The 60,485-nt window shown below is 34.3% G+C and overlaps 3 protein-coding genes across 3 annotated transcripts; all 3 read right to left on the bottom strand.

Moving 5' to 3' along the window:
- Positions 1-17,887: 17,887 nt before the first annotated feature.
- On the bottom strand, positions 17,888-18,565 carry LOC110109412 (RING-H2 finger protein ATL78-like). Its single transcript, XM_020840479.2, has one exon. It carries the CDS (start codon positions 18,563-18,565, stop codon positions 18,008-18,010), a length of 558 nt encoding a protein of 185 aa, XP_020696138.1. The 3' UTR covers positions 17,888-18,007.
- Positions 18,566-28,972: 10,407 nt separating this feature from the next.
- LOC110109411 (zinc finger MYM-type protein 1-like) lies at positions 28,973-30,520 on the bottom strand. Its single transcript, XM_020840478.1, has one exon. It carries the CDS (start codon positions 30,518-30,520, stop codon positions 28,973-28,975), a length of 1,548 nt encoding a protein of 515 aa, XP_020696137.1.
- A 19,062-nt stretch (positions 30,521-49,582) lies between these two features.
- On the bottom strand, positions 49,583-54,861 carry LOC110109422 (cyclic nucleotide-gated ion channel 18-like). The gene is made up of 6 exons (XM_020840489.2): positions 54,355-54,861; positions 52,660-52,872; positions 52,255-52,568; positions 51,043-51,154; positions 50,601-50,837; positions 49,583-50,332 (listed from the first exon to the last, which is right to left on the bottom strand). Exons 1-6 carry the CDS (start codon positions 54,859-54,861, stop codon positions 49,583-49,585), a joined length of 2,133 nt encoding a protein of 710 aa, XP_020696148.1.
- Positions 54,862-60,485: the final 5,624 nt, after the last annotated feature.

The following is a 60,485-nucleotide window of genomic DNA, read 5'->3' as shown; positions in this document are numbered from 1 at the left end:
CGCCATCAACTGTTGCCATCCAATCATCATTGACCAACTACTTAGCATCTGACCCTATCATTTGACTTATGTTGTCCAACCGTAGACACCATACATTTGTCATATTATCATTTCTCGACTAACATTATGTAATTGTCATCGCCCTTTATTATTTCTTCGATAATATTTACAACGAAAATCATATAATTATTCTTAACCGTGTCATCTCATCTTCCTCAATAGTGAGGAATAGTGACTCTTGTATCTTAAACTATATAAAGGGTTATATCAACTAGATCAAACCTCACAATTTTTTCCCTTTTTTAGACTTTCATGTAAAAATTCTCAATATCCTTATAACTTTAAATTATGTTAGCGTTGACAGTAAACATATATTCTGTATCTATCATCGCAAAGTTTCTAATACATAATATTTTGACGCCTTTAGTAGGAACCATTCCCAACATAGTACAAATACTTTTTCAATGATTGACAATCAATCTCTCAATCATGGACATTACAATCTAAGCGATGACGGCAACCTATGCTTCACTTAGGAGGATCATATAGGAAGACCGGAAGAACTTCATGCTTAAGTTATCTAACTCTTAAAGGAAGTTGGACAATAAAGAGCACCATTATCACACTATGAAATTAATTATTTCTAACTCATTATAGTACCACGTCAATATTGTCACTTCCATTGTGCAATAGAGCATTCAATTGAAAAATATGTTTAGTTGATGGAAAAGACTGAGCATCTAAGATCAAGGACAACTAAGCTATTATTTATGCATGTCAAATATTTGGAATTACAGTGAGATGTTTTTCTTGAAGGTCTCCACCCAGATTTCTACTCCTTTGTTGATGTGAGAGACAATTCGTTCTTACCCTGATCTTATCCATTAAGTAAAAATAAAAATAACTGTTGATGAGACCATCCATGTCCATTGAAAGTAATTGGAACAATCATCAAACAACAGTAAGAAGTCATAATAAGAAATTGATCTGCCTCATACTTAACAAAATATTATGTTAGTGTTAAAAAAAGGTTATGGGGCAAGTAAACAGAACACTAATAATGGAAGAGTAGTTATAAACTAACAAAAATTGTAGTAAGAATTTCTCATTGTGAATTTCAAACAAAAAATAGTAGTTATAAACTAACAATTTTTGTTAGAATTTCTAACAAAAATAGAGGTTTTGTTTGGGACACCTTGCTTTCTAAAGCAGTTTTGTAATACAAAAATTTTGAGTTCACGAAAATTTTGTACTAAAAAGCTGTTTTAAGAAGCAGTAAAAAAGTCATCCCAAACGAAACATGAGTCTTGTTTGCCAAAAATGAATAATTTTAAACTTAACTTCTTTCAATGAAAATTACAGCTGGAAAATGATCTTGTGAGAACTTACATAGACTTGAATGCTATTATTTATTATTCAAGCTTCTTGGCAATGGAAGGATTACTGAGGGAAGCAAGCATGCACTTACGTATCATTCAGCCTGATAACCCCTTTAGGAGCCGACTCTTGTAGAAGAACAGAGATCACAATAGACTAATGAGAGCATAGATGTGCCTGCCAGTATCTGTGGCTTCCGTAATCCAGCTCCAGTGACTCTATTTGACTTTGTTTTGTTTCCAATTTTATGATCCCCCGGACAGTAGAAATGCTAGCTGTGCTAAGCAGGTAAGACCATTAGGTGAATAAAATGACTAAAAAACTGCACAATTAATCCTTATCGAAGCGCATACTAAATTGAATTTGTGGATATTTTAGAGCGTATATCATATAAGGCCATTGTACTTTAAATTTTCATGCTTTTGAGAACGCATGTTTTAAATTAAGAATTTGTTCTTGTTGAGCTGTTTCCTAGCCTTTTTTTACTTCAACTGCACCAATTAGAAACAGAAGGATAACATTAAATTATGCTTTGAAGCCGTCTAGGAAGGAAGCACAATTCATATTTCCATAGCTTCAACAACTAAGCAAGCTTAAACATATGCGAACTTTACAATTTGGCATCTTCTTCAGCATTTGTTAGAAGTTACAAGTTGGTGTGCTCAAACTCTTGCCTGGGTTCCACACCCCCCCAAGTCATGAGAAATCATTCCGTGTGGAGTCCGGATGGTAAAGAACCGTTTGGATGTGAGTGTGCACTGAGTATAACTTTGTACATAATTTGATTTTTTTTATACACAGTGTACACTCTCATCCGGACGGTTCTTTATCGTCCAGACTCCACACGGGAATAATTTCTCCCAAGCCATAGGACCATAGAGCCTTGGCATCTTCTTTAGCTAGATGATGAGAGTAATTAATTGGAGATGAAACTTACAGAGCAAAACTTGCTAAGAGGTAACTCCTAATCAGACCTAATCAAACTTTTTTAATGAGAAATTTTGAAAGATAGAATAAAAATTAAATATTAAGCACTAAGTGCATAGGGAAATCAAGCCCTTCAGAATAAAAATAAATAGTTGCGCAAACTAAAATTTCACTTGCAAATAAGAAAGGATCAAGGCAGTCATGGCAGTACAGGAATGATGGCCTGAAGGATAATGCTCATGATCGATGAAGAGAAACAGGACATGGAAAGATTGTTCATGTTGACTAAAAAGGTGAAAATACCAGCTTACCCAAAGCATATTGACGAGGAAGAAAAATAATAATGGCTATTAATGCTAGAATGAAAAAAAAATATATTTCTGAAGCACTTAATCTAGTAATTCACGAATGATCACTTACTTGGAAGGTCTCTGTATCATATTTTGAAGATATCCAGCAGCCTGATAAGCTCAATGGAAAACATCTTCCATTGTATATTTTACTTTGTTAGGTTAAGCACTACCAACATTTTGGCTGTTATATGAAAACAGCAATCAAACAGCCTTATCTTATCTCCCTAGTCCATTTTACTCTTCTTCATGATTTCTTCATTCCAAATCAACAACCTGATAGGAAATACTTGAGTTCTCAAGTAATCCTATCGGATTTACTTGAGTTTGCAAGCAACCCTAACAAGAAATTGGTAAAAACAGCGAGAAGACACAAGAACGATAATGAAAAAACCCAAAATAACTATAGATTTTATTAAATACTCAAAGCAAAGCAAACATAAGAAAATATACAATTGATCATCTATTCAAGAGGATCGTTCTCTCCCAATATCTAGACACCAAGTCTAGAGCCCAAGACACCCAAAAGACTCCAAGTGAAAACAATATTCAAGCATGCCTTATCCCATCCCTCTCATGCATATTTATAGCCTTAGCCGCCCACCCCCTTGCCAAAAATAGATTAAATCAAATAAATTAACCCCCTAACCAAAAATAGATTAAATCAAATAGATTAATCCCCTTATCAAAAATAGATTAACCCTATTGCCAAAAATAAATTAAATCAAATAGATTAATTCAAATAGTGGACACCACTATTAATGGACGGCAATCAAATAGGGTGTGAGCCCCTATTGCTTGGGCGGCAACATGGGAGGCGGTTTGACCCGCCTCCTGTAAACTAAGGCCAGCCCATGTGGGGCCGGATGGGTCGGTTCAGGAACAGACCTAACACAATCCTACCATCTTTATATAATTGGCTATGGCAAAGCCTAACCAATATAACTTTTATAGTTTACCAGACAATATTAGCTTAAGAAAAATCTTGCAGATAGACAAATAAAAGCTGACATCTGAAAGAATTCTAATACCGGATAAGAGCTTTCTTAAAGCTAAAAAAAAGGCAATGAGAAAAAAATATATATACAAAAAAGAGCTTCCTTAAAACCGCCATTATCAGTTCCAATTCAGATGAACAATATTAAGGTCAACTAATGATAAAACTTAAATCAAAACTAATGAAATCAATCTATAATTAAATTTTACTAGTGTTAGGTGTTCCCAAGAGGCTACTCGCTACAACCTAGCAAGATTTTGGCAAGTCGATAAAGGCTTGCTTAGACGCCACCTTAAAAATGATGCACTTTAACTTGGCCTCATTAGGATGAAAAATAAGCAAAGGTTGCAAGTAAGTCACCCCAATGTGCCGCGCCACAACTTGATCGTGGTGAAAAGTAGGAGTAATTTAAGTTTAAAATCAAGATTAGATTTGCTATCTGAAATTTGAAGACTTTAAATGAAAAGAAAAAGAGTTAGATATAATGATCAGAAGAGTAATAAATATTATTTTTTTAACTAAACTAATAGAAAAAAATCGCAAGACATTAGAGAATGTTATAAGTTATCGTATGGTGGAAAAAATTAATAATAAAAATAGGATAAAGAGAATAAAACATACAATATTTGAAGTGAATAAGTTTGGCAAAAAGAAAATTGTTGTTAAAATAACTATTAATGAGAACATTATAATTATAGCCAGTACTTATGCACATCAAGTTGTATTATGAAGAGATGAGTATATTACTAAATAGTATAACTAAGAATGAAATTTAAAGATGTGACTTTAATTTCATATTGGTTCTAAAATGATAGATGAATTCATTAGTCTTTTAATTACTATAATCATCAAGTCAATATTTTTCCAATGATGCAAATGACTTAAAAATCTCACAATTACAATTACCTCGACACAAATCAAAATATTATAATCATAGGATGTTGATAGAAAACACTTGTATAAACCAAGAAAAGCCCTTGCTGGAATCCAAAAAAATCAGCCACTTGCAAACAATTTTTGAGAAGGCAGACGAACCATAACGAAACAAATTTTATTTGATGAAAGAAGAACAAAACAAGCAAGCTACAATGGATCTTCAATTCGAGAGGAAGATCCGGCTCTCCCAATGCCTAGTAGGCGGCTAGAGTCCAAAGTCCTAAGAGAGATCTCAATTTTCAGCCAAATTCAAGATGCCCTAACCCTAGTAAAACATACTGCTTAATACATACAATTCAAAAGGAAATCTCTAAACAACCCTTATTTTGAAATTTTTGTCATAAATCCCTCCAAAACCTTTCCTAATTCCTACTGCCAACAGGGGAAGAGTGTGCTGCTCTTCTAAGGCGCGGACCTTGTCCGCCTCTATTACGTGATCTGGTACTGTATGGACTGGCTGGACCGGTCGAGGGACAGATCTAATAATACCCACCTCCCAAAGACCCACCTTGTCTGCAAGGTGGAAATACAACACTCTCCTCAACTTCCTCGTCATCACAAACGGTGAGAACCTGAAGCATTCGGTCCTTTCATCTATGCCCCGGTGTACACCTCTCCTCACATTTGAAACAAAGTGCTTTCGTCCTTTACTCTTGTAACTCCGTTTATGTGAACTTTTTGAAGTGGTCTCTGGGTCTTCCACCTACAACCTTCTCCTTTGGGATTTCCCAAAGAGTACCCGGTGTAGGCTCCTTAGGTGCCAAGAAGGTGGTGATCATCATATACGAACCTCCTGAGATGTTGCCTCCAATCTCTTCCTCCAGGTGCCTCTGATCCTCCACTAACTGAGCTAGCTCTATAGCCTCTCCCAAATCACGATAACTCATCACTCTAACTGTCGCTCGAAGCTTTGGTTTGAGCCCTTTCATAAAGTTCCCCTCCAATATAGTATTCGGAAGTCGGTCCAATCAACTGGCCAGGTGCTCAAACTACTCACGGTATTTCACCACCATCCCCTCGTGTGTCAGGGCAAAGAATTACTCATAGAAGTCTCCTCTCCTGCTGGTTCGGAAACGTTCCAACAAACAATCCTTAAACTCCCTACAAGTTCGTATGGGTCACCTTGTTTCCCCCCACTAGTACCATGCTAAAGTTTTCCCTTCCAAGCACATCCTGGCTATCATCAGTCTCTCCTCCTCCATTAGCCTATTGAGGGTAAAATATCTTTCCACCTTGTAGATCCACCAATGGGTATCATCTCCCTAAAAAAATATGCATCTTTAACTTCCTCACTCTCAGATTTCCTCCATTTTCCTTGTTTCCTCCATAATTTATCATTCAGGGGGTTGGTTCCCCCAAGTGTCCCAATCATCCCTTCTACACTCATACCCAAATCTTTCATCAAATTCTCATATTCTCATTTCAAATTTAGCACCCATTAGATCATAATAAACCCCTCTCCTTTCAATTTCAGCCCTACTTCGATCATAATTACCCATTTCTCTTTCAAATTCTACCCGTCTCCTCTCAAATTCAACACCCATTTGTTCATGTTCCACATCCTTACGCTTCTCCGCATACCCTCTACTCAGCTCCTCCTAGGAATAGGCTCTAGAGGTGGTATTCTCTCTTTCCCCTTTTGAGTCTCCAACTCCTGATCTTCCCTTTGCCTTATTGGATTAGAGTTTTCCCCGCTTCCTAGGAAGCTGGTGGCTTCCCTTACCTCTGAAGACGCCATTTTTGGTTGGCCCTCGAACAACTTCTTCAACATCTCAAGGCTAGAAAAATTACCCTCCATCTTCTTGTGGATGGTTGAAATTTGACTTTTGATATCTGAAAGTTGAGTGTTGAGATCTGAATTTTCAGTTTTCAATTGTCCAATCTCCACTTTCAACACTTATACCTTTCTTCTTGCCATAAGAACCTGGATTCAATAATTTTGGCGCGAATTCTGGCCTCCAAACAGCAAAAACATCAAGATCGGATACGAAAAGCGGCAAAATTCAACGAGGAAGACCTCTATTTCAACTGTTCGGGCCCAAATCTGGGCAAAATCGAGGTCAACACCCGAAAATTGCTCTGATACCAATTTGATAGAAAATATTTGTATGAACCGAGAACACCCCTTGTTGAAATCGCAGAAAATCAGCCACTTGAAAACAATTTTTTGAGAAGAAGGTAGACAAACCACAACGAAACAAATTTAATTTGATGAAATAAGAACAAAAGCAAGCAAGATACAATGGATCTTTAATTCGAGAGGAAGATCCGACTCTTCCAATCCCTAATCTGCGGCTAGAGCCCAAAGTCCTAAAAGAGATCTCAAATTTCAGACAAATTCAAGATGCCCTAACCCTAACAAAACGTAGTACTTAATACATACAATTCAAAAGGAAATCTCAAAACAACCCCTACTTTGAAATTTCCCTCCTAATTCCCTCCAAAACCTTTCCTAATTCCTGCTACTAATAGGGACGGAGTGTGCTGCTCTTCTGAGGCACAGGCCTTGTCTGCCTCTATTACATGAACTGGTCCTGTATGGACCGGTCCAGGGACCGATCTAACAGATGTATTGTTTGTTAATCAATTCAAAATACATTGTTTAATTTTTATGGCTTAATTAAATCTTTAATAATTAATCTTAATTTCAACACCACCTTAAAATAAATAAAATAATAATTAATATTACTATAACATCCCCTATTCTTATGCTTGACCACCTTATTATATTTCTCCACTAAATTACATGTCAATCTTTATAACTTTATAATCACAAAATGAATTTTTGCCTATTAATCCAGAATACAATGTAGCACTTAAATAGAGGTTTTTCTTGAGATTTGTGCTGATTGATTCTTCCATCAAAGATGGCAGTCCTTAGATGACTTTCATCTATACTACATACTAATTAACATCTACATATCATGCTAATTCAACCTTAATTTTGATTTACAAACTTAATTGCAACTTTAACCTACTCTCTCATCTAATGTCCATTCCTAATTAACGGGGACTGGCTGCAACCTTCGAAACTGTGCCTCACCGGTGGTATTTCTGTTGTCTCCATTTCACAAGCAGTGTTCATCACTCGCTGAAAAAGCAAGCACATAAGATAACAAATGCATGAGTCATGTTATAAATTCTGATATTAGGATACGAAAATCACATAAGTTTCATCATCAGCGCTTTCATAATGCCCATTTATTATATATATATAAAACAACAGAGAAAGAAGATGATGTGACCAAATTAAAAGATGGTTATCAGCTCACCATTTATATTGAAACAATTCAAGTTTGCCAAAATAAAAAGCAATCCATGCCAAAATAATCGTGGCAGTTTGAGCTTAAACCATAATCAAATGCTATTAGTATTAGCCCCAACAATAGCAGTTTATCATTGAAAAGGTCTACAACCACTACTCCATTACAGCCTTACAACCCATCTTCAAATGAATGATCATTGTTGTTCATTATTGACTGCGAGCTTTGTTTCAACATCCCACTCTGACACGTCTTCTACCTTTATAGTGGTTGCTTCTTTAAGAAGATGAATGATAGATAACATCAAAAAGTAGAAATCAAGTGTTTTCATATGCTTTATTTTAGAAGAATGAGTCAATGACAAAAAGAAAGATAGGGGATGAGAAGGAGGAGCCTTAGCATACTAATCTAGCTTGAAATTAATTTCAATATCAACCCCTTCTTATCTAAGAATTTAAGTCATAAACAAATAAGAATATATTAATTATCTATGAAAAAAGTAAAAACAAATTGGTGTTATCAAACATCTTCAAATAACTACAATACTAATAAAGCAAAATCTCTAGAGTAATTAAAATTCAAATCAAAATATTATGCACCACATCTTCAATTTTAATTTTAAAACTATTTTATATTTTGATCCGGTGACTCGTTCATCCATACCAACAGTTGCCTAATTATGCATTTATTAAAACATATTTAAACAAATTAAGCTTCAAAATATATCTAATTTTTTCAATATGAGAAAACTATAAATCCATTTACCTATGTAATATTATTCATCATGAAAAAAATTGGCATTGTTTGGAGTCTTAATTTCATAACAAATTTTATTTTCCACTTATTGTAATATAAATCCATTTCCAATATAATGTGACTATAAATTTATTTACTAATACAATACTTAAACTATATGTCGATTGTCATATATGCTTTAAAAAAAATCACGACTCTCAATCCTAAATAATTGATACTATACAGTTCAACCTTGTGATTGACCGACCATTGATAATTACTATATTGGATTGTCCAAATTTGATCAATGAATTTTAAGGCCGACTAGCTAGGTGATGGTCAATGATATAAATGTGTCAAAAGTCTATAATGCATTATATGACACTTGTAAGAAATAAATGAGTACTGATGAAAATAAAATTTAAAGTGAGATAAATAATAGAAAAGTACCATGCACTTCATGGTTTAAAACTTGACAAGTATATTTCATGTTCTAACAAATACTCATACTTATTACTTAAATTAAATCTTTTATTTATTTACATATCAAAGCAAGTTTTTCATTAAAGTTTATTATTGCACTAAACTCGTTAGCCTATAATAAAAAATGCTCAAATTAGTTCAAAAGACTAACAAACACATTCTTACTTTTTCCTTGTATATTTGAATCTTATATTATAATTGCTTATCCCACTAAACATGTAGCTCATCAGATATTTTGATAATTATCCTTCAAACGAATTCTTCAAGGTACATTCCATTTCATTTTAGAAATCTGTAACTTGACAACTGATTCCAATTCAATCATAAACAAATTACAATTAAGTCAACAACAACATAATATAAAAGCAAACTTTCTTTAATTTCAAGCTTCAGCTCATTCCTTCCAGTTTTTACCAAGCAAAAACTCATATCATACTCAATTATGCCACACAAATTCAAGAATTTAGTCTTTTATCATCAACCAATCTTAAGTAAACAAATCATAGTATTAGAAAATTGTCTAGCAAAAGTTTGCAATATGCCCAAAATTTATCGATCAAATGCACTCTAAAAGCAACTCCAAATTCTAAAAATTCAACTTATTTTCTACTATACTGGTTAACTAACATACCAAATTGTTAACTAGCATATCTACAGCAGCTCAATAATAAAATTCAGCTTCCACTACACAGGATGAGAGTGGTAAACAAAGCCTGATCTGAGAAACCATAAAGGGTAGTGCAAATAACAATTTCAAGAATGTCATAGAATGAGGTAAGACTGTCAGAGTTGAGTGAGCAAAGACAATTAAAAAAGGGGCTTACCAAGTGACTAAAACGCATGCCAATGTGGGGTTTGGAAAGGGTTTAGAGACAATAGCAAGTTAAAAACAAAATTTCTAAGAAGAACTACTCAACAGATTCCTACTAGAAATATGTAAATACAATTCTTGCAATGTAAACAAGATACTTTTAAATGTCTATGATCCACATTACCTACTAGCAGCCTTTATTCCCATCTTTCAATTTCTCAAAACTCAGTATTTAGTTAAAACCTCTAACAAATTATTGAAAAGCAGGAAAACAAAAAGAAAATAAAAAACCATAATCTAGGCTCCATGAGAACAAGAAAATAGATCTTTTTATTTCTTCCATTGTAGAAAAGGAAAAAATATTTTGTGCGGAACCCGGACGTCATCCGGAGACCAAACAGAATACGCCACGTCACTTTTTTGCTTGGTAGCGGTGCTCGGTACCGCTGTGTACCGGGTGACGTGGCACTTTTGATTGGTCTCCGGGCCGTCCGGTGTCCGCACAGAATAATTTCTCTTAGAAAAGACATTTTAGGTCAATTAAAATTCTTTCAAGATAGATAAGAAAAACAGCTCAACAGAGTCCTACTAGAACTATGTAAATACAAGGCTTGCAATGTTAGCAATACACTTTAAAATGTTTACATACGTTAAGATCCACATTACCTAGTAGTAGCTTTTTTATTCGCCATCTTTTAATTTCTCAAAACTCAATTTTCATTAAAGAACTATCACAAATTATTAAAAAGCAAAAATTAAGAAAGAAAATAAAAACCATAATATAGGCTCCATAAGAACAAGAAGAAAGATCTCTTTTTATATTCCATTGCGGAAAAGACAGTCTAGATCAATTAAAATTCTTACCAGATATATATCATCCTCCAAATCTCCACCTCTCCAAGGAAAGAATATAGCTTTTTAAACCGTCCAAAGAAATTAGTGACCTTCGTTTCACAATCTCTGCTCATTCTGCTGAGCTTGCCTGGCTTAGAGGCCCTCAGGCCTCCAATAATGAAAGATTAAACCGTCGGAGAGCAAGAAGTGCATAACTCTCTCTCTCTCTCTCCCCCCCCTCCCTAATGAGGGCCATTTAGCGCGGTACACAACGTAGAGGTGACGTGGCACATTCTGGTTGATTTCCGGATGACGTTTGACGTCCTCATAGAATAATTAATCATTTTAATAACCTTGTTAGGAGAGTAGATGTATTAAGTTTAATCTATATTAAGAAGGGTAGAGATAGACTTAAAAAGAGATGGTTAAAAAACATTAAAAATATAATTTTTTAATTAAATTTAAATGATATTTTGACTCTTAATAAAATAAAATGGAGAAAATTAATTCTGACCTCATGTGATAGGATAAAGACTTGTTATTATTGTTGGCGGAATGAATGCTCAAACTAGTCCAGTAGCCCTACTAGAGTTATCTAATTTATTTTTAACGAATCTGCTATGAGCTCAAGAGCACCTTCTCATCTTTCTCACTTTCTATCTTCCCCTTCAAGCCCACTCTTCCCTCTTATTAAGGCTTCGTTTGATTTATTTTCCGTTTCGATATAAAAAACGTCAATAGGAGAAAAGGTCTTTTTAAAACGGAAAAAAAGCTAATATATAATGCTTCTCAAAACAATACAAAAACGGAGTTTTTAAAATAGTCTGCTACACATCCAAACATCTTCCACAACTGTGTTTTCCAGTTTCAAACGAAAAAAAAGGAGAAATAACGTGGAAACAAACGAACCCTAACTCACTAATTGGCGCCGCTTAACATTTATCTTCCATGCCTATAAGGTAAGTTAGATCACTATATCTGAATATTTTAAACTTTATAAATGTTATTTATAACACTTTATCATTTCGTAATTATTGTCACTACCAAAATTGATTTATACGAAATCTGCTGGCTATATAATCTCTCTAAATTATTATTATTTTGATAAATTAAGTAGTTTATTTATTTTAAAATTTTTTGGTTCGAGTGTTTCGATAAACCTGAAGATTATCCATAACATTTTTTAATTAATTAATTAATTAATTATTGAAGAACAGCAAGAACCGAGAGGAACAGGGAAAGTAGAGCAGTAAACTTTATTAATGATTATTGTTCTACATAATACAGGTCCAGACATATAAATAGAAGAGGAGTACACTTGTAAGAGATTAATTGGTCATAGGTATATTTACATATATATCCTTAACATTCCCCCTCAAACTGACGAGCGGGAAATAAGAGTCAGTTTGGTCCTCAATTCCTTGAACCTAGACGTGGTGAGAGGCTTAGTCAAAATATCAGCTATTTGATCGGTCGTGCTGATTGGAAGCAACCGTATGACGTTGTTCTGGATGTGTTCTCTTACAAATCTTTGGTCTATTTCTATGTGCTTTGTACGCCCATGAAAGACTGGATTATTAGCTAATGCAATGGTGGAAGTGTTATCGCAATATACGTCAACTGGTTGCAAATGAGAGATGCGAAAATCAGCTAACAACCGCTTGATCCAGATGGTGTCTGCGGTGGCCGAAGCAAGAGCCCGATACTCGGACTCGGTCGAAGATCGGGAAACAGTTGGCTGTTTCTTCACTGTCCAGGAAACGAGAGTGTCGCCCAGAAATGTGCAAAATCCAGATGTGGACTTGCGAGTAAGAGGATCTGAAGCCCAATCTGCATCCGAGTAAGTCCGCAGCTGTAAGGAGGATCGGCTGATTGGAAGACCGTAGTCAGCAGTTCCTTTGATATACCGAAGGAGCTTCTTGAGTAGCAGGGTATGATGAATAGCGGGATCGTGCATGTGCTGGGATAATGCATTGACAGCAAATGCAATGTCAGGGCGAGTTAGAGTTAGATACTGTAACGAACCGATGATTTGACGATATTGAGTAGAATCAAAACAAGGTGAATCACCATCGTTTGTGACTGGCATTTTAGAAGAAGACGGGTTAGCGACCGAATTGCAGTTATGCAATTCGGCCATATCGAGAATTGACATTGCATATTGAGATTGAGAGAGGAAGAACTTATCTTGTATGTGTTCTATCGTGATACCCAGGAACTGATTCGCGGTGCCAAGATCCTTCATTGTAAACTTGGACTTCATTTGATCGATCAAGCTGTTTATCTTGAGATCGTCATTCCCGGTAATAAGGATATCGTCCACGTAGACAAGTAAATAGATTTGGAGATCATCTTTATGAAGCAGCAGCAAAGATGGATCCGCCGGGCTATACGTGAAACCGATTTGCAGAAGAAATTTGGTGAATGTGGTGTACCATTGACGGGGAGCTTGACGCAAGCCGTAGATTGCCTTGCGAAGACGACACACATGGTTTGGATTAATGGAGTCTTCAAAACCGCGGGGCTGTTTCATGTAAACAAGCTCATTGATTTCGCCGTGCAAGAAAGCGTTTGCCACATCTAGCTGACGGATTTTCCATTGATGAAAGAGTGCAATAGTAAACATGATTCGGATCGTAGGTAGCTTTGCTACTGGACTGAAAGTATCCCGAAAATCAATACCAAAAGCTTGTTGGTTTCCCTGAGCAACTAAGCGAGCTTTGTGTCGGGCGATAGAACCATCCGAATTGAACTTGGTTCTATATGTCCATTTGGAGCCAATTATGGAGGCGTTGGGTGGAGGTGCTACAAGATCCCAAGTGCCTTGTTTTTGAAGGGCAAGGAATTCCTCTGCCATTGCCGTACGCCACTCAACGTGTTTGTTGGCATCCAAAAACGTGGTAGGATCCTTTTTATGGTTTCCATCATGCAACAGATTAAGACGTTGAACCGGTCTGAGAGACCCTGTTTTTGTCCTGGTAGTCATGTGATGCCCGGGAAGTGAAGCAGACCTCGTTTGAATCTCTGTTGACAGACGAGTGGTATCGTCCAGGTTACTGTCATGACTCCTTATGCTTGGTCGTGGGCAGTCATTGGATAGAGGAATAGACTTGTCTAGTTGTATCTTGCCATCGGTAGAGTGCAAAACAGACGACGGAATGAGAAGAGGATGAGGCACCGTAGTAGATGCTGGAAGTTCTTGGACTGACCTGTTATGGAAAGGAAATGCTTGCTCGTTAAACTTAACATGTCTAGATGTAATAATTTTATTGGTTATCGGATTTAGACATCTATATCCTTTCATAGTGTCAGAATAACCAATAAAAATACATGATGAAGAAGACGGTGACAGTTTTGTTCGTTGAGTAGGTGGTAAGAGCGGGAAACATTCGCATCCGAAAATTTTTAAGTGAGCATAGGACGGTTTAATATTAAACATGCGTTGCAAAGGAGAAAGGTAATTTGTTGTAGCCGACGGAGCCCTGTTAATCAAGTAGGTAGCTGTAGAGGCAGCCTCCAGCCAAAACGACATAGGTAGACCTGCAGTTTGTAACAGTGTTCGTGTGGTCTCGATGATATGCCGATGTTTTCGTTCGGCAAGGCCATTCTGTTCCGGCGTGTATGGGCACGAGGTTTGGTGGAGGATACCAGCAGCTTTAGTGATCGATTGGAAGTGGTGATTTACAAACTCACCACCACCATCGGTCCGAATTACTTTGAGTTTGCGATTTGTTTGCCTTTCTATAAATTTAACAAAATTGTGAAAGATATTAGGAACATCAGATTTAAGCATAAGCGGAAATAACCAAACAAAACGCGAAAAATCGTCTACAAAAATTACATAGTAACGAAACCCTTGATGTGAGGGAACCGGAGAGGGTCCCCACACATCCGAGTGAACAAGTTCAAGAGGGGCATTGGTAGTGCTGTTAGAGCGATCAAAGGATAGTTTGTGTCCTTTACAAGACAAACAAGAATTACAAGAAAAACTAGTAGAAGAAATGTGTAAATCCGGATTGCTTTTAGAAACCCAGTGAAGAACGCGGGTATGAGGATGACCGAGCCGACAATGCCAATCTTTCTTTGAAGAACACGTAGCAGGCAATGCCGTGGAAGCATGAGTGATTGGATGCGGTCTGGCCGGAATTTTGTACAAGCCATTGTTACATGGTCCGGTGAGAATAACCTGATTGGTCGTCCGATCCTTAAAAACAAAGCCAGTGTCATCAAATGTAATAGAGATCGGGTTATCTTTAACAAGATTGGATATGGAAAGTAAATTATAAGACAAAGAAGGAATATGCAGCAAACGAGAAAGAACGAGCTTACTAGCCGGGGTTGGAAGAATCCCAGCACCCGTGTGAGCTATCGGGATGGATCTTCCGTCCCCTATGGTTACCGTGTCATTGCCATTGTAGGTGTTGTATGGAGCTAGGTTCTCCAAATTGTTGGTCATATGAGACGACGCGCCGGAGTCGATGTACCAATCAACACCCGTATGACCTTCTGATTTTGCCACTAAAGCATTTGAATTCTTGGAAGATCCTTGAGAGGGAACATAGTTGGCGTTGAGTCTATGCCAACACGCATCAGCCTCGTGACCTTTCTTTTTACAAATTTGACAAATTACCGCTGGTTGATTAGAAGTTGTATGAGCGGTATTGCTGTCCTGATATTGTCTGGTTCGACCTCGACGTCCTCTGCCGCGAACCGTATAGAGGGCCGACTGAGCGTCTGGGACTTGAGAAAATTTGATTGCTGAGGATTTTAAATGGATCTCTTCGCTGATGAGAAGAGCGTAGAGATTGTCGAGAGTCATTGTGCCCTGCATAGTACGAATCGTTGTCGTGAAAGATTGATAGGCCGGTGGAAGGCCATTGAGAATGTAAATCATAATATCCTCCGAGTCAATTGAGGATCCCGCTGAGGCGATTTGATCCACTATTTTCTTGACTTCGGTGAGGTAATCCGTCATAGACATGGATTGCATAGAAATATTATGTAGCGCATTCTTGAGCTGGATGACTTTAGAGCGATTCGACGATTGGAACCTTGTGTGGAGCGTCGACCAGATCTCGTGAGTTGATTCAAGATGAATCACGTAGGGTAGAACCGCCGGAGAAATGGTGGAACACATAGCCGTTGCAAGATTCTGATCAACGACAGTCCACTGCAGCGGATCTTGATTGGGATCCCGATTTTCAGTGGCCGATCGAGCTTCAAGAAAAACCGCAAATCCATTGGCTTTGAAGAGCTTAGCGATTTGCGAACTCCAGATAGGAAAGTTGTCCGCCGTGAGAGAGTGCGGTACAAGAAACTTAAGGTTGGAAATGACAAACTTTAGAGATTGAGAGATGGCCGGTGCGGACGGCTGTACGCCGGTGGTTGCCGCCGTCGACGAGGAAGCGGAAGCAGATGTCGCCATGGCGAAGGCTCAGAATCTTGCTTCTCTTGATACCATGAAGAACAGCAAGAACCGAGAGGAACAGGGAAAGTAGAGCAGTAAACTTTATTAATGATTATTATTCTACATAATACAGGTCCAGACATATAAATAGAAGAGGAGTACACTTGTAAGAGATTAATTGGTCATAGGTATATTTACATATATATCCTTAACAGATAGTCAAAGCATCACAGACGGAAGATCAAACAACGGTGGTTAGGAGACTGTAGTTGGATAATAAAGATCAGAAGATTGCAGTCGGGCAATGGCGGTCAGAGGATCACAATCAGTCAACTATTGATTGGTGACATGGTCCGAGGGCTACAGTCAACCGATGGTGATCGGAGGATCTTAGTCAGAAAATGTTGGTCGAAGGATCTTATTGGAGGATCATATTTGGACGACATTGATCAGAAAATCATAATTGGGCAGTAAGGTGACAGTGGATCCAAGAAAAAAGAAAGTTAAAAGGGTTCTCTTACTACTTTACAAAACTAAGTTATGCTCTTCCACAAGTTTCCCACTATAAACTCAGTTGATTTGAGTTTAAGATCAAAACTTTAAGAGATACATTTTTCACTTTATGTACCTGCTTGAGATCTCCGCTTGTTTAAGAGCGAATCGTATCTCAGATTTATTTACTTATTTTAACTTCATACATCCTTTGTTCATGGAAAGTTGTACTAAAGAACTATCTTACGTGTTTTCAAACGCACAAATAATGGCAAGTGGGGTAATTATTCTCTTAATAAAGGCTTGCTTAACGATTATAGCTATTTATTTGTTTTAGAGGCTCAGTTTTCTCCATTTAAGTTTTTCTTTGTTAGTGTAGGAGTGCTGGACACTCAGAATTCACTAATTGATTTGTGGCATAAATCCTTCTCGTACCACTTTAATTGCAGCACTCTATCTGATGAACTTAATTAAATATCCAACCGTATCAATTTGCGAATTATAAATAGCTAGTCAAGTACTTCAAATTTCTCATATTGGAGAGTAAAACTTAAGGTAATAAAATCAATAAAGAAAAAGAAGAAAACTTCTCATGCTTCCAAGTTGGTTACGGGTGCTAGTGATAAGAGCTGGCTCGAGCTCAACTTGTTAACGAGTTCACGAGCCGAGTTTATCGAGTTTTGGGCTCGACTCATTAACGAGTTTGAGTTTGTTGCAGTTAATGTTCAACTCAATTACTCGCGAGCCAGCTTGATTACACGGGATGCAGTACACAGGTGGGAAATGAAAGCATGCGGATGTGGTACGAAATCACGCTCGGATGCGGATCGGGCTGAGACACAATACATGGGTGGTGGGCTTGGACATGGGACAGGACCTCAGACGTGGATCGCAAGCCGGAGGCGGACACGACACGCGAGTGTAAACTCGAATGCGATATGTGGACATAACCTTAGACGAGGATGCAGGCGAAAGCGGACGCAAATCGGCCTCTCGACAAGCATTTTCAGCGGAAGTAGCTGAGCTCGAGCTCGTCTATTGAGTTCAACTCAAGTTCGAGCTCGGGATCTAGCTCACGAGTCCAGCTCGAATTTGATCTGACTTGAGCTTGACTCGACTCGTTTTCACCCTTAAAGTAGGTTGACCGAGGTCAGCTCTTGAATCAACAGTCTAATTAATTTCTAAAGGGGACGGAGACGGACGACACATCATGACTCTTCCAATTATCTCCATTGCCGCAGCCCTCACATGCTAACAACCATCTCTACAATCGAACCCTCTCTTGGGCCCATACCTTGGGGTTCCTTACAGTGCACTTACACGTTCGCATATGATTATAAACATTGTTCTGTTACTAATTTTTATTTGCAGGGGATACTATAGACATAAGGATAATTACAGACTATAACCTACTTCCAATTCTTCCGGCCCCAACGGCTCAATGCCGGTTCGGTCCACCTCTTCCGGTTTGACACAACCAGAGCTCTTCGGGATCCTGACAAAGGGACATTGGCGGCAGCGCGGGCAGGTGGGCCGGGTTAAAAGCCACTGGTCGATGCAAGGCACGTGAAAGCCGTGGCGACAGAGAGGAAGAAGTCGGATCCGGTCGCCCGGTTCAATCTCGGCGAGACAAATGGCGCACTCCGAATCGGAGCCGGCCAGCTTAAGACCGGCTGAAAAGAACTCGACCGGGACCTTGCGGATGGCTCGTCGGCGAGCGGCGGCGCCGGGGAGGACGACAGGGAAAGACTGACTAGAGCGGCCGGAGAGGCGGAAAATACAGCTGACGATGGCATTGAGGCCGAGAGCGCAGATGAGGGCTATGAGAAGGATGGCAAGGATCATGATGACGTTAGTGTCGAAGGTAGTGGAGGAGGGGGAGGATTCGCCGGCGGCGGACTTGGGGTTGGTGATTGTATAGTGGAGCAGGAGGCGGCGGGAGGAGAGGGCCATGGGTTATTGACTTATTGAGTTTGTGATTGCCAGTGTGGAAGGAGAAGGTGTATTTATCGAGGGAAATATTTCCGCGGTGGTTGGTAGAACGATATCAGCATTTTTTTTCTTTTAATATTTAATGAATCTGTAAAATAAAATTTATTCAAATTAATACAAAATTTCCTTTATTTGTAACATATGAAAGACCATTCTCACCTATCAAACTTTTTGTCAAAAGAACTTCAGATATTTAGATGTTATTTTATATTCTGTCATATAGTAAGTCACATAAAAAATTGTGATTATAAGATGTCAAAAAAAAATTTTAGAATAGGTTGTTAGGAGTCTGAAATATCTTTAAAGCTCATTTTAAATTATATAATTATTAATATTAAATTTAATGATACATTATATATATATATATATATATATCCCCCTCCTAAAAGTTTTAAAAACAATAAGATCTTTAGGCAATTGTTCCCAGCATAATTAAACACATTATATATAGGTGTAATTGTTAGGAAATGATGAACCAAATGCAAAGAGAAATAGTAAAGATAATTGTTAATTTGAATTCCAAAAATATCCTTACAACTAAAATTTGTCCCCCGCCATGAGGCATTGCCCCCTTGGACTCTCGACATATATGCAAGGCGTACAACGATCAAGGGTATAAACAAATATGGATAGAGCCAAATTCAAGGCAACTTCAACATACATTTTAATAGAAATTGAATGATTAATCATCTTTAGCCACTTTTTTCTTGTATTTATTGTTTGATCGCTATTGTCCTATTTTTTGTAGCGAAAGGTCGAGCCAAATTCAAGGCAACACCAACAATTACTTATAAGTTTGCCCCCTTAAAAATTAAGGCTGGGTCCGCCCCTGTCATCCGGTTCGACTTTCTCCTTCCAATTTGTTGTCAAGTCCAATTTTTATAACCTTGCTCAATACTTATTCTAATAGTGATTAATAACTCCAAACACTTACCACAATGTCATAGCTTTTTTTATCACTAAAACAAATAAACACAATTGCACAATAGATAATGCAACCATTGTATTAATATAATAAACATGATAATATGGTATTACAACATGAACTCTAGAGTTTTTTTTTTCGTCAAATATAATTAAATGAACACTTGATATCTAATACCATAATAAATTGGATATAATATTTCAATATTGTTTGATTTATTTTCAAATAAGCCAAATTTATTAAAATTTTTCAGTTACATTTCACTAAGACAACTATTAAGAAATGGCCTAATTAAGAAAAAAAAAAAAAAGAATAACATCACAACTATAGAAATCAACCTTAAACTTAAGTCTAAGATAAAAAAAAATCAAGAAATCTCTAAGATCAAATCACTAAAAAGAATTAAGGAATTTATAGAATACTACATATTCCGACTTACAATAAGCATCATATAGCCAATCTCATTAGCGAGTGAGAGTTGATAAAGCATGTCATATGTGAGGGATCATGCGTAAGAAGTATTATTTTCTAAGAGAGCATGACTTCAATACTTAATGTGTTGATGCAGCTTTTTATACATCAGAGGTATCAAATTGAGCTCAAATTACACATAGTCATATGATTAGGCTAGCTTAATCAATAATTAAGGTGAGTTGATGACAAATTACGAGAAATGATCTTATGCACTAAATTATATTAGATATATTTGACTATTTAAGCAAGCTGCTCAAGTGATGTAAATTAGCTTGAACTATTTAGGCTAAACTCACTAGGTTCCTTGGTTCATATTAGGATTAGATCGATATTGGATTCAATTGTGCTATAACTAACTAAATTGAGAGATTGAGGTTTTGTTTGAAACAATTTTATTACTGTTTTCTAAAGCAGCTTTTTAGTAATTTTTTTTTTAGTTTAAGAAATTTTTGTATTAAAAAGCTTATTTAGAAAGCAGTAAAAAAGTCGTCCTAAACGAAGCCTAAGTTCAATTGGGCAGGTATGTTAAGACTGAGCTCATATGATATGAAGTTGATTGCAATAGTTTCTAATTGGAATATGTGGATATTCTGAATTAATTTATGTAAATCCTCATCTAATTACTTCATTCCAAATAGAACCAAAGCTCCAAAGAATGAAACGTCTAAGTTCTTAATCCATTCCTCTTATACCATAAATATTTAAACACTAAAATCCCCAGCACTTAGCTTTAGACCCCCAACGATATATTAAACTATAATTATTTCAACAACACTAAACTACCATAATGTCTGTTTCAAAAAAAAAAAAAAAAAACCCCTAATTACACCTCCAAAATCTCTTAAATCCTATCAATGTTCATAGGATTTTGCAAATCCAAAAATGAAATTTACATTCATACGGTAAAATTCTTATATATTTATGCATCTAACTCCAAAATTTCTATATTAATTACTTATATATTATCATAACATCTAAATTACATTAAAATATAGGCGTGAAGATGTGTTTTATTTTAAATAAGTTAATTTTAATGATATTTATGATGTAATATTTGAGTGTTGTATATATAATTTAGGCATTACAAAGAAAAAAAATTAGGGCTTGATCGTAATAAATTAAAACTTTGTGAAAATCTTAGCAATGATGGCAGCCTCTTGAAATCCAAACAAAGTGGTGACTTTGGTTTAGGTTTCGTTTGGTACAGCTTTCGTACTGCTTTCTAAAACAGTTTTTTAGTATAAAATTTTCTAATTCAAGAAAGTTTTGTACGAAAATGTTATAAAAAGCTATCACAAATGAAACCTTAGTTCATGACAACTTTCTTACTATTTTTTAAAATAATTTTATTGTCAAAATAATTTTGTACTAAATGGCTCCTTTAAAAAAGCAATAAGAAAGCTGTTCCAAACAAATTTTTTTTGTAAAAAATCCTATTCTCATAAGAAAAAATTAAAATAAATATATATAAATCTAAATGATCACATCATACAGTTCTGAATTTCTATACAATCTCAAGTTTATTATACTATACTCATCAAAACAAATCTAACTCCCATAATCCAACAACAATAACAATAACAACAACAACATCAAGCCTTTGTTCCACTACGTGGGCGACATAATTTTTTTTTTTCGCCATTGTGTTATGTTAAAAGTCAAATTCTCATTTAAATCTAATAAAGAAAGATCATTTTTAATATTTTCTAACCAAGTCTTTTTAGATATGCCTCTACTTTTCTTAACATAAATTAAATCTAATACCTCAACTTTCTTTACCGGGTCATCAGAAGGCCTCTATTTAATGTGACCAAACCATCTAAGGCAACTCTCTCTAATCTTGTTTTCCACTTGTGCTACTTCAGCCTTTTCTTGTATATGCTCATTTCGTATCCTATCTCTAAGGGTAAAGTCACTCATCGATCCACCTAAGCATCCTCATCTCTGCAAGAAAAATAAAAATAATAAAGCAATTTACTAATGAACAGAGACGAGATCAGCAACAACTAAATAAAAAATAGAATTGAACATAAAGAGCTAGCTAGCGAGAACCTGTAACCTTTACCCATACAGCATAAATGCAGGCTGGCTGAATATTATGATATATTTGTAGTTCGTTTTCTGGTTTCTCATTTGGCCCGGCCATCATATATAGCTTGGTTCCTCCATTGACATTCCTGCTGCATCAGCTTATTTAAATTTTCTTCTTGTTTCTGCGCCAGCTTCTATCTTCAGTCCTTAATTCTTTCTTTAATAACGTTAATGTTTAAAATAGCTTAAATTTTCTTCTCAAGTTATTCTTATCTTTTATAACTTAATTGCAATCCATTTCTTTTCATTTTAGAATTTGTTTGGGGCTGCTACGGCTTTGTATAAAGTTGGTTGTAAAAAAGTTGTGAGAAAATTAATTATTTTGAAAGTTGTTGCAAGTATTGACAACAACTTTCTTATAATTTGCATATATTGGTAGATCTACGTTTCGTTTGGAACAGCTTTTGGGCACTGTTCCTGTTTGTTTTCATAAAATTTTTGTTCTAGAATGCTACTTTAGAAAGCAATGAGAAAGCCGTCCCAAATGATGCCCTAGTTGCAAAAAAATTGTTGGGGATGTAGAAGTAAATCATGCAATGAAACAAATAAGAAAGTAAAAGCAACAAAAATAAAAGGGTACTAAGGTTTAATGTGGAAAAAACTAAAAATCCGGAAAAATTTGCGGAGCCACATTTCACCAAGAAATTCACTATAAAAATTAGGATAAATAAATACAGATCTCTCTTAGTTCTTACCCTCTTCTTGCTTCTCTTCTTTCTTAGATCGTTCTCACACTCAAAACAAAAGAGAAATGTCAAGTATATAGCACCAAGGGATGCTACCTTGGAGAAAAATGAGAAAGAAAATTGTTCAATTTGCTTTGAAGTACTGTGACTTAATTTGGAAAGCTGTAGCGCTCAAACCTTTGATCCTGATTTATTTGATGATGTTGTGGTGATCAAACCCATAGTGTTGTGGCACTATACAGCGCTGCGCTATGCTCTTTATCATTTCTCCCAGCAAACTCTGTAACGTTGGGGCACTCGGGTGCACAACACCATAAAGGTAACAGTACTACAGTCTGATTGATCGACACAAATAAATATCACACAGACTAACAAAAATATCTTCCCACCATAGAAGTTTATGAAAAGCACCGAGTAAACAAAATTGTGATTTTGATCTCAAAATCAAAACAATCATAAAGCTGTGTCTCTAATAGGCCATAATCTTGCAAATGTGCATTCATTATTTGGATGCCAATAAAGATAATGTGGTTTTTTTTTTTTTTTTTTTTTAAAATTTTTTTTTTTTTTTTTTTTTTTTTCAATTGACTTTTTTTTTTCATTTTTTTATTTTTATTTTGCATTTGTCGTACACTTACGGTATCAATCATGATGAGTTGTTAAACTGTAGAGGGGTTTTGTTCAAAATAGTTGCACCATTTTATAGTTGAGGGGAAAACAACTTAAGTTTTGTTTGAGACAATTTTCTTGTTATTTTCATTTTTTTTAGTATAATTTTTTTTTATAATTTTTTTACTAAAAATTTTATTTTAAAAACAATAAAAAATTTGTCTCAAATGAACCCTTAGTTATATTAGTTGCAAAAAATAAACTTTCCATCATAGAAATATTTGAAAAACAATAAGAAAACAACGACAATCCAATAAAATTATGATCGTGGTCTCAAAAGCAAAATAGGGATCAGAAGGATGTCCGGAGATCAATTAGAATGCGCGCGCCATGTCACCCTTTCACTCAGTACCGCAACTCGATATTACTCGGTACCGCGGCTTGGACTGTTGATGTGGCACGTTCTTGTTGGTCTCCAGACAACGTTCTACGCCCAGTCTCTGCATAGAATATTTTCACCCCAAATAGAGCCTTTGGGTATATTTATAATGACTACTATAGCTTTAAGAAAAAAAGGATTATAGTGTATTGTAAATAGGTTTATTAAGTTGTTGTGGAGAAAAATAACTTTTTAAGAAGTTGTACAAAACAGCTTACTACCACAAATTTTTTTTTGAAAACAACAAAAAAAATGATAGTCAAACAAAAATTATGATTTCCATCTTAAAAAAAAATTGATCTACAAAACAAAATAATATAAAAGTTTTCTCAAACAAAGCCTTAATTATTAAATAAAAGTTAGTGTAAAGCACCGATAATATCAAACTTCATAAAAAATAATAATCTTCAGGAAAAAGAAAAATACAAATTTTTGTTCATTAATAATTAATTAACCGTTGATTTGTTACAAATCAACTTAGCGTACATTTAAAAATCAGGTCATAGTCGTTGGAAGATTATAAAAAATTATATAGATAGATAAGCAATTCACTAATTCAACATAATAAAAACGTAATCAAAATATTGATTAGAGAAAAAGATTTTTAATGGCTTCGGAGTCAAGTAATAGAGAAACATTCAAATTAAATAAAATCATAAATTTTATTTTTTGGAATATTTATAATCAATAAAAGAGTTTAAAGATTCAAGTTTCATGAGAGAGTCGTCGTCGTTGGAAACATAAAAAACTCCGAACAATATTTTCAAACAAATCCGATATCGTTTCTATCAAAGTGAATATACTTTGCAACAATGTCTATTTAAAGCGACGAGCTTCTCCTAAGAGCTTACAAACTGGAGGAAGAAAGAGTTGACAGACAGAGAGAGAGAGAGAGAGAGAGTTTTATGGCTCGGAGCTGCAGATGGAGAGATGAATGGTATTGGTTCGCTCAGGCCGCGTTCAGAAACGGTGTGGCGTTGTCAGCACCAACGCTTTCTGAGTTTCTGCTGAGGCTTGAGCCGAACCAATATCACTTCTTCTCTTCAGTACTGTGATCAACTCTTTCTTCCCAATTGAGCGTTGCTGTTAAAGATTAAGGTTTCGTTGGGACGGCTTTTTTCTTGTTTCTTAAAGCGGCTTTTTCTAGTACAAACATTAATTTTTTTGAACTAGAAAGCCGTCTTTTTTACAATCAGAATAACAAAATTATTTCCCCCACAAAAATCTTCACAACCAGCTTTCTAAAAAACTGTAGCCATCTCAAATAGATCATAAATATATATTATAGTTATTCTAAATATTGAGTTATAAATTTCAAACTATGTGGCCCAAATATATGATTTTAAAGAAATAAATCCTCTCCTCTAATCATTGGTCTATGACCCTTTCACTCATGTGATTGTTCTTGAGGGATTTGCGCACAGACACCATTTAACTCTTATAAAAAATACATGTAAGAAAACTCAAACAGTGTATATCATCTAATGCATAACTACATGCAGAATTTGATATGTGCATTGGGAATCAGTGTGGTCTGAATACATTTTTTTTAATGGATAAAGTGCTTGTGCTAATTAAGTGGAGGGTAATGTTTGTGCTGATTGGTTGGCCAAGAAGGATTGCCAGATTAATGTCGTGGAGGAATTTGGTGAGCCTAATCTGCCTCCTTTTCTTTGTAGTTTAGTTAGGCTTGATAAACTGGGTTTACCTTATATCCGTTCGGCTTGAATTTCCATCTTCTTGGCCTTGGTTTCACTACTTTCTCTTTCTTGTGCATTTGCTGGTTTTGTTGGTACTGGGGGCTACCTACTACCTGAGGTTTATGTGTTTTTTTATTCCCTTTGTTCTAATTTTGGTTGTTTTGGTTTCTGGTGCTGCTGGTTGGAATACCTTCGCAAGTTTTCGGTGCTGTTTGGGATGGACAAAGCTGGATTTTTTCAGGGGATCTCTGATGTGCCAGTCTATGGTTGCAGGGTTATTATGGATGAAATATGCAGGATTTATTTAGTGGATGACCGGTAAGTTCTAATCTTTTGGCTGTTTATTTTGTTTCAATTTTGGTTGTGAATTTTTTTGCAGGTTATCCTTAACCTGGAGGAGTTTTTTTTGGACTTAAAGCTTGTGCTGAATGTTTTATTTTGGAGCTTTTTATTTTTTGGGCGCTTCTTTTGTGCCGCCTTAGAATGTATTTAGGGTATTTTGTATTTTGTTTAGATGGGGTTTATTGGCTCTTAAGTTTTGTTTCTTTTCTTTTAATGATTGTAGCTCTCCGAGCATTAGTGGGCTGATTTACCCCTTAAGGACCTGTAAATTTTTATTTATATTAACGCGTAGGCCCCTTTGTGGGTTTCAACTAAAAAAAAAAGTTGCTAAGTGCTGTTGCATCTTAATATTTGATTCTTCATTCTTTCTTTCTTTTTTTTTTTTCGGAATTAGCCTCTTATCATTCTTTTGTGAATGAATGATAAATAAGCAGTGAGAATAGAAGATATATATTTTTTGAATCATGTGTTGTTGGTAATTTGTATTAGTTTGATGTTGAATTTTTTGTTGGGTTAAATGTTACTATATTGCTTTGCTTTCTTTTGTTTTTGCACATACAGAGATTTATGCTATATTAATGAATTTTTCTTTTTGTTGGTGGAGGAAGAATGAGGTCATGAATAGTATTAATATGTTTTTGAGGAGGGAAAACAGACGGCATTTGGAGGTGAAATTATTCTGTGCAGACGCCGAATGCTGTCCGGGCGGACGCCTAACGCTGTCCGGGAAGACGCCGAATACCGTCCCGAGACCAACCAGAATACGCCACATCACCCCCATGCTTGGTACCCGGCTCGGTATTGCTCGGTACCGCGGCTCGATACCGCTGACGTGGCCAATCTGGTTAGTCTCAAGATGGTGAACTGCGTTCGGCGTCCGCACAAAATAATCTCTCCATCAGCAGGGGCGAAATTAACTTCTCTTTTGAGGGTGGGCAAAATATGATTGTTGAATACATAATCTTATATAAGATTTTTTTTTTGTTGAAAAATTGTATATATATATATATATAATAGAAAAGAAATTTTTTTTTTTAAATTTTCGAGACAACTACATTTATTGAAGGTGGACAAATAAGTTAAATTGCTTATTTTTCTTTATAAAAAAGTTTCATAATGTGCAATTACCTTTCTTAAGCTCTTCCAGATTCCACCACTAGAAGGCAAGAATGTGAAATCAATGAATGGAAGAGAAATCTGGCACTATTTTTGTTTCTGAAAAGCTGTTGGGAAGCTACTGAATGGAGTTGATTGCCTACAACATTACAAAATTAGAAGTAACTAGAGCGAGGCAATAGTTGCTAAACAGAAGTACAAACAGCACAAAGAATTAAAAAAAGCTAACAGATAGAACCACTACAGAATAGTAGAAAGATCAAAAACAGCGATAGGGAAGAAAAAAGACCAAAACAGTAAGCTTTGAGTTGCTTTGATGATGAGCTGCTGGATATATTGATCTATAAAACGAAAAATCAGGTGGAGAATATAAATCCAGGCAAGAAAAGGAGGCATCCTTTATGATGATGAAATGATAGAGAAGAAAATAGAGTCAAAATATGTCACCATACAGAATGGAACTCAGTGGAGGAGATAGATTATTCTATATTGACTTACAGAATTTTGAGAAAAGGAGATCAAAATTCTCAATATTATCGTCACAAGTTGATGGAGTACTCATATTATTCCTAACTAATTTCTTTTAAGAAATGTATATTTTTAAGGTTAATCTCGATCTACAACTTGCTAATGTTCTTGTAATAACTTGTGCAAATTAATGAAAGTATAAAAGAGTGTGGTTAATAATCTATCCTTGCTTGATAAAAATTTAGGGTTAGGATTTATTTTTATGTATTTGCAAGTTCTCCTTAGATATTCTTGTTTAGTGTTTGGTGCAAATGACTAACTAATTAATTCTAAAATAAGTAATTAGCTTACTGATTTAATAAATTGTGATCAAAGAATTCAAATTAGTTCTTTAATTGTCTCAACATTGATTGCACTAAAGCTTTATTATATTGTTCTAATTGTAGGAAAGTTTATTTCGCAAACTTTAACTTTTAGTCTTTTAATTCAGGTTATTTGCAAGTGCGTATTTATAACATTGAAATATTAGGTCTTTCTACGCAACTTAAATCCTTGATTTGAAATTCTTAGTTTCAATTCATTTGAAAAAGGTCCAGTGTTTTTGGGTTTTTAGCATAATAATAAGTATTAACATGATAGTTTGGATACAAAGAAAAAGGATGGACGGAAGGACTTAACAGTTATAATCATGCTTAGGAGTTAAGATGAATGTGCCTTAAATGTTAAAACTATGATTGCTCTCTGTCCTAACCTGCTTCTTATAGAACTGATGCAACAATAGATGACATAAGAGAGACATTTTTTGACTATAATAATATATAAGACATTGTCCATTTGAGTTATAATTGGAGTTGCTCCCTAATTTTGACTTTCTTGTTTCAATACTAAACCCAAAGTAATAAAAAGCTAAAGGACTTATTCATAAAAATTATACATATGATATTGATGTGAATGACCTTTGGAGATATAGCAAGGGTTGGACCCCGGCCCAACTTAAAATCATATTTCCCACAAATGACACCATTTATAGTGTGCTGGAAAATTCACGGAAATAGAGAGATAATTATACATCTAAATTTTGCATGAAGATTATGCACACACATACACATATAAAAAAGATAAACACATAACACACCAGAGTTTTTTCAAGAAACTTCAGGAAGCAAAAAAAAAAAAAAACATAGGGCCTACCCAGATGAAATGATTCATCAAAATTATAGAGGTCCACTTCTCTTAGTTGGAAAGACATGATTGTAACATAATGAATTTGATTTTAGTCTTATGTAATTATAATATGGCTTGCTTAAGAAGGGAAGGATAATGACGGTGGTCAGACAATAATGGCAGATAATGGTGGTCGTGTGATGGTGGACAATCAGGGGCGGAACCAGCCTTTCATTGTAGGGGGGGCAAAATTTTCTTATTAATAGAAAAATATTAAAAAAATAAAAAACAAAAATGTGGACATAATTCAAAGTGAAATCTTGTATTCCAATATGATGTAAAAGTTGTAAATCATTACAATTTTATCAATCTATTTTGCATTTTTTGATAATATTGGATTACATCTTCATTGGGAATCAAATCAAATACATCTTTTTCAATGTAAGGCACAAGACAATCGTTGAGCCAATCATCACCCATCCTACTACGCAAACGATGTTTGATAATTTTCATTGATGAAAATGCTCTCTCCACTGTAGCAGTAGCAACTGGTAAAGTTAATGCTAAAGTAATAAGTCTGTAAACTAGAGGATACACATCATTCTTCTTGAACTTAACAATCTGCTTTGCAAGATCAACAATACTTCTAAGAGAGGAGAACTCTTCACTGGTCTGCATATCAATAATATAAGTTGATAATTGACTTTTAAGAGCAACAACTTCAATTATAGAAAAATCACTTGGATATAACTCTGCTAGACATATCAACTTCCCCTCATCATAAGCATGAAATGAATCACTTGGGTTTAAGCATGACACACAAAGTAGTAACTCAGTACTAGATTCAGAAAATCGATTATTTAGCTCTTGAAGTTTCATGTCAACTACAGTATAAAATAAATCTGCACGATAATGATGTAGATTTGTTATTTCTTCACCTCTTCGCACTGCTCGACGGCGAGTTCTATATGTTTCATTCATGTTTGGAACAACAACTTCAAAAACACCACAAAAACATGTCACTTCGGCTAGTAAAGCATTCCATCCATTCTCCCTTAGTAGTTGCAGTCGTTGTTTAGATACTTGAACCAATTTCATCGCATTTTCAATGTCTTGATCTTTTCTTTGTAATGATTGCGATAACTCATTCGTAATGCCCAATATATCAATCATCAAATGCATTGTAAAAATAAAATCAAAAGATTCCATTATATCAATCAGAACACCCGCTTCAACCGATTGCTGATCATGAACCCCTTCTTCCTTAACAATCTCTAGGACCTCAATCACAGAAGCATACATACGCATGAGACTAATCAAAGAATGAAAATGCGAACTCCAACGAGTATCACTAGATTTTTGTAAATTAGTCTCTTGATTCAAACCTTTTCCACTTATGAGATTGCCATTTTTAAGATGAAGAAGGACTTTATCATGCTGAATACTCTTAAGAGTATCAGATCTCTTACAGGAAGCTCCAATAGTATTAATAATTCTAGAAGTGAACTCAAAGAGATGCTTTACTTGCCAGTGATTCTTTGCCACTGCTACCAAACATAATTGGAGTTGATGAGCGAAACAGTGAACATAAAATGCTTGAGGATTATCATTTAAAATAAGGGCCTTTAAACCATGAAATTCCCCTCGCATATTGGATGCCCCATCATAACCTTGACCACGTATCATTTGTATGCTCAAAGAGTGTTTAGCTAGAATGTCTTCAATGGCTGCCTTTAGTGTAACTGCATTAGTGGATGTGACATGTTTGATACCTATAAATCTTTCAATCACTTGGCCCAACTTATCTACATATCTCACAGCAATAGCAAGTTGTTCCTTTGTAGAAACATCACGGGATTCATCAACTATAATTGAGAAGTACGAGTTACCAATATCTTTCATGATATATCTTAAAGTTTCAGCTGATGCAGCAATACATATTTCTTTCTGGACTTTTGTTGAACCTACGTGCAATATTTCCATATAAAGTTTGAGGAAATTGATGAATTCTCGGTTGATGAGGTCCCTTCAGTAGATAAGATCTTCGAATCTTATCTCTATCATTAACATCATAACTCCAAATAGGAAGTCGGAGTCCTGGATCTGATGGTAGATTATTAATATCAAATTCTACTCGCTCTTTTCTCTTTAAATAACGCTCCATTATGTAACCCTAAAATGAAATTTATTAACAAGAAAAAGCAACCGTCAATTAAAATATTTACATCATAACAAAAACTATGCTATGCTTATTTTATTAACTAAATGCCCATTTATAGAAATATCATGACTTAGATAATGAATTAACATGGATGAAAGCTTTCACAACTAGGACTCTTCAGAAAACATATCAAAGCTATGAACAAATATAGATGAACAAATATAGATGAGAAAGCTTTCACAACTAGGACTCTTCAGAAAACATATCAACTAGGACTCTTCAGAAAACATATCAAAACTAGGACTCTTCAGAAAACATCTGAAGTTCTGAACAATGCTGAACTAAACAGCCCAATGATTTCTCTATAGCTAGACACAATATAAATGAGAAAATTTAACCATTAAAGTGTAATTCACAGTTTTTTTTGCTTCTGATACATAACTGAGAAAAAAATACCGTTTGGATTCCTTTTCTTTTTACCGTTCTATAATCTGTGAGATACTCTTATTTAGTTGTTTCTAGGTTATGTAGAATCAAAAAATTTTGGTCGAAGAAGCGCGAAATCAGCGAAAGAATCAAACAAATGGGCGGAAGAACGAAAAAAATGTCGAAGAAAACTGACCAGAAAATGAAGTCCTTTCCGAATTCCGGTCGCCTCCTCCGATTCAAGCTTCAAGAACCAAAAATCAAAACAGCTGGAGATGGAGATGGAGATGGCGATCGCGTTCGTTCGGAGCCAGGGGCGGAATCGCGTTCGTTCGGAGCAGACAGCGGAGCGCGTAATCAGCGAAAGAATCAACCAAATGGGCGGAAGAACGAAAAAAATGTCGAAGAAAACTTACCAGAAAATGAAGTCCTTTCCGGTCGCCTCCTCCGATTCAAGCTTCAAGAACCAAAAATCAAAACAGCCTGAGATGGAGATGGAGAGGGCGATCGCGTTCGTTCGGAGCCAGGGGCGGAATCGCGTTCGTTCGGAGCAGACAGCAGAGCGCGTTCGTTCGGTTCGCGTTATTTTTTCGTTCGGCGGGGCAAACGTGCAGAAAAATCTGATATTAGGGCAAATTTTAACCTATTGAAGGGCAAATTACCTAACAGCCCTTACATTTAAAGGGATTTTACATTTTTTCAGGGGGGGCAATTGCCCCCCCTGTCGCTACAGTGATTCCGCCCCTGTGGACAATGATGAATGTACTATTACAAGCTTGCAAAAGTTGTCAAAAGATGAAGATTGATCAATGAGGGTCAAATGATGGTGGTTGGACATAAACAGTAATGGTAGTGATTCTTGATGTTAAATATCAAGTAGAGCTCTAGAGTCATTCAAATCTTCAAGCACTGTTCAAACTAACATTCAAGTCTGTTTTATGCGGAGAGTAATGCTTTATTTATAATTTGTAAGATTCTCATTCTAGTAAATTTGATCATAATTGTATAATCCTCCACCATATGACTTATATTAAACCATTTGATCATATATGATATATCATTCTTTCAACATTTAAGTGTCTTGATGACCTCATAATTGAACGATCTTGAGCTCATTGGATTATCTTTTTATGATGTTCTATTTAACAATATGCACACTATAGCTCATGCAGTTAGGACGTCATTAAAAATAATTGTTTTAGATATTTTTTATTTATTTTCAACATGTTTATAATAATTTTGATCATTTTATGATGATTAATTATTTTTTGTTAAAGCTTAGTGGAACAATTATTTTTTGTAACAAAATAAGCTGAACATATATAATTATAATTGAAAAAAGAACATTATAATTTTATTTTTTCTTAAAAAATATTAATTAGACTTAGAGTATAAGCCAAGTTATAGATATATATATATATAATACATGAGGTCAATTATACTTAAACAAATATACATAATCAATTCATAAAAAAAAGGAAAAAAAATATACCTGAGAATGCCGAACGTCATCCAGAGGCCAACCAGAATGCGCCACGTTACTCCTGTGCTTAGTACCGCTGACGTAGCGCATTCTAGTTGGTCTCCGGACGGCGTTCTACGTCCGGTCTCCGCACAGAATAATTTGTCCTCTTTGGGACAGATAAAACATTTTATAAAAGGTGGTTATAAAATTGTTGTAGATAAAATAATTTTTTTGAAAATTGCTGAAAAGCTATTTGCACAATTTTTTTTTGAAATAGTGAAAAAATAGTGATCAAATATAAAAAATGATTATGATCTGAAAAGCAAAGCAATAAGAAACTTTTTTCAAATAAAGATTTCGTTTGGTACAGCTTTCTAAAATAGATCTAGTAAAAATATTATATTTCAAAAAAATTTTATGCTAAAAAAATATTTTAAAAAATAGTTAAAAAAACTATTAGGAAAGTTGACTCAGAAGAGACTTCAAAACTCAATTTTATGAGTAGAACTCTGTCCTGATGCCGATTACCACGTCCAGGTCTACATTCTATACCTTTTGGTATTCTCTTTCTATTTTACAAAGAACAGTACAAAGTTTGTTATATTTCTTTACTTGTGAGGATATGCTTTGTTATTATGTATAAAAGCCAAATAAAATTTTAAACTATGACACTGACTTCAATTTTGGCCGATTTTAATTTAGATTTGTTTTTTTTTTTTTTTCTTTTGTGGAGCACCACCCAAATATATATACTCTTATAATTGTAAATAACCATATAGTTGAATATATTTAGAGTGCACAACAAAATAGACTTCTCATTATGATTTGAAATATTTGGGGCTATTTAGTTGCTAGTGTTCATATTTGTTGCGCATGCTTTTGACTAATTTTGACTTTTGATTTAGAAATACATCCAAATCCCTAAAAAATTTAATCCATTTCAAAATCACTCTAGTAATCCGATTTTCAAAATTCGTGCCAAAGTCTAAATCAACTAGCATCGCCCCCTTCCGACACCTCTTTGCGTGTTGCTATATTCGTCATAAGGGACTTCCGACTCACTTCCCTCAAATGTCTTTTCTCTCATTTGACCTACTACTGCAAACCACTCATCATCATACTTAGATTTCATTTGGGACAGCTTTCTTTCTGCTTCTTAAAGCAGCTTCTTAGTACAAAATTTGATTTTTTGTACTTAGAAGCTGTTTTAAGAAATAATAATAATGTTGTCCCAAACAAAGCATTTGAGCGATTTTCTTACTGCTTCTTGAATCATTTTTTAATTAAAAAATTAAAATTTGTGTACTAAAAAGCTGCTTCAAAAAACAATAAAAAAACCGTCTCAAAAGAAGCCTTAGCCTCACCCCTTGCATTGTCTCCCTCGACCGCCATCGCTCATGAGCTCCTCTAAGCCTTTCATATAGTTTGCATTCTCACAAGAGCTCCTACATGCTTTGAAATAAGAAATATATAGTTTTTTTTTTTTTTTTTGAAATATATCCTTAAGAAATTCAACATCTTTGATTTATAAATAAACAAACAACTCTTTAAATTCAAAGTACTTTCTAGTTCACTATATTTTTGTGATGTATTTTAAAAACATTCAACCAAATAACCCCTTCAAATAGTTGTGATAAACTTATTAGCCCTAGCCATTAATATGTTTCTACTCATCCCAATACCTCCTTCATTGACCTCTGTATGCCACCAGGTTGAGTGCCACTGCTCCTTTTCTTGCCACCACCAATCCCTTGCATATATAGCTCTGTCATTACTAGAAAATAACAAATTTGTGATGATTTTTTTTTTTTTTTTGGTGACAGATAGTTGCTCTTCACACTTTTGTAATGAACTTACAAATTGCATTGTGTTCTTACAAAAGATTTAATCTTATGATGAAAAATGTTTATCACAAATAACAAATGCAAAGTTGTGGAGATTTTATAACTTGTGGTATTTTTCATTGCAATTGCAATAATGCAATTCTTTTAACAATGAATTTTTTATTATAAATATGAAGAAAATTTGCTATATATTTGAGAAGGATATTAGTTCCATCAAAATAATTGGTGGAAGGAGTAAAAATTATTCGTTATTGCGACGAAATTGTGATTCAATTAATGACATCACAAATACACATATAGTGGATGATAGGTCCACTATTCCTCATTTTGTTATTCATAAATCTTATCCTCTATAATTTTTGCTCCCTCTTGCTAGCCCTCTTGCTCCTTATTATTCTGATCTTATGAAATCCTTTCAGTAAAAAGAAGCTAAATTCTTAAACACCAAGACGGCTTTTAGTGTAATATAATGGTCAGAATTTTATTAAGAAATTACTCCGTAGTTAAGCATGCTAATCTCAAAAAAATCTTGGGATGGGTGACCACCTAGGAAGTTACACAAATAGAACAAAATCGTGATGCCTTTAAGCCAAAGCAGACAATATCTCAATAGTTAAGAGTTTGAACTATTACAAATGATATCAAAGCAATACACCAACTGGAAGATTGAAACTAAGTGTCTTACAAAAGAAAGTGATATGCCATGGGAGTCACCAACTTTTGAATCATGTTTGGGACAAAGTGCTACATGGCGAGAATCACAACTTGAACTTGTAGGTGCCACCTTTAGAATCTCATCTTTCTGTGGATGATTCTGAGATAAGGATACTGACAAGAATGTCAATTACTTAAATGGGGGAGATTATTAAACCTTTTAAGTGAAAAGAAACTAAAATTTTAAACATCAATGCACCTTTTGGTGTAATTGTTGGAATTTTATTAAGAAACTATGTAGTTAAGCGCGCTCATCCCGAAGAAATTCTAGGATGGATGACCTCTTGGAAAGTTATATCAATAGAACAAAATTGTGAGGCCCTTAGGTCAAACCGGATAATATCTTGATAGTTAAAAGTTTGAGTGATTACAAATGATATCCGAGCAATACATCAATCGGAAGATAGGAACAAAGTGTCATACAAGACAAAATGAAATGTCATGGGATCAAGCCATCTCTTGAACCCTGTATAGGACAAAGTGCTACGTGGCGGGAGTCGCCACTTGAACTTGTAGTGGTCATTTCTAGAATCTTATCTACCTTGTGGATGATTCTATGATAATGATATTGATAAGAACGTCAATTACTTATGTAGGGGAGATTGTAAAGCCCTTTAAGTAAAAAGAAGTTAAACTTTTAAACACCCATATGCCTTTTGATATAATTGTGAGAATTTCATTAAGAAACTCCATAGTTAAGCATGCTCATCTTAGAAAAATTCTAGGATGATTGACCTTCTAAGAAGTTACACCAATAAAACAAACATGTGAGGCCCTTGGGCCAAAGAGGACAATATCTCAATAATTAAGAATTTGAACTGTTACAATTCTATTATGGTATCACTCATCTCCTACTCTATACATCTTGCCCATGTTGTTTATGTCACAAGCTAATCTAACATAACCCACAAATAGACCAGTCATACCGTGTTGAATTAGGATAGACCAAGTCAAAGATCTATGCTTTGGAAAAAGATTAAAGTTCTTCCAATCAAAATTTGAAACAGACAACAGATATTCTAATTAATTTCAACAAATAGAATAAAACACAACAAGCTTTTGCCCCACTATGTGGGGATGCCTACATGAATTTTTTTCTTCATTGTGTCATGTTAAAAGTCAATTTCTCGTTTAAATCTAATAAAGAAAGATCATTTCTAATATTTTCTAATCAAACATTTTTAGTTCTACTTACCTCTACCATTCTTAACATAAGTCAAGCACAAAGCCTAACATAAAATATTAATCAAATCTCTTTAACATATAGATCGAAGCATTACCCCTTCATTAAAAGGTTCAATCAAATCTCATCATTAGACCACGATGCACTCTCCACAATATCTAAATTAAAAATTATTTTGGTATTTTCAAATAAAAGATAATAGAAAGAAAAAAAATTAATCCATTCTAAATTTTCATAGAAATATCATATAATTATTATCTTTTCGAAATATTAAGACACCGTTTAGCAATAAAAAGATAATAATTATATCATTAACGAGTGGCCCGCACACGTGTGATCCACACACTTATAATAAAATCATAATATAATCGACGTGGACAGCATCGCCATCCTTATCATCTAACTTTTTTTTTTTGGATCAGTACTTCAATATAATCTGTGATGTTACTTGCAACGGTATAATTAGAATTACATAAATATATGGTAAAGTTACCTCCTTGAATGGATATACATCGATCATACTAATTATCATTATTAATATATAATACTAAGTGCATGATTTTTCTTAGTATTTCTATTATATAAAAAAAAATTATCTAGATATAAGAAGACTTGATTTATAGATATATTATAATTTAGTCAATTGTAAAATAATTGATTTAGTTGTGAGGGTTGTTAGATATAATTTTTTGTTTAGATAGAAAATTTTATTAGAAATAATTATTTTGATATATATATATATATATATATATATATATATATATATATATATATATTCAAATATTATTGTTTGATTACATAAATTATTTTATGAATTTATATGAACATCCAAAATCAATTGGATTGAGCTCAATTCAACTCGATTAGTTAGGAGGAGTCGACATACTAGTTTGGTAGATTGAACTCTGGTATCAAACCTCAGAAGAAGTCGTCATTATTATGGTGAACTCAACAATGAGATTAAGACTTCGTTTGGTATGGCTTTTAACAACTATTTTTTTGCTGATTTCAGAAAAATTTTATACTTAAAATTTGCTTTAGAAAGTAGCAAATAAGCTGTCTCAAATGATGGCATCTTTCTTACTTCTTTATGAACCAATTTTTTAGTACTAAGATTTCTATGATAGAAAAGCTTTAAAAATAAGAACGGTGCAAAAAATGAAATACCTGTGATTTAACAATGATAGAGAGTAAGATGGCAAAAAGTTTAAAATTATTATGCTACTAATGAGATTCAAATAAAGATATCAGTCCCAAGAACTCAATAGAATAGTCTTTGAAATAATGAATATAACTTTGAAGGAAACGGATAAAAGCATAGGACTACGTGTAGCGCCCTAAGAACTAAATTGAAAGAATTATCTATTTCATTTCTTAATTAATCTACCAAAGCCTCTAATTTCTCTTTAATGAAAGAAAAGCCAGCTGAAGCAATTTATGCATCAAAATTCGATTTACAATAGTCAATAGATCACTTACAATCAAATTATCTCACTAAGCTCTTGACCTCAAAAGAATAAAATAAAATATAGAAAATTCTAAAAAAAATCAGAAGATTTCGATCAACTTTACTCCATAGGATCTTGGCTCTTTCTCAAACATGAAATTAATCAAATCCACATAATGAGCTTATAAACCCCACAAAAGACCTCAACTATCAAATTTTTAATTGTAAGGTCTTGAAAATTAATATGCATGCTCATCTCAATTAATATCAAATCAGTAACTATTAATATGAACAATGATCAATCACTAGCAGGACAAATCAATATGATAAATAATTGATAAAAACTTAGAAATCATTACATTGAAATCAATAAATCACTACCATGTACTAGAAGAGTAAATAAATCAATTTATATCAAGATAATAATTACAATCTCGAATACTGTGCTATCAGTTGTAGGGGTGCATGTCAATTCGGGTCAGTGGGTCGGGTTCGGGTCAAACCCCGAACTGACCCGGCACTGTTCGGGTCAACCCGAACCCGACCCATTTTTAAAAACGGGTCAGGTTTCTGGACCCGAACCCGACCCTATTCAGGTCCGGGTCAACCCGACCCGACACGAATGACCCAAAGTTGACCTAAAATTGCTATTTTTCGGGTCAAAATCAGGTCAATATTCGATTTTCGGGTCAAAATCGGGTTAAAAACGGGTCAATCTCGGAATCTCGGGTCAAATATGAGTTTTCGTGTCACTTTCGGGTCAATTTCGGGTTGTTGGGTCAACTCGAACCCGACCCAATTTTTAAAACGGGTTGATTTGTTCAACCCGAACCCGGATTTTTCTGAGTCGGATTCGGGTCGTGTTTCGAGTCGTGTCAAAAATTGACATCCCTAATCAGTTGTATTCATTGTATGCTATATATGAATCATAAATGCTTCTATAAGTAATATTAGTGCTACAATCACATGTAAATGGTGCATCTGTATGTTTAATGTCTACCATTTCTATGAGTTTATTCTTATGCAATGTATGTGTATCTAACTCCATATGCTTTTAAGTATGTATGTAAATATAGGCATCAATATTATATGAATTTATTCAGTAATGTAGAACATCCAACTTTTAAAGTGATGCTTTTCTTAGAAGATATTCCTCAAATTGCATAAATGCTCAATAAAACTTCAATATAATTAATCATATGTAAATGTGTAGAATAAGCATATCTATTTAAAATTTACAATGTTAAAGTTTGTTATAAATCAAAATGTTATATCTTTTACAACTTTTGATCAAATTAAAATTTATAAAATCTATGAAAATTCAAATAATAAAAAATACACATAGGGTAACTACCTACATGGAGATGAACAATTTTTTTTAATTGGTACAACTAACAAAATCAGCTCTACGATCCCGAACCTTCCTTTCTCTCACATCCTATCTTATCCTCTCCTCTTTCCTTTTTCTCCTGGCAAATTAAGGTGAGGGAATATTTTGGGGTAATGTGTTTGAATATTTATATATATAAACACTAAAACTGACCTAGCAACACGACGCCACTCTTTCTAGCCTCGCAACGCACCCCAAGGGAGGTTTCAAATCAAAATAGAGACCTTAGCGTCATAGCGGTACTTCTCAATCTCAATGCTCTGACAATCAAAGAGGGCACAATGCACGCAATGTCAAATCTCAACTTGATAGTTTTCATTCTAAATTCAATTCACAAGCCCCATTTTAAACCCAAATAAAATAAACATGACTTTAAATGTTTTCTAAAATATCAATAGTTCCAAGCATACATATAAATTTTAATATATTCAATTTGAATCATCCAGTGTCCCAATCATTATAAAAGTAATTATTACAATATGTATCTTGCATTTGAAAGGTTTTGGTTATCTTTATTATGTGCATATAGATCATAATTGAAGGAATAAGTTGACCCAAAATCAAATAAGTGTTATTTTTTGTTCTGGCATTGATGATATTGGCTACATATTTTAAAATATTTGAAATGAGAAAATAATCAAAATTTGGAATGCCATTTTTAAACAAATTAAAATGTACAAAGACAATCCAAGCAAGATTGCAAAAGAGGCCTCCACTATTGGGTATATTGAATTAGAAAAGTCATTAATTTTGATTAAAGATAGGAGGCACAAAAAATGATCAAAATCAAATTCAACCCAACACCCCTATGATAGTCGTCAAAAGATCACAAAAAATTCGAATGCCTATTAACCTTCATTCTCCATCTATATATTATTTGTTACTTATTGATGCAAGTGTAATAAAATGTTATAAATAAGCTGTGTAAGTTAAAGATTCATCTAAGTAGAACATGTCAATTAAATAAGAGATTGACTAAGCCTTCGTTTGGGACGGCTTTCTTGCTGCTTCTTAAACCAATTTTCTAGTACAAAAAATAAATTGTTTATATTAAAAAGCTACTTTAAGAAGCAGCAAGAAAGTAGCCCCAAAAGAAACCTAAATAATGGTTGGATATTGACTAAGCTACCCTAAAAGCTATAACATAAGACTTTTAATAAAAAGCTTCAAATAGAAGAAAGGTATTGAATTCACTAAAATTTTCTCTCATATGGTTAAATTGATAATTATGTGTTTCATGTTGAGTGTTGTAAAGGAAAAGGAGTGTTGTAACTGAAGAGGCTTGTACTTAGAGCTGATGAATGTTAAGATTACATTTCTTTATTGCAATCTAAATGAAGACATCTACATTATATATTCAAATAAAAAGTTTTGGTAAACAAGGTTAACAAAATCTAGTCAATAAGCTTAACAAAAGCATATATTGCTTAAAGAAAGCCCCATGAAAATGATATCAAAAGTTTAATAGATTCATAGTAAAGATTGACTTTCATATATACAATGGTGATTATTTTTTCTATGTAAAAGACACTCAAAAGCAAGCATTGTATCATCTGGTTTTTTTATGTTGATGATGTATTGAATATATGGGTCAACATTAAGAAAAACCAACAATTTTAATAGGCAATTTTAAAAAGAATTTGGTATGAAGGAGCTGGAGAAGTCAAGAAGACTCGTGGAATGAGAATGGATTAGGACAAAACTATAAGTATTTTAAATTTATGATAATCTCAATACATTGACAAAATGTTAAATATGTTTGATATGATGAAAGTGAGCACACCACTTGTAAGACATTAACATGCTCTTAAAATAAAAGAAATACCAAAAATAGACGAAAAGAAAGGCTTTATTTGGGATAACATTTTATTACTTTTCAAAGCAACTTTCTAGTACAAAAATTTCTAATTCAAAAAAATTTTATACTAAAAACCTACTTCAGTAAGGAAGCTATCCCAAACAAAGCCAAAGACTATAGGGCTAAAGTCTCTTATACATTAACAGTTAGCTTTTTGGTGTATGCAATGATTTGCACAATATATAATATATATCAGACATTACATATGTAGTTAGAACTATTAGTCGACATTTGTCAAATCCAAAAAAGGAACAGTATTGAGAGTCTGTAAGGTGGATCCTATGTAGTTCATAGAATACAATCATTTTGCAGGATTTACATTCAAGGCCCCATGATCTCCTCTAAGCATCTTAATGGAACTGTAAAAATTTAAAAAATAAAAATAAAAAACTTAATGGAACTGTAAATGCAAATTTATTAATTAAAAAAAAGGGAAATTTACATACATACAACTTTATAACATCCTATTTACATATCTAACACCTAAAACTTTAATATTACATGCATACCACCCTATATTATTTTAATATCAAATATACCACTTATATTTCTTTCCGTCCACTCATATATTTCATTTCTACCACTCATATTTGATATGAAAATGAACTATGGGTGATATTTATGTAATATTAAAATTTTAGGTGTTAAATATGTAAATAGAATAGTATTAAGTGGTATGTATGTAAATCTCCCTTAAAAAAATTAGGCGCTTTTATGCAAAATGGCCATGGCCTTCACAATGCTTTTGAGTAGGGGTGTCAAAACTGACTGACGGGTCCGGTTCGGGTCCAATCCGAAATTGACCGGACCAAAATTCAGTAAACTCGAACTTTACCCGTTTAATAAACCAATCAAAAAGATCAATTAGAACCCAATGTGCTCGCAACTCGAATGTCCCGAACTTGATATAGTAACCCATTTTGATTAAAAAAACTATATATAACTTCTTAACTATAAAACTTAAAATATTTGATAAAAAATAAGAAGGTTATGATCATAAGTAAAAAAAAAAAAAAGGAAAAATATATTAAATTGGTCAATTTCAGGTCAAAAGAAAGTTTACAAGTCAATCCAAACTCTAACTCATTTAATAAACGGGTCAAAAAATAGAAGTCGAATCCAATCCGTTAATTAAACCGGTTAACCTGAATCTAAATTTTTTCAGATAGAGTTGGTGGAGCAGGTCATTTATTGACACGTCTACTCTTAAAATGGAATATCTTGATGCAAAATATGTCCACGAGGCTTCAAAGCCATTAGATATGTTATAAGATTAATGATGTATGTGACATTCTGACTTACACTAGTCTCAGTACAAATTCAAAGACTTCTAAACCAATCATAATATGTCTTATATAAGGATGTCTTAACTAAATTTTTTCCTCTAGGTTTCATTTGCATAGAATCTTGAGGTGTAGAAAAAGATTCATATTGTTTGCTATCATTTGCATGGATAGCTTTACATGACTACATGTCCTCAAAAAATTTATCCCATTCAAAATAAAAAGGTCAATTTGAAATATTTAAATTAAAAATTCTTGTTTTCAACTTAAGGATCCTCCAAATTCCATTTTAAATAAAGTATTTGTCAAAATAATATTTTAAAGAGAAAAATCCAATGGGCTAAAATCACATAATTATAAAATTATTAGAAAATTAAAATTAATTAGAGAAATTTTGAGTTAAGATTTAATACATAACATATGGTGAAATTTTGGGCCAAGATATAAAATTTAAAATTTGATTCAGAAAAAAAACTTTACAAATTAATTAAAAGTTATGTTAAATAAAATTTAAATGAAAATATTACGACAATAATAACAACAACATCAAGTATTTATCTCATTATATGAGATCTGCTATATGAATTCTTTTTCTCTATTGTGTTTTATTAGGAGTCAAATTATCATTTAAATCTAATGAAAAATATCATTTATAATGCTTTCTAACCTTTTCTTTTTAGGCTTGCCTCTATCTTTCTTAGCATAAGCCAAATCTAATAATACATCCGCTCTATTCTAATCATGTCATCATACGACTAACATGTTATGTGATCAAACATAGTGGTGTCAAAATAGGTTTTCAGGTTGGGTACATGTCAAATAAAAATTGACTCACTTTTAACGCATCTAACCCGAATCGAACACGTTTGTCCAAACAAGTTAAAAATCTAGAACTAAAACCAACCCGACCCATTAACCTACGAGTGCCAGTGCAAGGCAAGCGCACGAGGGTTTGAGGGCAAGCGCAAAGCTGCGAGGGTGAGTGCCAACACAACAGGTGAGGCAAGATCCGAGCGAGCGAGGGTGGGTCAAACAAGTTGTTTTTGGGTTCGTGGGTTAACCCAAACCCAACCCGATATATCAATTGGGTCAAAAAATTAAACTCAAACCAGACTATTTATTAAACGGGTCAACTCGAACCCGAAATTTTCGTGAAGAGTTCTGGTCGGATCCGGGTCAAATTTTTTGAGTCATATCATATGTTAACACTCCTAATCAAATCATTTGACTTGACTCTCTCTAATCTTATCTACTACTCGAGCAACTCCAACGTTTTTCAAGTATAATGAAAATATTCCCACCGTAATTTTTTTCGGAAAATAGATATGCTTTGTATGACTGCATTCTCACAATAAATAATATCATTGAACATTGAACATTGAACATTGATCGTTGAAGTCTCATTTATCTTATCTTTGGCGCCGACCATGCACTATGCCGTCTATGCCTCCATTCAGCGCTGTCGTGTGTTCGGAACAGATTTCCAATTTTCATAGGCCCATTTTTCTTTCCTTATTTGATTGGGAATTTTTTTATTGGGCCGATAATTTTGACCGACAAATATAACTGAAGGAGTTGGCGTTTACAAAGAACCAATACTGGCTATGTTTAGGTATAATATTAATAAATTATTTTGTAAAAGCCAATTAAATAACCACCAAATGCCTCTGAACGGAAGTTTTATTTGGTTCGGTCGACCGAATGAGAGAAACATTCGGTCGCAGGCAAAAATCGCGCGGTACCGAGGTGTACCGAGTTTTTCAAAAAACTCAGTACACCTCGGTACCGCGCGATTTTTGCCTGGGACCGAATGTTTCTCTGCATTCGGTCGGAGGACGTAATAATTGTTCTTTTGCAGCTATTATTCAACTAATTGTGATGTATAGCTTTGTCATTCAACATTTTGCTCTTTAGTATGAAGAGGACATTTTTTTTCATCTTTACCTCTCTTAGCTTTGTGAGCATAAGAAGCTTCACAATATTTTCCGCTAAGTTTTCTACAATAGTTGACGGTTTATTTTATTTTATTTAGGTTTTCTTTTTTTATTAATTTTTAAAATTATTATAGAGAAAATAATTTTTTAAAACTGATTTAAAAAGTGAATTTTTGGTATACCGTATTTTTAGAAACAACAAAAAAATAATGACAAAATAAAATTTATTATTGCAATATGAAAACAGAGTAGTAAGAAAGTTGTCTCAGATGAAGCTTTAATTTCTACTTCCTTTAAGACGATGAATTTATTTGACATTTTAGAATAAATCAAATGTGTTACTCGATCGACTGGTTTATTGAGTTTTTTAGTCATTTTATATCGCTCTTTTGTTTAAGTGAACGACTCAAGAAGAGTGGATTTCATAATTATGCTCCAAACACTTAAAAGATCATCACATCACCAAAAAGATTCATTATTCATCGTAATATTTGGCTCTTAAGTTGATGACGATAGTTGTCAGCAAAGGAGGTAGTTAATTTCTATTGAGAGCAATGTTGGCGGCTACAATGATCGATAATGGTCGCTAGTGGTGATGGTAGCAATGATAAGCGGCGGTGAATCAATAGTGGTGATTATTTTTAAAAGAACTTAATGCACCCATAAGTTACTTTAAATTTTTTTAAAAATAATTTGATTTCTTTTAAAAATAAAAAAATTAAGTAAAAACAAAATATTTTTTTTTTTCAAAATAGAAAAAAAATGTGATCATTTTTCAACACCGACCAATGCCACCGACTTCTAGTCGTCAGCTACCATCATTTTTTAGCTTTATACTACTACATTTATTTTACTTCAAGCTATAAAATAAATTCATATATATTTATTTTATAATTTTATAAATAATTCTAAATATTTTAAATATATTATATTTATTTTACTCTCTATTCAAATTTTAGTATGCATTTCTTCTTGAGCGTCCTTTATGAAAATTTCATTTAAAATTGAAATAAAAGAATATTTAAATTGAAATTAAAATATATATGTATTAAAATTTAAAATTAATTTAATACTCACAAAATACTTTAAATGTCTCCTCCTCTTAAATTTAGAGGAAAAAATTTGGATCAATATAAGATATTATGCTTTAAATTTGATTAAAGTGGCCTTTGCAGATATAAAATTATTTTAAAATTAGTATAATAGATGACTAATTAATCTAATTTTTAATTATAATAATTTCATTAATTATGATGAGAATATTTGGACTCAAAATTTTTTTCTGATATATCTCACAATAAATAATTGAACATTTATCATGCTTTGCCGAGAGATTATTAGGTGTGGAATGCGGATGGGGAAAACCGTCCGCACAAGCACTATATTCAGCTAGGTACCGGCACTCGATACCCAGGTACTCAATACTTGTGCGGACGATGCACACTCCGTACCTAATAATTTTTCTGCTCTGCCAGTCTGCCACTGACCTTGCACTTTAAACGTTCTCTACAACAGTTTCAATTCTGAATGGGAAATGATAGGCCCCTTCCGTATTTTCTTTGTTCTTTGATGGGCGAAGCCAAATATAACTGAATGAGTTGGCGTGTGTGAAGATAGTTAGCTATCTATTGTCGTAACCAATGTTTGCAGGTAGGCTTTCTCTTAATTGTTGTATTACGCTTTTTTTTTTTTTTCGTGTTCTTTATTTGAGAAGTAAATTTAATCATAAATTGACTTCAAAATTAGAACCCTCCACGTTAATTTTAAAATAAATTTAATAATTTTTTATTAACATCTAAAACTATTGATAATACATATTTAACACCTAAACTTCTATATTTGCCAATAACCACCTAAAACTTCTATGTGTTAAAAAATAATGATGAGCAGCGACTACATTTTCAACTAATTTCAATGAAATTTTAGAGTAAACGAAGCATTTTATTTGATAGCCTGACGACGGTTCAATGACTTCTGACTTCCAAAGTCATTTTATATTTCTCGCTGGTTGACTTGTCAGGTTTTGAGTTTTCTTCTTGTTTCTTCTTGTCTGATCTTTATCTTTTCTGTTTTTAAAAAAAAAACAAATAAATAAGTCATTTGACTTTGAATTGCTAAGTCCTTTTGTATTTCTCGCCAGTTGACTTGTGAATAGTTAACTTCACTTGTTGTTTCTTCTTCTGTCTGATCTTTATCTTGTTTTTTTTTTAATATTTTTAAAGAAATAAATATAAAAGCTTAATGACTTCTGACGACTTCTGACTTTCAAAGTCATTTTATATTTCTCATTGGTTGACTTGTGAAGATTTTAGTTTGTTTATCGTTTCTTCTTCTACTTGATCTGTTTCTTTTCTTGTTTTTTTCAATGACTTCTTGTATTTCTCGTCGGTTGAGCTGTGAAGGTTTGAGTATTGTTGCTGTTTCTTCTTCTGTTTGATCTGTTAGATTTATTTGGCCTTACTAATAGCAATGAATCGATCGAAATCAACTTGATATCTCTTTTAATTCTTTGGAGAGAGGGCTATAAAATAATTAATAATGGCATATGAATATATGATCCATGTGGAGAACTCCTACAGCTCTTTTGTTCAGAGAAAATTTATTTGATACTAACTGTTTTCCACATATTTATTTATTGCTGTCTTGGTTCTTGTGTATGTTTTGAATTTTATATGTCTAATGCTTATTCTTTCTCATATTATTATATTTACGTAGCTCATCTTGATATGTTAGTTATGAATTTTGACTACCAATCAAGAAATTTTGGGTTCGAAGTTTATGTATGTGATGTATGTGTGAGTTTATCTCAATTGACTCAAAAGTCCCAAAATAATATTTATTTATTTATTATTATTATATTTGAAAGAAATATTATGGCCTATCATCTCATTAAAATAATATTTTTTTATTGTAATTAAAAGAAAAAGTATAATAAAATTGAAGGTAATTACTTCTTGTCCCTTAGGATTGAAATTCACTTCATTTTTTTTCTTTTTTTATTGAAGATGAGTTTCAGTTTTAATCAAATATAATTCTAAATAAACTCCATGGATGAGTAAATATTTGACTTGTGCATATAGATACTTCTGTGGTTTATTATTTGATTATATCATGTGGAGAAGAATTAGCTAGGATTTTGTTGACATTTAGATTAAAATCTTTGAACAAATTTCATTCATTCAATTCAATATGATACATCCATATGCATTTTCATCAAGTCAATGAAGTCTCTATGGGAGCTTTGAACTAGAATCAATGAGTAACATATTGAAAGCTAACTTAAATTACTTAAACAAATAAAAACAGTCAAGTTTTAAGTCGCCTAAAGCCTTAAGTTGGCTAGACTAAGGCTCCGTTTGGAATGACTTCAGATGTTGGACAAGTCAATAAAATGAGTCAAAAACTTCTTTATAAATTGGCCCCAAATACTGAGGGAAGCAAAAGGTCTGTGCTAATACTCCTATGATAGGCCTTTTAGGATATGTCTCAACTAGATTTGTAGCATAAATGAATTTATTTTAAAATAAGAAAATAATTAATGTTAGAATATTCTGATGTAAAATAAATCAAGTTGGACTCCAATGCCATTAAATTTTTATGGAGATTAGTGATATTTATAATATTTTAAATTGGATTATCTCAATATAAATTTAAAGATTTTGAAGTCAATCTTGACACATTTGCATCAGAATAAAAAGAAATGATGATAGAAGAGAAATCGATGATCGCACTAAAAAGATCATACAACATCGGTGTTCAGTTGAAACATCTTAAAATAATTTTTGAAACTTTGATACCCAAATAATTATGACTGCTTTTTTAACATTTTGATCGACTCATTAAGGCTTTATTTGATACAACTTTGCTTCTCAAATTATCATCTTTGTTTGATCATTACTTTTTTTATTGTTTTCAAAAAAAAAAAAAAAAAAATACTAGAACATTTTTAAAATTTATTTTCTCTACAACAGTTTTACAAAATATTAAAAAAGTCATCCCAAACGAAACCTAAGTGTTCATTTTTGTCAAATTTTTAATCATAAATCATGACAATATCAGTGATACAAGGGTAATCAAATAACCTAATCAGACAACTCAATGAAACAGACTTGAAGCTCAAGCTTGTAGCAAGATTAATTATTTTGTGCGGATGCCAAACACCGTCCCGGAGATCAACTAAAATGCGCCACGTCGCCACTTTGTTGTGTACCATGGTCAGTACCACTGATTTGATTGAACCTGATTCGCCTCCGAACATAAAATTACGTCCGGCCTCCGCATTAAATAATTTCTCGTATAGTAGATGTCCTTGCAGTCCAATACTAAATCCGCCAATGCTGCAATACAATGCCAAGCTCTTTTGACATCTTGGTGCCTATAGAAAATTTATTAAATGCATCAAATACCCAAATCCATGTTTCATAAACATGGATTGAAGTATATTAATGTGCGTCATTTAGTATATAGTGTTTTTATTAAATGTTTATTATTTGTGAGTCATTTAGTATATTAATGCTTGACAATTTTTTGTGACATATCAATATTAATATTAATAAATATTAAACACAGGAGATAATATCAATAAATAATATACTAATTGTATTGACTCGAATATCAACAACACCCTTACATCCTCAAATATTTCACTGAGGAACGCAGGTGGGTGATTGAAACTGTAAAATCCACAGAAGAAGGCCATCCTTATTGCTCGTCTTCCAAAATTTGCTAATGGCTCTCATGTTTTGGGCAAATTATTGGGTCAGGTGACCGGAGCCAAAAGATAAGTTCGGACAGCCAATAAAAATTTGCCGCGTCACCTTGCGCTTTAGTTGCGCTTTTTGACTTGCGCTTTAGTTGCGCTTTGGTTGCGCTTTAGTTGCGCTTTGGTTGCGCTTTAGTTGCGCTTTGGTTGCGCTTTAGTTGCGCTTTAGTTGCGCTTTGGTTGCGCTTTGGTTGCGCTTTGATTGCGCTTTAGTTGCGCTAATTTTAAAATAATATTTTATTATTATCCGAACCTATCTCTGCGTTCGGTCACCTGACCCAATAATTTGCCCATGTTTTGGAAGGGTCAGATAATGGATTGAAAGCTATGTTCTATATTTCTATTCTTTATCAATGAATGAAATGCGTATGACATTCTCTAATATACAGTTATGCTGCCCATTATCATTTACATGCTACAGAATATTCTATCAGCTCTCTCTCTCTCTCTCTCTCTCTCTCTCTCTACGTCCCCCAACAATGCACTTACTCCACCTTTCACAGACCATCTTCATTGAAAGAGAAGTCTGGCTCATCCGGCTTCATGATCAGCTTCGGCATCTTCACACTGAGGGAAACAGTATCGTCCCGCTTAAGCTTTTGATTTGCTCCTCTCTTCGTGTTCTTTGCAAAGTTGGCATTGCCTCCAAAAGCACTGTCACCAACATCCGCATATTCAGCGAGCAATGGAGCATCGGAATCCTCATTAACCGGTATCGTTTCAGCCATGGCTGGTGAGTAGTAGAGATTCTCTTGCTTAGCCAGTTCCATTCCTAGCTTCTTCTTCTTGTATCTTCTCCATGCAGTTTGGATGAAGCAGGCTCCCCATGTCCTCCATTGATGGGAATAGAACCTGAAAGCATGCTGTAGCTTCTTGTTGTGGAGACGTTTGAACTGATTTGCAACAAATTTTAGGTCTTCAGCTCGAAGCGCAAATGCCTCTACTTCGCTAAGGGCTCTAACAGTTCGGGTGGAGAGTGGTAGATTGACGCTTGGATTTGGCATGAGACCCCATGTGAGAAGCTCTTCACCGCAGAAATCTCCAGGTCTTAGGGTTATGGAGTTGAAAAATCCAGTTCTTCCGCCGTCTGTAGTTGAGCTCTCGAGCTGACCGCGGATAATAAAGAGCATCTCGTCCACTGGGTCACCTTCCCGGACAATGTAAGTATCTTTGGTGCTCAGGGATGAGACTAGTCGTTCGCATATTGCATCTAGTAGTTGGTCATCCATTTGGGAGAAAAATGGAACCTGAAATAGACACATTTGAAAAAATTATGATGCAGTCTTTACGGTTCTATATATATCACTCAATCCAAATATTAACTGAATATAAATATAAAATAGAATAGATGAATGCTTTTCAAACCTCAGCTTTGTTTGGGATGGTTTTCTACTGCTTCTTAAAGCAACTTTTTAGTACAAAATTTTTACTAAAAAACTGTTTTAAGAAACAGTAAGAAAATAGTCTTAAATAAAATCATAGTGAGTAAACATAGCAGTGGTAGGTAATACTCACCCTACGAACTAGAGCAAGACAAAGATGTCTTCTAATTTCACGACGAAGGTCCAAAGGTAAGGAGACCAAAATTGAGTCTTCATCAACACCTCTTGTAGCAAGCCATTTGTACTGAACAAACCTCCTAACCCGTTCTTGCAAATCTGGTGGTAGTTGACGATGTCTCATCCATTCCTCAATGTCTCTTCTTTTTACTCTCCATTCTTCAAGCCTCACAGTAATGGATTGCAAATAGGTCTTTCAAGAAAGAAGTAATCTTAATATAAAAGTAATATCAATTAACCAAATACTGTGAATCATCTATTTTTGACTAATTAGGGTAGAGTTTCAAAATGTAATTCTAATAATAAAATCCAATAATGTACCAAAGAAGTTAGAGATCAGCATCTACATTCAATATTAAATGAAAAGAAATAACTTTGAGGAGGAAAATGAGCAATACCTGCATATTTCCTATCAAATGTGAAAACAGAACAAGGCCCATTATACATATTAGAATGGCAAATAAAGTTTCCCCAATGTAAGTGCTTGTAGCCAAATTCTGTCCATACGAGCTGTTCAGCAGTAAAAGATAAGATGTGTTAATATCAAATGATGATTGCACCAATGTATTAAGTCACAACCGCTAAATAGAACTCAGAGAATCTGTTCGCTGGAAAATTAATATATTGAGCAATAGCGCTTTCCTATTTTCTCGAACATATACTTATGTGGAATGCTGTTATTAGAAGCCCTTGCTGTCCATGAGTGATATGTAAATAGAACAATTTTTTTCCCAATGTTCAAAGCGAAACTATATCACTAGTTTATACGGATATCCATAAAAAATAGTAAATAAAGCAAAGCTAAAAGAATAATTCTATCTGCTAGGGATGGAATAAAACACTGCAATGAAACAAACAAGAAAGTAAAAGCAGCGGAAATATAAGGACACCAAAATTTAACGTGGAAATTTTTGAAATCGGGAAAAAACTATGGAGTCACACCACCAAGAAATCTACTATGAAAATGGGGAGAAATAAGTGCATACCTCTCTTCTCTCTCGCTCTCTCCTTATTTCTTTTCTCTCTTACAACATTCTCACATTATAAACAAAAAAGAAAGTCAAGTAAATAACATCAAGGGACACCACCCTTAAGAAAAAAAATGAGAAAGAAAACTATTCAATCCACCTCGAAGCACTGCGGCGCCAGTTTAGAGCGCTGTGATGCTCAAACCTCTAATACCAATCCATCTGACGATGCTACGACACAAACTCGTGACTTGATGTTCCAAGCAATAGTATAATATGATTGATCAACACAATGAGATTCCACATAGACTAACACTGCATGCCCAAGCAATAGAACTCACTAGCAAAACCATTAATTATCATTTAATTTGATAAGATATCATGGTGTTGTTCATTCTTATATTAAATCATACAAATTTACAAGAAATACCTGAGTTGTACAATCATGTACTCAGTTGTGTACATCGAGAAAAGATTGCACATAAGCAAAAAGGGTCAATAAAATTGCCAAAATTAAACCTCTCTCTAAGAGTGGCAACAGAACCTAAAAACATCACTCTACAGACATATTCAGAAATAATTAGTAACTTCTAACAAGAAGATAAAGAAAAACGTACTAGTTTTAAACATCAAGAAATTCACCTCAAATTTTGCAAGCCCCACCAGAGACAATACAGGTACTTTGCTATGAAGGTTGCTCCAACAACTTCATTATTCAATGCATCAGAGAACATGCCAAAATTGAAATTAACATTACTACTAGTTGCATCACAATTGCTTATCACTTTAGTAGCATTGATCCAGGCTTTTCGCTCAGGTAGATTAAGACTATTACAGTCCAGAAAACTTGGATTGCACAGTGGCATCTTCATGGTGCCATTCTCTTTCATGCATTCTGTCAACCAGCAAGTATATTGGCGTTCCATTGATAAAAGATACCATAAAGCACCTAAAACCTGTAGAAGTTGCGATTGGTCAGGCTTTTTACAGTCCAAATAAAATAGAATTATGAAGAGAAAAGGTAATGTAGCTAGAAAAAAAAAATACATGGCTCGCAAGCATATATAGGAGAAGATTGTACGCAGCTCCTGCCCATGCAGTTTTCGTAACAACTCCGGTGGCTTTGACGATCCGTGAATTAAGAGGAAATATAAGAAACAACCTTGGAATGTACTGGATGAAGACAATCATTGACAGTGTGTTGTTGGTGTGATTGGCTGATGAGCTACTCACTGCCGGTATTACAAACCATATTAGTATCTGCAACCAAAATCATAAATATTTTCAACATTTCCAAACGTCAATATCTTAACATGAGCTTGTTTTATTTAATCAAATCGGCAACTCATTTACATAAGCAGCCAAAATAGAAAATGTTCATACAGTCTAATTATGTGTTCATACATCATTATAAATGCACTGAAAAACAAGAATTTTGTAAATTTATTTCTATGGTATTTTTCATTCTATTTTGAATAAAATTAGCATCAAAGAGCTCGATGATATAATTCCGTAGGCAAAATATCAAACAAAGAAGACATTTTCAATAAAAAATCAAAATATTAAGACATTTCTATCTAACAATATTTGCTAAATAATTAGTTCAGAAAATCCAGACCCAAATTTTTTTTTTTCACAATTTATTTCCGGCAAAATTTTAGGAAGAAGCATGGTTGTTGCCGATATTAGGAGAAAAAGCGTATTAGGTGAATAATTTTAAAAGCAGCGTATACGCCATTTGGTACAGCGTATTAATCCGATACGCAAGCAAAAAACACGCATTTAAACAATACGCTAATATTTAGAGCGCATTATTAATTTCCTCTTGTTATTCTAATCATATTTATGATTCATAAATTTATATAATGTTAAATTTCTAACAATATCTATTTAAATTTATTCTAATCATATTTATGATTCTAATTTACTCAACTTCTAAACATTGATAAGATTATTGTTTTTTTTTCGGAAAATTAAATTTTTTTTTTTCGGGGAAATGAAAAGAATATTGTAATTGACGCAAAACTTTAATGATTTAACTTAATAACAAACCACCAATTCAAACGTCGAAATTGAGGCAAAAAAAAACGTTGAAATTGAGGAAAATGTCGCCTGACATGCACTGAGATGACTTCGATCTCTGGATCTCTGTATTAAACTTCGACCGCCTGGGTTATTTTTTTAAAAGCTAGAATACGCCGACTGTTTCGACGCAATCCGAAGAAAAAGCCAAATGCGCCATAATGTTACACGCATTCAAAGAATGCGCCTATGCAATAAGCGCATTCTTTGAATGCAATGCGCTTAAATGGCAAGCGTGTACGCCGCTTCTCAAATACTTTTCCATTCCCGCTTCTTCTCCTAAAAAAATAAGTTTACCTGCTCGTTTCAAAAATTTGGCCTTTATTTCCCTATATAGATGAACTGGATATATATTCCTCCATAATCAAGTATTTTCCGCAGGCTAAAGAATAATATTTAATCCTCCCAACAATGCGCCGAACGTGCAGGTTTTTTTTTTCTTTTTTCTTAAATACCTAACTGGTCAAAGTCAAATATCAGATGACTTGATCATGAGATCTTTGATGAGGCATAACCCTATTCTCCGAATCAGCAGAGAATTCTTCAACACTCAAATGCACGCAGAAACATTATCGCACGTTAAGAAAAATTAAAATAAGGAAAAGCAAATGCCAGACGATCAAGAAGAATACGAATAGAAAAGTGCAGGGGAAGCCTTGCCTGAGGAATCGGAAGCATTGCAGCAAGATCGATGAAAAAATCCCCTTTGAGGTATCTCATGGCGATCTGATGGGGGTCTTTCACAAGATCACCCCTCCCGAAAACCCTGGAGCTAGGCGCAACAAAGGCCGTGCGAAACTTCAGAAGCATGTGAGCGAGATAAAATAAGTCAGCTACCGTGCGAAAGAAGGTAACAATAATGCCGATGCCCTGATCAATCCGCATGCAGGAGGGACCGCCGATGAACATTAGATAGAAGTAGAGGGGATCGAGGAAGAGTGCGACGAGGCAGGAGATGAGGAAGATACGGTTCCATTTGAGGACGACATCGCCACCAGGATCGAGGATACGGCGAGGCCGGTGCCACTTTTTGCGGAGGAGATTGGGTGTTCGATAACTCCCCTGCCTGAAGGGGAGGAATTTCGACGCCGGCGAGGGAAAGCCGAAACCGAGAGCGTTCATCTTCCATGAGGAGGTGAACGGGAAGGGGGAGGAGGACGCGGACATTGAGGCGGGCCAGAAATTAGGTCACCTTCATGTTTCTGACGGGTTTGAGGGAAGCCGGTAGTGGCCGAGCGTTTCTCGGAGGCGACATTGTTGGGGCAATGCAGAGGTGATTAGAGAAACAGCGCCGGTTTATTGAAATCTTTCTTTTTTTATATCCCGCCAACAACCGTTTCCTTTTTTACTTAATTATTTTTTGTGATTTATGGGACGTATTAAATGGTTCGAAAATAAAAAAAGGCTTATACAGCGATTTTTTTATGAAGAAGAAGAGGAGTTCGCAATAAAAAAGTTAGCCAATGGTTTATCCAACTTGAATTCCCTTGACCTAAACTCGATCTGCCTAACCCATTTTGGATTAACATGACCTAATTATTCTAAATATAACTTGCTCAGCCCAATTAAGCGACCCAAATCCGTCTAACTTTTTTTTTTTTTTTTGGTTAAACCCCATTGACGGGCTTACGCGTTAATATTGAAAAAAGGTACCAGATCCTTAAAGGGACCTCCAGCTCACTAATGCTCCAAAGAGCTACAATAAAAGTAAAAAAGAAAACTAAGAGCCAGAAGTCCCTTCTAAGCCAAATTATAAAGTACCCTAATAACATTCTACCAACAAAAACATAAAGGGAAAGATAAATCTCATTCAGCACTGCCCAAACCCGTCTAACTTAAACAAAGTGATTGGATCAATTCCAACTTAATTTCAGGTTATTTGGGCCAACCCAAACTCAAACTAAATAATAATCAAATCTATAATTTAGACTCAATTAGTAATCTGTCAACTCAAACTCGATCAGAATAAAAATATGGTTAACTCTATACATAATTTTTTTTAGTATGTTTCAACTTAGGTTGTCGGTCACGTCTTTTATTAACACCCCTACCACCAACTTCATCATCCGTTGTCGCAAACAATATTGACATGTCATTACCTATAAAATCAAATAATCGTTAATATAAGCTGTGACACCCACTAACTCTATTGCATGTTGTTGTCAATAATGTTGACAAACGTTATCCGTCGGATCAACCCGAACCGACCCGTTTTTCAAACGGGTCGATTTCTAGAACATGAACCCGATCCATTTTTAAATCGGGTCGGGTCAAACCTGAAATTTCTGAGTCGGGTTTTCGAATCGTGTCAAATATTGACACCTCTAGATGTCATCAATACAAAAATCAATGGCAATAAACTCCTTAGCTCACCATCACCAACAATATCTATTCACACTTAGCTCGCTGGCTTCACTATTTATTTGCAATCCCATCAGTGATAGTTAAATTTCCATTATCTAATCTCATCAACAAAACATTAATTTACTATTGATCACTTGATTGAGTGGCTTCGCTTTTAGCCTCCAATATAGAGTGAAGGGATTCAGATCTTCGAGAAAAAACTAAAAAAATAAAAACAAAATCATCTCAATAGAGCTATTGAAGCTAAGGATTTATTTGTAACGACTATAGATTTTTATAAAGTTTGTTGGAAAGTTACTACGGCAAAAGCAACTTAGTCATTTTGGTTGTAAAAAATAGTTTTACACCACAAAAAATTTTGAAAAGCAGTGTGAAAGCCATTAGAAAGCAATAATCAAACGAAATTATGATTGTTGTCTGAAAAATAAAGCAGCGAGAAAGCAATACCGAACAGATCCTACATCAAATAAAACTATCATTTACCGCATAATTATAAATATTTATGATTAATGTAATTTGAATGCGAACATATATGATATGGCACAAATATCATGTTAAATCAATTTAAAGCTTATATTTTTCTGATAAATTCATTAAATCAATTGGTATTTTAGCCTTCCACTTCATTATTTTTAAAATTTTCATAAACGTTTAGGCTTTAATTTCAAGTTTGCTACGAATGATTGGAAATTATGCAGTCATGTTCATTATGGCGATTTGATTCTGTAATTGGCATTTGGGATATCATTTTGTGAATTTAACCGAATTGAGATCCCTTTTGTGTATGTATTGCTTCTCTAATTGGCATATAATTTTGGGAATTTAATCGAATAGAGACCCCTATTGTGTATGTATAGCCCATAAGACGTCGACAAGGCCAAAGTTCTTCGAGGGCAAAAGCAACAGTTGGTATGATCTTGTAGGGGTGTCAAAATGAGTATTCAGATCTGGATTGAGTTGAATCTAGGATTGACCCGATTCCAATTCAGTTGATCCGAACCTGACCCGATTTTGTAAACGTGTTAGAAATTTAGATCCGAACCAGGCTTGTCGGGTTACCTGGCTGACACAACGTCCCTACCCGCGGCTGGTTGTGCTGCAGGCAAGGGATTGAGCTGCAGAGCACACGAGTGCAAGCAGCCGAGCAAGCTAGCACGCTAGTGCAGGGCAAGTGCAAGCGTGCGGGCTTTCTCAAGCGGTCAAGCGCGGACCTAGTTTATAAAATAAGTCTAACAACAGCATAAAATAAGCCACCTAGTTTATAAAATATAATAAACCATAAATATATTTTAATTAATATAACTATCAAGATGTGAATCTAACAACATTAAATATATCTACTTATTTATTAATTTTATAATTAGCTTCAGTTAGTCCCCGTTTAAAATATGAGTTAAGTTTTTGTTACGTAATTAACCATGTCTTAATTATAATTTAATAAATCATTTTTATCGAAACCTTCTTTGGCAACTAATTGTAAATAAAAAAAATTCAAGTATTTTTTTAATAATAAAATTTACTGAAATATGATAGTTGTAAAAAAAATTATGATGGTTAGAGTTTATTTAAGACAAATTTCTCATTGTTTTGCTTTTTCAGATTGCAACCATAGTTCTGTTTGGCTACTATTTTTTTGTTGATTTTTATAAATTTTTGAGGTGCGTAGCTGATTTTATAATCAAAGTTACTAATTTGGGGTAGCTTTAAGGAAATAAAAGTTTAAATTTTTAAAAACAATATATTTATAATATTCACAACTATATTACCAAAAGTTATTTTTCTACAATGGCGCCTTCACAATCACCTGCACAAAATACCATAACAGTCTCAAATAGGGCAAATTATTACATCCGGTCACCGGACGTACAGATAGGTCCGGATATTAATAAAATATTATTTTAAGTTAAGTGTATCAAAAGCGTAGGAAAAGCGCAGGTAAAGTAGGGCAGTCAAAAAAGCGCATTCAAAACGCAGCTAAAGCGCAGTCAAAGCGCATGCGACGTGGCAAGTTTTAATTGGATGTCCGGACTTATTTTTAGGTACGGTGACCGGGCCTAATAATTTGCCCTCAAATAGATGCTATCATCAGCTTTTAAAAAAATATCTTTTTGTACATCAATTTACGATTGGATAAGAAGTGGCTTCAAAGAATATTTGGGGCGACTGCAATTTTTACAAAGGTGATTGAGAAGCTATTGTGGGAAAAATAATTTTGTTGAAAGATATTATGAGCATTATAAATATATTCTTAAATATATTTAATCATAAATATATTTTAAATTAATGATCCACTATTTAATGAAAGTTAAGAGAAATGATAATTTTGCATTGGAAGATTGATAAGTTATTAATGCATAACTCGTTGCTCTATATTTGGTGTCGGTAATTTTACAAAATATCAAATTGAGTTATATCAGAATGTCAAATTGAAGATTAATTTTGTGCAGGGTTGCAACCGAGTCAAGCCGGCTCAGGCTCGACAAGTCGAGCATGAAAGCAATTTCGAGCTCGAAGGCTTAACGAGCCCAAGTTCGGATACTCCGCTACTCGACTCGAGAGCTCGTCGAGTAACTCGAGTAAGAGAAGACGACGCAAGAGGAAGCGGGATTAGAGAATCAGATTTCTTAGGCGGGAGGGACTGGGATTCACAGACGGGAGCGGGAGCATGATTCGCAGGCGGGATTCAACGGACGATTAAGCTCGCGGATTCAACAATGGATGATGGCACGGAGGTCGACGTAGCTCGGGATGACGAACGGGATTTGCAAACAATGCAGGTCGGGAAGGAGCACAGTAGCCGCTCAACCCGACTCGATCATGAGACAAGTCAAGCTCGAGCTCGGTATTTAACAGTTGAGCTCGACTCGAACACCCCTGGCTCGAGCTAGACTCGACTTGCTTGCAACCCTAATTATGTGTCTATTTATTTGAGGGATTTTTTTTTCTGCTCTACTTTTTCATATTGTTGTCATACTTCCCTTTGACTAATATTTTCTAGTTTGATTTAAAAAAAAAATAGTGAAAATATACTTTTTACAATCAATTCTCTTACTAAAAAAAGAAATACTCATAACAATTTTCTAATAATATTTTCCTCTCTGAAATTATTTATGATATTTAAACAAAGAAAATATTTATAATACATACAAAAATTTATTATTAATTTATATATACTCATTTAAATATATTTATATTATATAATTGTTGCGGGCTAGAATATACAAGACAATAGAGTTAGAAATTTTCGTCTCAACGTTGAATGGATATCCATCACACAAATAGAAAATGAAAGAACACTAGAATTTTTTAGTGGAAAACCCTTGAAAGGGAAAAACCATGGGGTCACGCCTAGTTAAAAGGATTCCATCATTGTTTGCTTAAGTTACAAGTGGCTGACTCATCCCTGAAATTGAGAACGATCAAATTACAACTCTCAAGTTGAAATTCGGTTACAAACAAATATCGAAAATCCAACAATGTTGAGTGGTCGGACAGAAATCTTTGTCAATCGATTATTGGGCAAAACTCAGGCGTCAATCGGTTGCCAGCCAGAACTCCGGCGTCAGTTGGTTGTCATGCAAAACTTCGGCGCCAACCGATGGTCGGGCAGAATATTGTCGGTGACAGTTGGCGATGGGGCAGAACTCCGACATTGGTCGGTTGCCGGGTGAAAGTCCGGTGGTGGTCGAAGATGAGTTTCTTCATTCTCTTCCTTTTCCTCCTTTTCTTCTTTCCTTCTTGCTTAATTCCAACGTCAATTGGCGACCAAGCAGAACTACGGCGTCTGTCAGCCGCTCGGTGTAAGTCTGACGGTGGTCGAGGATGAATCTCTTTCTTTTCTTCCTTCTTTTATTGCTTCCTTGCTTCTCTTCTTGCTTGGGTCCCCTCTCATAAAAAATAATGGGTTTATTTATAGTTTTTTAGAGTGTCATGACCATTAAATTAGAGAAAGATCAAGGGTAAATTGAGAGTGGTTTTAATGGACGGCAGGTGTTGAATCCCTTAATCATTGACCGTTTATTGAGTATTGGAATGTCTTAATGATATCAGAATTTGGCGATCTTGAGTACATTGGATTCTTCTCGTTGAGCCGCTCGATTCGACTATAAGCACACCATATTTGGAAACTGTTTGGCAATTCAAATTACCTTACAAATGCGCTTAGTGTCTTTGATTTAGACTCGTTTGGGCTCGGATTGAGTTGAGTTTGGTGTAGTTGTGTTCGTTCTTTCGAGACTTTCAGTTTGACTATATGTCTGCTGAAATCGGAGTACAAATGATTTCCGATTTTATTTTTGAATTTTCCAACATATTTTTTGCCTTGAGATTTGTGGTCGATCAAGATAAGTTTTTGATGATATATCAAATAATATTATAAAAATTTTCTCTCTTCCTTTTTCTTTCAAACTCACATCTTACTCTTTTAA

The sequence above is a fragment of the Dendrobium catenatum genome, unplaced genomic scaffold, assembly GCF_001605985.2.
Source record: "Dendrobium catenatum unplaced genomic scaffold, ASM160598v2 fragScaff_scaffold_537, whole genome shotgun sequence".
Classification (NCBI taxonomy): Eukaryota; Viridiplantae; Streptophyta; class Magnoliopsida; order Asparagales; family Orchidaceae; genus Dendrobium; species Dendrobium catenatum.
This window is presented reverse-complemented; position numbering and strand designations above follow the sequence as displayed.

What these genes read in the sequence shown, in the direction of transcription:
- LOC110109411 (XM_020840478.1), bottom strand. Translation starts at nt 30,520, where the DNA reads ATGAAAGATATTGGTAACTCGTACTTCTCAATTATAGTTGATGAATCC.
- LOC110109422 (XM_020840489.2), bottom strand. Translation starts at nt 54,861, where the DNA reads ATGTCCGCGTCCTCCTCCCCCTTCCCGTTCACCTCCTCATGGAAGATG. An exon ending in TATATATGCTTGCGAGCCAT is followed by an intron (nt 52,569 to 52,659) that starts GTATTTTTTTTT and finishes CAACTTCTACAG; the next exon opens with GTTTTAGGTGCTTTATGGTA. An exon ending in ATTTGATAGGAAATATGCAG is followed by an intron (nt 50,838 to 51,042) that starts GTATTGCTCATT and finishes CTTTCTTGAAAG; the next exon opens with ACCTATTTGCAATCCATTAC.
- LOC110109412 (XM_020840479.2), bottom strand. Translation starts at nt 18,565, where the DNA reads ATGGCCCTCTCCTCCCGCCGCCTCCTGCTCCACTATACAATCACCAAC.